This window comes from Phodopus roborovskii, unplaced genomic scaffold (assembly GCF_943737965.1).
Source record: "Phodopus roborovskii unplaced genomic scaffold, PHOROB, whole genome shotgun sequence".
Taxonomy (NCBI): domain Eukaryota; kingdom Metazoa; phylum Chordata; class Mammalia; order Rodentia; family Cricetidae; genus Phodopus; species Phodopus roborovskii.
The window spans coordinates 26,037,358-26,109,446 of record NW_026126433.1 but is presented as its reverse complement, the minus strand read 5'-3'; the positions used below and the strand labels follow the sequence as shown (position 1 = coordinate 26,109,446).

General features: G+C 43.8%; 1 protein-coding gene across 1 annotated transcript; it reads right to left on the bottom strand.

Annotated features, from left to right (window-relative positions):
* Window positions 1–15,670: 15,670 nt before the first annotated feature.
* On the bottom strand, window positions 15,671–57,089 carry Znf648 (zinc finger protein 648). Its single transcript, XM_051185737.1, has 2 exons — window positions 56,774–57,089; window positions 15,671–17,337 (listed from the first exon to the last, which is right to left on the bottom strand). Exons 1-2 carry the CDS (start codon window positions 57,087–57,089, stop codon window positions 15,671–15,673), a joined length of 1,983 nt encoding a protein of 660 aa, XP_051041694.1.
* Window positions 57,090–72,089: the final 15,000 nt, after the last annotated feature.

The window sequence follows — 72,089 nt, the reverse complement described above, 5'->3', positions numbered from 1 at the left end:
GTAGGGACAGATTCCTGTGCTCCTCAAAGAGGATCCGTGCTGAAGAAGAGCTAGGGAACAGGATATAGAAAGGGATCCCAAGCCTGGTTGACTAAGAGGCTCATCTGTCTAGTCTATCAAACTGGAGAAACCTTGGTGATGGGAGGATTGAATAAGCCTGTTGCCAGGCAACGCTGAGCCTAGTGTCTTGTGGATTATGAAACCTTAACCCCTCGTGGGTTATGCTTCTCCTCTGGGTGCTTCTACACCAAAAGTGCACCAGGGAGGCCAAGTTTGGAGGAGGGAGGGAGCAGGAAGCCTCCTCCCAGCAGTACCAGGGAATGAGCCAAGGGCATAAGCACACATTTGCTGTTTTTCCTACATGGTCTTTAAAGTTTCACTAAGTTCCCTGTCAGACCTGCTGGCACTACAAGTACCCAGGTGGGCAGTTCATCGGAAGATCACTGACTGTCTGTTTGAGCAATGAAGAAATGACACATAAAGAACAAATCTTTTCATTAGCCAAGACTCCATGTTTGCCTGTAAATCTTACGCTGTTTGCTCATTGCACCTGAGCTGCAAGGCTGGCCATCTTGACTTACTTCGGGAACAGAAGCAACAGCAGCTTAGATGTCACACTAAGGAGACATGCAGGGAAGCTTGTCAGTCCTCATACCTAGTTCTAAATACATAGTTTCCCTTTGCAGAGGCACGGCCACTCCTAATACCCAACCTAAGGCATATAAATATAAGGGTGAACCTGGGGAAAGGAAGATAGTTACTCAAGTGCCTGACAAGTTACTTAGTAACTTACTTTCTTTGAAGCAACTAACGTTGCCTGTCTCTACCTGCCTTGGATAATTGATTTACTTACTTAGGTTGTTGTTTCAAATCCTTCAGATTCTCAGACTAAATCTGTAAGGAGGGGTCTCCCTAGCCTCAGCTGGAAGTTGGGGAAAGAAAAAAAGGGAGCACACCTTGGAGGAAATGCAAGAAATGCATGAAACTAAAGCAATTGAAATGTGCAGGTGAATAGACACTCAGCAGTCACTTCATGGGATTTGAAACCAGAACTGAAGGAAACGCCACTTGTCATCTCTTTATCTACCTCTTCAGCGATCTCTGGTCATTCCTAGGTCTCAAATCCTGCTACAGTGTCCCCACAACTTGCCATATCACAGCTCTGTGATTTTTTTCTATGTTACTCCTTCATGTCCCTGGTACTTATTTTCCTTTAAATTGCCAGCATTAGATCACTTCCCTGGAACAGTCCAGCATCTTCTCAAGGGCAGACTTTCCTTCAGTACTTCCAGAATACTCTGAATGCTTATTTTCACTGGGACTTTCAATACTGCGATGTCATTTTCTGTTTGTTTCTGTATCAAATCAATGGGGGCAGACAGTGTTTTATCTCAGTTCCAGCGATCTGTAAGTGTTGGCTTGATGGACAGACATCCAAATGGAAGAGAGATAGAAGTATTTATCTGATAGGGAGTATTTATATGATAGGTGAGGTAGGATTTTAGATTGAAGGTTGATATACTAGTTTTCTTGTTGCAAGGACAAAACACTGGACAAAAGCAACTTAAGGAAGGGTTTGTTTTGCTGTCAGGCTGACGGGGAACAGTTCACTGTGGTAGCGAAGGCACTGTGGCAGGGAGTGTGAAGTGGCCGATCATATCACATCCATAGTCAGGAAGCAGGGAAGAATGGGTGGGGCTGCTCAGCTGGCAGCCTCAGTTTCCTCTTTTAACTCCATCCTAGCCTCTAGTTAATAAAGAAGATGCTGCCCACATGCAAGGCAAGTCTTTCCTTACACACACTCACAGACAACCCACTTGTCTGTCTCCTTACTTATCCTAAATCCCACCAAGCTGGGAAAACTAACCTTCACAGGGGTGGAGCGGTGGCTCAGTGTTTGAGAGCAGTGGCTGGCATCCACAGATTTGACTTCATTTCCCAGCACCCACACGGTTCCTGACAATGGCCTGTAATGCCAGTTCCAGGTGGTATAACATCTTCTTCTGGCCTCCCCGGGCACTAGGCACACATGTGGTATCAGACATGCATATAGTCAAAACATAAATTAACAAAAATTAACAAAAAACATAAAATTAGTTTTAAAGTAAAAAACACTAATAATTGAATTGGGAAAGTAAGTAAATGAAATACAGCTAATATGTAGAGAATTTTTAAGACTCTTGGGAAACACATATGATCTTGGCTTGAGCTTGGGGTACCTGATGGAAATGGATGGGGATAGTATAGTAAACATTACACATATATGCCCATCAGTATGACTGTTCTTACCTGTGTGTGAGGGGGCTGGGAATGTGCACATGCCTGTGTGCACACTCAAAGGCCACAGGAAGGCTTTGGGTGGCCTCCTCTACCACTCTCCATCGTATTCCTTTGAGATAAGGTCTTTTCCTGAACCTGGATCTGGAATGTTTGGCCAAGTTGGTGGCCACCAGTCTCTGCCTATCCCCATAGTGCTGGTGTTGTAGCCATCTATGAGACCATGGCTGGCTTGTCACATGAGCACTGGGACCTAAGCTCATGTCCTTAAGGTTATGAATCCAGTGCTTTTACCTATTGAACTATCCAGGCCTCGGGGTGATTACTCATCAAAAGTCTGTTGTCATTAACTAATTACTTAAACCATTCTAGTTGCTGAAAACAACAATGTAATAATAACAACTCTTTTTTTCTAGAGTAATACTATTAAAAGAAAACCTTTAAAATTAGCAAAGTTTATTTGAGCAAAAAACAAGTGATTAATCGGGCACCCTGGGTACCAGAAAAGATTCTGAGAGCTCAATCTTGTAGCGGAGCAGTGACAGTTTACAGCTAGACATGGAAGCAAACAAGAGAAACTGCTTGACCCGACACTTGGGGACTCTTTTGGCACGGTCTGATCAGTTAACTGCCTATTATCAAAACTTGACTCTTAGTGATTGCTGAAGCCTAGCTATTTGTTGTTAAAATATATTATGACCACTGACAGCTTGACCATGTTCCAATGATGGCTTTACATTCACGAGTATATGGACAGCACAAATTGGAATCCATGAGCTGTGAATAAAGAGATAGATAGAAGACACAAAGTTAGGAGGGGTTAGAGCAGGGAGCAGATCTGGGAAGAGTTAAGAGGAGGAGAAGGGGATATACGTGATGAAAATGGATAATATGTATGTATGAGATTCTCAAAAATTAATAGGCTCCCTTTTTCATAGTAAACTAATAACCAGGAAGAGACAGGAGGGGGATTTTCTGGATAGTGATGATATTTTCTTTCTCTGTATCAGGCTTAGCTACACAAATATGTTCACAATGTGAAAATAAAATAGTGCCATATTTTGAGGGGAAAAAAAAGACCTAAATTTGCTTCTATACTTCTTATTTATTTGTCTATGTGGAAAAGAACCTTGTGGAGAAAACCCCAGTCTAACAGCTCTCTGCTTACAAGGGTTACAGTTTGGTGTGTGAGTGAACGGAGGAAATGCTCTCTTCTTTTGGAAAATGGGGCTATATGAAAAATTCTTGCTTAGAAAAAAATGAAAAGATACTTATATAAATTCAAAGAAGTTGACTTAAAAAGAAAAGTATGGCCTTTAAATACTAGGAAACGGAAGCATGATCAAGGCTGGAGGGCTCACAAGAACCAATCTCAGATTACAGATTGACAGTGGTAGAAACAGAATGGTACTGGAGCAGAGCACACATGCACACCAAAGGAATAGCACAGAGCACCCAAAAGTGAACCACACACAGCCACCCAGTTGGGGACCAAGCTATCAACACAGGCATTGGTGAGAGGACAAGCAATCTCTTTAATTAATGGCACTAAGAAAACTGAGTCCCACAGGGGGAAGATGTAATTAGAACCATAGATCTCACTCTGCACAAAAACAAAAGCTAACAAAAACCTTAATGTACAACACAAAACTGCTAGAGGGAAACATAGGCAAAAAAAAAAAAAAAAAAAAATACAGGCGTAGGCAAGGATTTTCTGGATAGGACTCCAATAGTATAGAAAATAATCCAAGAATTGTCAAGTAGGTTACATGAAATTAACATATTCTGCACTGCAAAGGAAATAATGACCAGAGAAAGACATGCAGAATGAGGAAAAGTCTTCGCCGACAACAAACCAGATAGGGAACTAATATCTAGGGCATATAAATAATTCCAAAAGTTAAACATCCAGAAATCATCTAGTCCATACATTTCAGCTAGTAAACTGACAATTCTCAGGAGAATAGAAATAGTCAATCAGTATTCGAAAGGCATACATCCCCAGCTACCAAAGAAATGCAAAATTCTTGGAGATTCTATCTCACCCATGTCAGAATAGCTATCATCCAGAAACAGTCGGCAACAAATGTTAGTAAGAGGATGTGAAGAAAGGAACCTGTGTTCACTGCTATCAGAAGTGTGAACTACTGCAGCCGGCATGGAAATCAGTGTAAGAGATTCCTCAAAACAGAAGCTAGGATTGTCATACAGTCCAGCCACACCACTCCTGGATACATACACGAAAGACTCAAAATCAACACAGCATGCTTGCACATCCGTGTTTATTTCTGCTCTCTTTACAGTATCCAGGAAGCGGAAGCAGCCTATGTGTCCCCCAACACATGAAAGGATAAAGAAAATGTGGCGCGTCTGCACAGCAGAATTTTGTGACTCCATAAGGAAAATTAGCATTTGTAGAAGGGATGCAACTTAAAAGCATTATGTTAATCAAAGTAAGCTAGATTCAGAAAGACAAATGCTGCATGTAGTCTCTTACATTCAGAGTCTGAACTTACAATTGTATGTATGCATATATGTGTGTATTTGTGATTGTGAGATGGGAGGGAAAGATCTTAAGGGAATCTGGAAATAAATAAGACAATGAAACACACATATAAAATGGGAGTGGAATTAGGAACTAACTGGAGGGAGCAAGAGAATCATGAGAAGAGGAAGCAAACAAGGGAGGAAGGACAAAGTATGATGGTGTGTGTGTGTGTGTGCGTGTGTGTAATGTCGTTCATAGATTTATTTTTATTTATGTAATTTATATATTTATCATGTCATATATGTAAATATATATAACTAACATAAAATAATAGAAATAAGCAGGGTCTACTGGTTCATTGTACGTCAACTTGACGTAAACTAAAGTCATCTGAGAGGAGTGAAACTCATTTTTTAAAAATGCCTCCTTAAGATTGGGCTGTAACTCCCCATGGAAGGCTTCATCCTCCCTGGGGAGCACAAAGGAGATGGGCTGGGGATTGGTGGGGGTGATGGGGGGACGGGAGGGTGAGAGAACTGGGTTTGACATATAAAACAGCCTTGTTTCAAATTTAAATAAAAAGGAGGAGGAGATTGGGCTGTAGGCAAGCCTGTAGGGCATTTTCTTAATTTGTGATTGGTGTGGGCAGGCCCAGCCTATTGTGCACTGCACCATCCCTGGGCTGATGGTTCTGTGTTCTATAAAAATGCAGGTTGAATAAGCCAGTAAACAACACCCCTCCATGGCCTCTGCATCATCTCCTGCCTCCAGGTTCCTGCCCTGCTTGAGTTACTGTCCTCAGTGCTTTTGATGATGAACTGTCATATGAAATTGTGAGTGAAATAAGCCTTTTTCTCCCATTGCTTTGGTCATGGTGCTTCATCATAGTAATGGTACCGTAACTAAGACATGGAGTGTATGTAGAGATTTATGAAGTACCGACACTTTTTGTGCACAGTTGATTATCATAACTCCCCAAGGTAACTTAAAATTCTCCTTGCAGGTGAGGAAGAAAGGAATCCAGGAGTTACTACTTGTTATTCTTTGAATCTCACGAGGCAGTGGAAGATCAGATGCTGCCTGCCCCCCTCTTGGGTTCTGATGGTGTTGTGCTGTTTGTTTGTTTTTCTCGTTTTCCATCTGCTCACTCACTGCAGTATTTTCAGATCGAATCAGTGAGGTGTCCACCTTTGACTCACTGACTTCTCTGGGTCTCCTGCCCAATGAGCCGTAGTGCTCATGTCCTAAGTAGAGACCTTCGGTCTGCCTGGTTTACCTGGCTCTTGTGCTTTTGCCACATCCACTTGTGACTTTACTTTCTTCCTCTCCTCTCCTCCTCTTCCCTCTTCTCTCCTCCTTTCTCTCTCTTCCCCTCTTGCTCCTTCTGCCTTTGAAAAGTAGCATTGTTTCAGTCATAATCGCCCATCAGAAGGAGTACCTCTGCCACACATAGCAATCTCATCCCTTTCCTCACAGTTGAATCATTGACAATCTGGTGTACCAGAAAAGATGCTAATGACATTGGGTTTTACTTTTTATGCTAATAACAGCACAGCTCTGTTGATTAAATAAGCTGGGTCTGAAAAGCAAAGTCAAGAGATCTACATGTTAGGAAAATTTTATTGTGTATGTTTTGTAGCTGTGCACATGTGACAGACTGGAGACAGACAGAGGGAGCCTCAGTGTACAAGCTGTGCCAGCTCAGGAAAGTGAAGGGTACATCCAAGGATAGATATGGGCTTATTTTTATGTCTGGAATGTGCTTCTAGCCATGGATGATAATATGCACCTATGCCATGCAGAAGCATTATAGAACAGTATTCAGTTTAGATCTATTTCATAATATGAGTATAAGATGTTCATACACAAAATCTAAAGACCTAAATTGATAATGTTCTGTGCCAGAGGGGAGAGGTTGTTATTACTGGGAAGCAGAATTGTGAGAGAAGACTTCTATTTATTGAGTTCACTCACAAATGCCATTACACTTCTCTGTAAGACAATTTTCTTTTGATATTTAAACTGAAAATTTTTAAAGGCTGAGATCAGATGATACACAAATTACCACTTAATGGAAACTGATATGCATACTCACCCCCCAAGAAAGCTTCAATAGAACTGACTACAAATATGTATTTCAGAGTAAATAAAATTCCTGTTTACTCCTGATTGAAGAACCGCATAAATTTTGAACTCAATTGTTTTAGTATGACCATCCTTGCTCTTATTAAAAAGTGGTAACTGAGAAATCAGGGGATTATAGATAGCATACACAATCTATTCATGAACATTTTTTTTTCTGTATGCCTTTTCCAAATTATTATTTTACTGGGACTTGCATCATTGCAATAAATACCTGACAGAAGTCAACCTAATAAAAAAGTAATATTTCTCTTAATTCTTATTTCTCACAATTTTAGAGGTTTCTATCCATGGTTGGGCACAATAAATCATGGTAGGATTGTACAAGAAGCTGTTTGCTTTATACCATTTAGAAAACAAAACAAGAGAGAGGAAGGGCTGGTCTCCAATACTGCATGCAAGTTCTAGAACACTTCAATTAGGTCCCAGCTCCAGGTGGCACTATGAATTAAGACTGAATCTTTAATACTTTGAGGGACATTCCAGATTCAAACCATAGACATTCCATTCACCCCAGTTTGGCTTCTTCTTCCCCTCTGGGTGCTTCCTTGGCCTCCTGCAACTTCAAATGATCTCATCTGCAAGTCTGTAGAGAAGCTATGGCAAGGTCCCAGTGAGGTGCTAAAATCCTTTTTTTTTTTTTTTTTTAATGAAAGTCACTTTCTGGTCTAATCATTTGTCCCCACTTTTCTCTATCACCATTATTGTTGATCAACCCTATTCACAGCATTTATTGAAATGTTAAAATGCATTTGTTTTGTAGGCTTAGTGGAGATATGATTTCCCCATTGGTACTGAATGGCTGTCATTTCTATTCCTTTCTGAAAACAAATTGAGACTTCTAAGTAGATTCACTGTGGGGCAGTTTGTCACCCACTCTAGAGAAAGTATTTCTAACAACTAGAGCAGCCAGATGGAACAACGAACATCCAATAAATCTGTGAGGTTTCTGATATTGAAACTACTTCAAGTATCAAGGAAGAGGTCAGCAGGCCATTGTATTAGTTTACTGCATCTCGTTGGTGATTAGTGAAGATGGCTTCCAAGATTCTTCTGCCTTTACGTATCTGTGAATTAGCAGGCAACATATAATCCTAGCACCCAAGAAGCTGTGGCAGATGAACTGCTGTAACTTTGGATTGGCCCTGGCTATGTAATGAGAACTTACCACAAAGGAAAACAATGCAGTGAACTAAAGAAGGGATAAGTGGCCCTTTATCAAGTTTTTGACTTGGAAATACTTAAACCTAAATACTCTAAATCAGACTTTCATTGATCCAGCCCAAATGTCTACATATCTACCATTTCAGATTGAGTGCAAAAATAAGGATATATAACTGATAGGTGTAAGGAGTAAGGTTTTTCCACCCGCCACTGGTCTTGTCCCGCCACCGCGCCAGCCCCAAATAACACACAGAGACTCTGTATTTGATAGAATGCTGTTGGCCAGTTACTTGTTTCTTATCAGGTAGCTCTGTCTTAATTATTAACCCATTTTTATTAATCTAGTATTTCCACGTGGTCTTCTTACCGGGCAGTGAGGCCGGAGTCTGGTCTCCCCAGTCTCTCCATCTTGACTCCTCCTTCCTACTTCCTCTTTCCTCCTTGTCTCCTAGTCCCTCTTATCTTCCTTTCCTATTGGCCAATAGTGCTTTATTCATTAACCAGTATGACAAACATATTTACAGAATGACATCTCCCATCAGATAGGTGTATTTCTTATTATCAAAAACTTGCTTAATAAATATGACATGACATCAAGTTGTCTCATTCACCAGTGGGTCATCTTTTTAATGCCTATCCCAGGCACCACTCTAAACACATAAGAGCCCCAGAATCCTCACAGTGTCAGAACACACACATTGCTCACAAGAAAACTGGTGTGTGATAGCAGAGTCCTATAGTTGGACTCCAGTCTCCCTCTCTGATCATGTTCATTCATACGCTGTACTTTATCCAGCTTTAGATTTTCTCTCCAGTGAGGAATGGGAAATTTTTGAGTGAGGATGATTTTGCCACATCAGTAATTATCTTGGAGCTGCCTCTAGCTGTCCAATAACTAATGACTGTATATGCAAAATGCCCTAAATTCTATACTAAGCAAACTGAACTTTAAAACTCAACTTCCCTTAAAATGTGTGTATCTACATTACCTTTCTAAGGCATTCTGTGCTGAAGTTGAGCTTGTATGTATTCTATTGGGCCCATATTCAAATAATTCCCTAGTTGTATTTATTATGCCCATGAATTCGGATGACTCATTATTGAACCTCTTAGAGTTAATTGTGCTTATTGCACCAGTCTTCTCTGAAGGAAACTTGGAAATCTAAAGACATAGGAATCACTTTCTCCTGCTCAGTAAGACTGACCCACCAGTCTAAAACAAGTGTCTTCTTTAACACTAAACTTAAAAAACAACTTCATTGCTGAAGTACAAGAAGATAGCCTATCGAATCATATGTCAGTCTCTTCTTAACTTCTAGTTCCTTGTGTTACACTTTTGAGAACAGAAGGGATTTTTGTTGGAACATTTATAATAGAATGCAAATGCCTAGTAAGTTATAAAGACTATTTCCTAGGGCTGTGCTTTAGTTGGTTTCTACTGAAGTGATAAAACACAGAAAGTGTTTATTTCCCACATCACAGTCCGTCATCAAAGGAAAAGAAAGAAGAAAGGACAGCCCTCGGAGAGGGGAGTTGCATTGTCCAAGATGAGCTGGCCCTTCCCACAATAATCATTAACCAAGAAGACACCCTGCAGAATCGCCTACAGGCCCATCTTATGGAGGCATTTTCTCAGTTAAGAGTCCTCTTTACTGATATGTCTAGGCTAGTATCAAGCTGACAAAAATGAACCAGCACAGGCTAGCAGAAGAAAGAAAGAGAGAGAGAGATTTCTCTGCAGCTCTTTGTGGAGGCTGAAGTCTGACAGCAAGGTTTCTTCAGGGTTATTCATCCTGAGGGATACAAACAGAATCTATTCCAGGCCACTCAGTTTGGCTTGTAAACAGCCATCTTCTCCACAGCTCTGTGAACACTGGATTCTCTCCAAACATAATGCTTCTCGTTGCAATTTATGGAGTGGTCTAAATGCTTCACTGCAACCCCAGATTCATGTGTTAAAATATGAACCCCATTATGCAACATGAAGGGGGAGCCCTGCATTTGGGAATTAGTGCTGGCTTGTTTGTAAGAGCATGAGTCAGCAACCCACAGTCTGGAAGACCCCCACACTGCCTGACCACACTGGCACCCTGATCATCAACTTTCATCCACCAGAATTATGAAAGTCAAACAAATTCTTGCTGTTCCTAAGCCCCCAAGGATATGGGTTCTGTTACAGCAGCCTGTGCTGACTCATACAATATATATGAATAGACTATTGTTTTGCCATTGCTTTTTTCATTTAACAGCTCAAAGAATATCCTTGTAGGTATTCAATAAATTAGTTGTGCTCAACTGCTGTTTAGTCTCCTGACTATAAATAAAGCATAATTTGTTTATCTGTTCTCTTTCTTGTGAACATTTGTTTCTAATTATTTTGCTATAAACCATGCTGAAATTAATATTCTCATATTTTATATATACATATACACATATATATTTCTCGTGAATATTTTAATTTCCTAATGGAATAGTCTCCCATGGACTTTAGCAATTTAAAAATTAACTCCTTATCTTCAGCATTGCTATATTTGTAGAAATATACTATCATGTTAGTTTTTGATATCTTTTATAAAAATTTTTTCTAAAATATAAAACAGACCAATGTTCCCACATCTCATTTGGATTGAAGGTATAAGAGGAGAATTACTGACGCTTACTTATATGATACATCCTCATGCTATATTACTTTCATCATGTGAGTATAGCATCTTTATTGTGTTACTCTCCAAAGAACTGTACCAATCGTTTACATTCCTTCCAGCAGAGTATGAAATTTTCCATTTCTCTACACACTAACACTTCAAACAAGCACTTTTATTTGACATTTTATTTTGGTAAAAAAAAATTCACACCAGCGGAAAAGTTTTAAAATGGCATAATAACATTACTCCTGTCTGATCTTCACCTGGATTCAATACGTGTCTAACACTTTGTGACACTGGCTTTCTCTCCTTTTGTCCCTCTCCCTGTCTCCACCCCTCCTCTCATACAAACTTTTGATTACATCACTTTGCCTCAAACTATTTCTAAGTTGCAGGCACCATGACCTTTCAGTCCTAAAAATTCCAAGATACAACTCCCAGAAATAAAGCAACTCTCTTATGTAACCATGATAAAAACTCAGTATTAAAGTTTATACAGAACTATGAGCTTCACAAGCTTTCCCAATTAAGTCCTTTCTACCATGTTTCTTTATTTTCTGATCCAGGAAACACATTGCATTGAGTTGTCCATCCTCTCTATTTTATCTATAACAGCTCATGAGATGTTTATGACCTTGATGTATTTGAAGGGTGTTACACTGTTGAGTGTGTTTGTTGCTTTAGTTTTGGGTATCATTGGATCAAGCTGGGCATCTTCAATGGGAGTGTTGTTTAACTGCTATGGCCCCTCTCAGCATCAAGAGGGTATCAGGTTTTTGTTACGTTTAGCAACCTAATTGTTGTGCATTTCCTTTATTATTGCTGAGGTTGGTCATCTTTTTTATTTATTGAGAATTTGAATTTCTTCTAGTTTTTCTTCATCATTTGTCTAGTTTTTAAGGTTTATCTTTCTTATTAATTTCTTTGACTTATTCCTAGATTATGGACACTAGTCCCTTGACAATTATATGTGTCACAAATGTCCTGTCACACTGCCATGATGTTACCTATGCTACCCTTTGCCTTACAGATCGTCCAAAAAAAAAAAAAAAAAAAAAAATAGGGTTGGAGGGCAGGGTCTTACTGTGCAGCCTAGGCAGACTTTGAATTTAATATCCTGTCTCATGCTCCATTGTGTCTTTTTATTTTTTTATTTTTATTTATTTATTTTTTTTTAGGCTTGTTACTAACTACCATTGTGTGTTAATTAAACACACATGCTCCAATGTACATCCAGGTCTTTAAACTTGTGATGTGGTTTGATTCAATGTTTCCTTTGCAATTTTTTTGGAGGGGTCTCTTTAAAAAATATTCTAGGGACTGGGAAGATGGCTCAGTCATTAAGAGCCCTGACTGCTCTTTCAAAGGACCAGGATCCCATTACCCACCTGGTGGCTCACAACCATCTGTAACCCCAGTTCTAGGATATTTGCTGCCCTCTGCTGACTTCTACAGACACCAGACACACAAGTGGTGCATCGACATGCATGCAGGCAAGATTCTCATACACATAAAATAAAAACAAGTAAATCTAAATAAAATAAAATTAAAATGTCCATCCATCTTTTCCTAGTCTGAACATTTTGATGACAGTATTCAATTAATATTTTATGATATGAAAAATGAATCTAATTTTATTTGTCCATATATAGGCCTGGTTGTCCCAACACACTAACAGCACAGCTCTTTTCTTCACCAACTTGTAATACCTAACCCTGTTGCATATTAAGCATCTATAAATGTTTGGTTCTGTTTATGTGTTCTTTGTTTTGTCTTATAAAACTGTTTGTCCTTCCTTAAGTATAAAATTGACAGTAACTCTGAAATGACCTCCTGTGGCCTCCTGTGCTTTGCCCCTGGGTCAAGCCATCCTCTTTGTTTCTTTTTCATTTTGTTCTCTCACAATTATTTGGCCAGTCATAGGCCTTTAACCTTGTAGTATAAGCTTTGGAATTTGTTTTTCAAGGTCTCTTAAACTACAGCAAGGTCTCTGAAACTACATCAACTTGATGTAATAAGTAACAAATAATTTGGTTCTTAGACATTTTCTTAGACATCTTTATAGATAAGTCTTTAAATATCTTGGGCATCAGTTGTCATAGAATTTTTCTGTGATCCCCAAAAATAGATAGTTTTCTCTACCAACAAGCAATTGTATAGTATATGTTAGTTGTGTGTCTTCTAATTGATTGTAATTCCAGTAGTACATATAGATGGAATTGTAAAATAAGATGAGATTGTCAAATGTGATGTAGAGAAGGTTTCTAGAAAGCCAGATAAAAATAACCCAATTTATTTGGAGCAATAATGTGAGCCTACATAACTTGTCTTCAAGCACTGATTATTCTCCAAAGATATTTCAATTTGCCCTACTTGGAATGTCAGGTTCCACTCAGTAGGATTTGTGTCAAGCTCTCTCACAACTGGCTGGCTTCTCTCGCTTCCCTCATGTCTGCTTTCTGTGTTGTCATTACAGGTTCACTTGCACATGTTTAGTTGGTCTACATCCATTACTTAACATGAGCCTTTTCAATGGATATAAGAGAAGACTAGTTGAGAACATTTTTCTTAAAATGTAACTTGCTTATTCAACAGAAATTTATGAATTTCTTTAGCCTATTCATACCACCCTCTTATGTTTCAAAAACATAGTATAGAATACTAAAGATACCCAACACATGCTAATCATTTATTTTTCTGACTTCTTTAAAGGTGTGCAGGCCTGAAAGTGGTACCCAGATGCTGCCCGGCAATCCTGTCTTGATACTCAAAGCTAGGATTCAGCAAGATGAGTGGTTAATAATCAGTCTGACTTTTATGAAGCTGTTGTACAAATTATCCTTGAGGTAAAACCTCCTGATGAAATATAGTGCTAAATCAAAATTTTTAACTACTAAATTATACTAACAACCACCTTCAAAAAATACAGAGGACTAACCAATCTTCAAATATTTCACTGATTACATAATAGTCTTTATTCTACTTATAGTCAAAGGATAGTTCTTCTGATGTCTCTGCCTGTTTAATGCTCTCTCACATCAGCCACAGTTTTTGTCAGCTGTTAAGATGACTCCATCCTTTATTATCTATTGCCATCATTCCTATTCCACCACCCAGCCACAGAAGTTAAACTTCAAGGTGCTGGATTGGTAAATGATGAGGATGGACTTATCACTCCTCTTTGGGCTCATGTATCATGAGAATGATATTTAGCAGTCCCACTGTGGGTCCAAATCAGGTGGAATCTGACAGAGTTTTATATATAGGGGGTTGGAGAGATGGTTTAGTCAGGGGGTAAAGTGTTTGCTATGCAAGCAAACACAAGAGAACCTGAGTCTAGATTCCCAGGACTCACCCAAAACCAGGTGTGGCAGCACGTACTGAAAAACTCCAAACCCAGTAAGATGGAGACATATCGTCGGGGCTTAGTGGACAGCAGCCTAGCTGAGATATTGAACTCTAGATTCAATGACAGACCCTATGTCAAAAGATAAGGTGGACAGTGATAGAGAAAGACTCCCAGTGTCCGGCTCCAGCTTCTGCATGCACATGCACAGGCTGTTTTATAAGCCACATGCCTAACAAAAGGTGTCCCAGTCAGTCTTCCCTTATATCCACTGAGTGACTCATGTCCCATGTCTCATAGTCAATGAAGATAGTGTGAGATATTTAGACCAGTAAGCACTTGTGTGTGTGTATGTGGGGGGTGCACGCGCACGCACACACACACACACACACACACACAACACAACACACACACACACACACACACACACATCACCTCGCCTAGGGGGAAATGACAGACTTTGTAAAAATTACAAATGGCATTTGTCTGTCAGCATCAAATGTTTTGTGAAACACACATTCCTCATGGTCAAGGTCCAAAGGCACAAACACCCGATTTTCCAAGAATCTGTGCCTGCCTCAGTGCCTTAAAGAACTACTATTAGCACAGATTTAGAGTAAATTCATTAGAGGATAATGATGAAGCATAAAGACATCCACTGCTGATTTTAATGACATTGACACAAACACAAGCCCATTGGCACCTGGGCAGAGAGTATTTTTTTATATTTCCTTCACATCACTGCTAATGATCCAGGCAGATTTAAATGAACCATACCGTGGCTTATCTGGAAAAATTCAATGTTTCTCTACAAATTACACATGTGGCTTGAGTTCGAATCCTGTGCAGGGAAAACGCAGAGACAGAGAGGAGACCCCTGTGAACTTTAGGGGTGGGACCAAGGTGAGGTCCTCCTGTATGAGAAATGGGCCTTTTTTCTGAAACTGTTCTGAACTTCTGGAATCACTGCTTCCCAAATACAACACAAACCCCCAACCTTGCCTTCTATACTTCAAAGCTAACACACAGAGACATTCCTTCAAGGTTAAAGTCATTTAGCAGTTGACACGCTAGGATGTCTGGGCTTTGTTCTTTGGGAGAGTCCATCATTTCTGAGGATTCCTTTATATAAAAATTAAAAAGACTCTTTCTCTAAAGATGGTCTTCTCAATATTTGATATGGCTTTGAGAAGAGCAAAATGGATGATTTTCATCAGGGTACCCATAGAAGCCTGCACAGAGCCCAGCACAGAATTCTCCAACTTTTCATTCACTGAAATCCCTGACCTATGGAATCTGATTATTGGCCAGCCCACACATTTTATCTTCCCCCTTTCCAATTGCTCACTGCCTCTGTGCAGTGGGAGACCAGTGGGAAACTGCACACCTGGATTATCCTTGGGATTATTTTGTCTCACAACACATCAAATACATAAAGTACATGGAGCACTCCGCAGCCAGAAACCACGTAGTAAGGGGAGTGACCAGTGAACCTGACTGGCTTTGAGGGAAGAATAGGATGTGAGTGGGCACACCGGGCTGGGTTCCATGCTGCCTTGTGAAGTCGAGGTTGTCTTAGCTTCTCTTAGCAGCAAGTCAATGGTGCTCTCATTCATGGGAGGAGGAAGGGACAGACTCCTTCTTGCAGGTGTCATGCTTGGCTTTGTGTCTTTCGAGGTGGTTGGAGCGGATGAAGGCCTGGCCGCAGCCCTCACACTGGTAGGGTCTCTCCCCATTGTGCAGCTGGATGTGCTGCGCCAACTCGGATGCAATGTGAAAGGCCCTGCCACACTCAGCACAGAGGAAGTCTTTGTCCCCAGAGTGGATCTGTTGGTGCCGCTTTAGGGTGGAGGAGCGGGCGAAGGCTTGACCGCACTCAGCACAATGAAAAGGCCTCTCGCCCGTGTGGATGCGCTGGTGGCGCAGCAGGCGCGAGGGCTGCGCAAAGGCCACACCGCAATCGGAGCACTTGAAGGGCCTCTGACCGGTGTGCAGCGTCTGGTGCTCCTGCAAGTTGGAGGATTTGGTGAAGCACTTGCCGCAGGTGGAGCAGGGAAAGGGCCGCTCGCCCGAGTGCACGCGCTGATGCTCCACCATGCGGCTGGCCACGGAGAACTCCCGGCCACAGGAGGAGCAGCGGAAAGGCTTGGTGCCCAGGTGCGTGCGCTGGTGGCGCAGTAGTGACAGAGGCCTGTTGAAGGTCAAGCCGCACTGGGTGCACGGGAAGGGTTTGTCGTTGCTGTGCATGTTGCGCTGGTGTTTGCGCAGATCGGAGGAGCGCACGAAGGCCCTACCACAGTCCGGGCACCCATAGGGTTTCTCGCCGGTGTGGGTGCGGATGTGCTTGCGGTGATCGGAGGACCAGGTGTACGTCTTGTCGCAGAAAGGGCATCGGTATGGCCGCTCGCCTGTGTGCAGGCGCCGGTGCTGCTGGAGCGTGCTGCGGTGAGAGTAGGCCTTCCCGCACAGCTGGCACACAAAGGGCTTGGTGCCATGGTGTTCTTGGGGGACCTGGAGTTTGCTGGACTTCTGGAAGGCCCGCCTGTCCTGCACGCACCTGGTAGGACTCTCCTCTTCCTGCCCTCTGTCTCCTGGGTCTACCTGGCTCTCAACTTTACTACTGCCCTGTACTCTGACCAAAGCTGCTGCTGGGCTGGTGGCGAAAGTGGCTGAAGTCTGAGCTGGGATGCTCTCAGATCTGGGAAGATGCTCCAGAGAGTTCTTATCTAGGGAGGATGTATCTGCTCTGTTCTGTGACCAAAATGATTCCCCACTATGCAAGAAACTGGTCCGGACTTCCAAGGCTGTGTCCTTGCTTGCCTTCTTGTTTCCATCATTGCACACAGAGACCCCGTGAGGCTGCCTCTGTGAGGAGGCTTTGCAAGGGGCACTGAGAACCTCCTCTAATCGAGGGAAGTCTTGAGTCTGGGTGATCTTTGGTTCCTTTTTTCCCTGGTTGGTGGTTCCCCCAGGCGTCTCCCCAGGTTTCTGCTCCACAAAGGCAGCGCTGGAGGACACAGACCATTTCTCTTCCTCCTCTTTGCAGGACTGAGTGTCCCACTGTAAGTCAGTATTGTTGTGAGTTACTAGAGAGCCACACTCCCTACCATCCTTGTCTTCACTCACCATGCTCATGCTCAACATCTGGGTGTCATGAATCATACTGCCAAGGGATACCTTGTTCCATCTTTCCTGGGGGTCCATTTGTGCTTCAGTGTGCCGGCACTTCAGTTGTCTGCTGCTCCTAGAAAGAGCTTTTGCTTGGCTCCGGGTTCCTGCAGAAGGAGGAGAGGGGTTAACAGCGAGTGTATTTAATAGACAGAGGTTATGCCTATGGCTCTTTTTCCTGCCGATAGTGATGCCACGCATACTGTTCAGCATCGTGGGATGAAGGAGGCTATGGGCTCTGCTGAAACTGCCATAGTCATCATCTCCCCTTCAGACATCCTTCTTGCTAGATGTCCAAGAGACAATTGGAGGTAAGAGGGTTAACTAGGTGTCCACACCTCTAATGCTAGCAATACAGATGTTCTCTGGGCTGGGGAAGCTAGATGAAACAGCAAGAAAGTCTTGGAGATACCCCAGACACTCTTATGATGTCCCCCGGTTGAATGACCAGGTTAGCATCCCTGCCAGGAAGGCAAGAGTGTTATCCTATCATGGGTATCTGGGGCTGCCTCTCAGGCACTGGAATGTATAAGCCACCTCTTTTGAAGGCAAAGAATAGTCCTCAGAAAAATGGGGGTAAGACCACAAGACACCAGATGAGTTCCTAAGTCATCTGTCTGCTTAAGCAAGGCCTTTACAGTCTTTGCAATAGATGAAAAGGCCCTAACTATTATGGAGGGTGAACAGAAGCAGTCAGAGAGAAAGGATGCCCACCTAGAATTTAAAAGGCTCATTTTAAGCATTCAGGGAATGTATATTCTATGTTCACCTTTAGCTTTAATGTTTAATCTTCCCCTAAGTGTGCCATATGAACCCCCGTTGCATGGTATGCCTAACATACCCCACATATCCCCAATTTGACAAACATCAACTTAAGGTTTGGACAGCAAGGCATGAGCTGTAGAAACCATCTGAGTCTTATTTTCAGTTTAATTTTGCTTTAGCTTGAAGACACAGACAAAGCCTCCTGAGTGCCAGTTAACAAGAACTGAATGTGTGGATGAGTGGCTTCCAAAGTGGGAAACTACCGAGGGCCTTGGAGTGAGAATGGGAAGTAGTCCCTGGCCAGTAGGGTGAGCTTGCTTTCATTTTGAGGGACCATCCTGAGAATGCCAGATACAATAAGCATTTTGGGGGTCACTTACTATACATTGACTGCTTCCCAGACACACTTTCATTTATTGAAACCTTCCAGATAAAGAACAACATAACTGTGTTTTTCCTACCATCTTGCAGACAGGACCCTGAGCCTTAATGAGGTTTTCTGACTGCCCAAGACCACACAGCTCACAGATACCAGCTCTGGGATTTCTCTCAGAACCCAAGCACTACCACCTCTTAGCTGAAGCCTCCCTGGCAGGGCCTGTTCTGGGGTTGGGCCATGCCAAGAGCAGCCACAGCATCCTGGGGTGGGGTGGCTGGCAGAGGGGGGAATGGGGAGGGGAACTGCTGCTCTCTGCAGGCATCAAAGCCCCTTGTGTTTTCTGAGCCAGGGAACCTTGGCTGGGCTGGCTGAGCATTGGACTCCTCCCTGTGCTCATTGACCCAGATTGCCCTCTGCAGGAGAAAGACGACGCCAGGGCTGACTGAGCCAGGAAGCACACTGTATAGACTTGGGCTGGGGCAGCAAGGGATGTTAGTCACTAACAGTAACTATCACCAAACTCCCTGGCTGCTTGCAGCACTACCCACTCCCACCTCGGCAGGGATGACAGGAGCTGTCTTGGAACTTGGTAGGTCCTGTACCTATCTTACTAAACTGTACTCTCCACACTCCTACCTGCCCAATGCCCGGTGTGACTCTGTGTGTGTGTGTGTGTGTGTGTGTGTGTGTGTGTGTGTAGTGGGGAGAGGCAGGAAGGAAGCCTCACTTTTGATTTTGCATACAGAAGCTGTGAATTAAGGGAAGACATATTGTAAACCTGCCTGTGTTCAGCATTTTGTGTCCTTTTATGTCGTGAAGCCCAGGGGTTAATCCTCTGGGTGCCCTGGCCTCATAACATGTCAGAGTGTGGCTGGTGTGTGTTTGACAAGAAACCAAGACTGCAATATTTTCAGCATTGGGGATCTTGGAGAGCAATGTGTACCTGTGAAGAGACTCACATCTAGCAAACTCCAGATGACTAGCATGTTAGGTCAGGCCTGGAATCTCCCAGCTGGTGATACAGGGATGCTGGACTTGTATGTAACAGATACCTAGGGTCTCATCCTCTCTCTGTGATATGTTGTTCACATTCCTCTTGTCTGCTCTGTGGACCACTCTCCTGACCCGTTCCTCACCCATATGCACCCTGTTCTCCAAAACCTGTGTCTTGTTGCCTCCTCAGAGCATCAGGCAGGCTTCTCCTAGCTTCTCCTTCTCGGGAGCCTCAGGAGAGATTGCCTTTCTTGACAGGATGTGGTAAGCCACATCGCAGTGAACAAACACAGTCACCCAGCCTTCTTCCTTCTATAACATTATAAACCTTTGCTCTTTCTTAGAGGGAAGGCTATGAGGAGATCAGGGACTCAGGGCATGGATATCTGGCCAAGTCTGCACAAATATACCTGGTTGGGAAGATGAACACTGAGAAGGTGGCGTGGCTAGAACATCTGCTCTCCAGACACACTGGTTCCGAAGCCACGAGAGCACAGCCCTTTGCTGCACTTCATCTATACCCATCAGCCAGCCGTGGACTAGTGCACACCCGGTTCTCCCACTCCATACATAGACGCTCTTCACAAGCCTAGCCTGGGGCCTAGTCCTGCTCGTGCTTAAGCCTGCTCTGCTCCAGGACTCCGACCAGCTTGCACTAACTCAGGCCACCTCCCACCTCCTCTACTTAGGCCCTCGCTCTTTACTTCTGGCTTTCACACATAAACAGCTGCTTACCTGGAAAATGCAGACAACAGTGGAGAACACCCTGCCCAGGCTTTGTCACACTTGGCGTCTCTAGGCTACTGAAGCCAGTTTCCTGTTAGCAGAGACAGGGTCTCAGTGTCTCACCCTTTTGTGTCCAGTGCAGCAGCTTCAGAGAGAGGCTCAGGAGGTGGGACCAACGTGAGGCATTCAACCTTCCTGCCTGCATCCATGGAGCAGCCCTCCCTCTGCCTGAACTGAACTAAACCTCAGGCTTTGAGTTCCCGCCTTCCCTTCCTGCCACAGCTGGCTCTCCTCCCTTCCACTCCCTCCTCAGAGGCCTCCCAGTCCTCCTGCAGGTGGCCCTAGACCTCCTGTTTGCTCCCACTCCTTCCTCTCACAGAGCAAACCATTCTTCCTTCACTCCAGCCCTGCTACGCTCAGGAGCCTTTCAGGAAAAAGCCTGATGCATCATTCCCTCATTCTGGTCTCTGCCTTCTTCCCTATTCTAGTGTCCACCTTTTCCACTATTCTAGGACTTACCTTCTCCCCTATTCCAGCACTCACCTCACTCTAGTACCCACCTAGTACCCACCTTCTCCCTATTCTAGTGCTCACCTATATAGAGCTGTGGGTTGAGCAGGGGTGGGAAGTAACCCTTGAATTCTTTTATTAGTCCAAATATTAGCTCAGAAATGCTCCTGGCAATTTAGCTGGTGCATGAGGTATGGGGAGATGGTTTATGCCCTGGATCTCTTTCCATCTCTCAGCAATGATTCCCATACTGATCTATTATTAAGAGAAGAGTTGCAAGGCTCAGTAGTTTTAAACTTATAAGCACTCAAAATTAATATACTAAAAATACAAACAAACGCACAAAACCCCACATACATAATAGTCTTTTGTTGGAGCAAACGCTTAGGACATTAAAATAGGAATTTGGAATATGTTACCTGTGATGTCACCATGAAACCAAACATAATGCTGGTTGGCAGGAAGGTTCTGGGTCTGGGTTTGGATTTCACTACCCACTAGTTTGACCTTGGACAAGTTATTTAATATCTGTGTCCCTTAGCTCCTCGTCTAAAAAGTGGGGATCAGGACAGCTTCACCATCATGAAGGGCTTTGGAAGATTAAGTTGATAATACATGGCAAGAGCCCAGCACAGTGTCCAGAACATACAAAGTATACAGAAAAATTAGCTTGGAAATTATGTGTGGTGGAGTGTACCTGTTATCCCAGCCCTCAGAGGGTGAGGCAAGAACTCCTGTGAGGTTAATGTGCATTACACATTAGACCAGTGCTGGGCGAAAGAAAAAAGAGAGGAGAGGGATGGAGGGAGGGAGAGTGGCCAACTGTTCTCATTACTGTGATGATGTTGCTGATTTCCTGGATAAGGTGGCTCTTTTTATGCCCGTATGGCCCTTTTGGTGCTATAATTCTGACAGAAACATTTGCACCTAACAACAATGCTCTGGCTGTGATTAGAGAGTGGATTACTCTGCTCTTTGGTGTTTTGCAGGCAAGACTTTGAGGGTAGGAGGCATGAAATGTAGATGTCTTCATACTCTCTGAGTCTATACAGAGCTCATGAAGCCCACATCCCAATGTTTGTCCATAGCCCAAGTGTCTTAAGCGGCCATATCCTCAAGCTTTCAGACTTAGATACATTTACAGGAAAATTGTGAATCCTTTGTAGATTTGTGAACAGGCCTATCGAGTTGATCGGTGAACTTGGGTTGTGTGTGACAGATACATCAAGCAGTAATCAGTTCTTACACTCAGCTTATGCTAATATAACACTCCAGCCTCTCAGCTAATCCCTACTCTCACTGTTGGCCATTTTGTCTTCACACACTTACTCTAAGGGCCACAAGGCATTGAACAGTTGGCTTAGACCACACTCTTGCCCTTCTTTTTTAAGAACTGGAAGCTGCAGAGGTGGCTCAGGTGGCAAAGTACTTGCCATGTGATTTTGGATCCAGGGCATCCACATAAAAAAGCAGATACACCTGAGCATCTGTAATCCAGATGTTGAGGAGGTAGATACAGATACAGGAGGACCCCTTGGGTTCTCTGTTCAGCCAGGTTAGCCTAATTGGTAAATTCCAAGACAATGGGATATACTGAGAAAAAAAAATCAAGGTAGAGAAGCAATAGAAGGAGACAGCCAGTTTTGACTTCTGGCCTCTGTGTGTGTGTGTGTGTGTGTGTGTGTGTGTGTGTGTGTGTGTGTGTGTGTTGTGTTGTGTTTGTGTGTGCATTTAACCCACATAAATACATACACAAGCACATACAAAAATATACTTGATAAATGAATAAATAAGAACTCTGTCATTCTATCTGGCACCTCAGGCATGCAAACAAAGGAGATATTGTCTTAATTTTGTGTTGCAAGTCTCCTTTAAAATTTAGCATTTCCCCCTGAGCTGTTCAACTTGGCAGTGTGCAAATATGGATCTGCCTGCCTATTGGGGGAGAGGGAAGAAAGGAGTCATTGAAGGAGAACCCTGAAGCATAGGAATAGAATGGGGCACTGGCCTCTTATGATACCTCATAAGAGTGGCAGAGCTCAGTGCTGCCTGTCAGCCACACAGGCTGCATGGAGCTAAGTGGTGTCGCTGGAAGAGAGGCTATGCTGTCTCCATCTTCAAGGATGCTGTGGACACTTGGTTGAGTTCATGAACTAGTGTTATATCTGGATCCAGGACTAGATTGTGATGCCTGAGAAGTTCTCCAAGTCCCGTCTAGATCTTTGAAGCTAGGATTGCCTCTTGTCCATGTTCTCTGTGGTCAGGTGTCAGCATAGTATCCCAGCTGCTATCAAACACTGGGAACAATTGGTGAGGTACAGGACCATCTATTTTATGCCCTGCCCCTTTATCACCCTTAGAGAAGATACATGGATCCACTTGAGTGACCCATGCATGCTCAAGACTCTGAATATTCTTATTCAATCAGACAACAAAGCTCATTAGTAAGAGTATGCCCATGGAAAGTAAAACTTAGCCCTAACAGGATCTATCACTTAGTTTTGAGGACTTGGTTTTAAATCTCAGTTCTATTTTGTCTGGTCTTGCTCAATGTATTTAACTTCTTTGAGCCTCAGATGTCCTGAGTATAAAATAGAATATGAATATTTTCATGAAGACAGAGTATGCTGACCCACACTTGTAATACTAGCATTCAGGAAACTGAGGCAAGAGAATCTTGAGTTTGGTGCCTGTCTGGGATACAGTTAAGATACAGTTGAGATAAAGGCTAACTTAGGACATGTAGTGAGACCATTTCTCCAAAAAGAAGTATACACACACACACACACACACACACACACACACACACACACACACACACACTTTAATAATATTATTGTTGTAAAATAACATTAAAACATTTTTGGAAGCATTCAGCCCAGTTTTAGCTATATAACAACCATTTGTACTGGCTAGTTATGAGTCAACTTGACACAAGCTAGAGTCATCACAGTGGAAGGACCCTTAGTTGAGAAAATGCCTCCATGAAATCCAGATGTAAGGCATTTACCTAATTAGTGATCAATGGGGGAGGGCCTGGCCCATTGTGGATGGTGCAGTCCTTGGACTAGTGATCCTGGGTTCTATAAGAAAGCAGGCTGAGCAAGCCAGGGGAAGCAAGCCAGTAAGCAGGCCCCCTCCATGGCCTCTGCATCAACTCCTGCCTCCAGATTCTTGCCCTATTTGAGTTCCTGTCCTGACTTCCTTCGGTGATAAACAGCAATGTAGAAGTGTAAGCTGAATAAATCCTTTCCACTTCAACTTCCTTTTGGTCATAGAGTTTCATCACAGCAACAGAAACTCTAAGACACCATTTTTAATGCATACAGGTATGTGTGTGAGTATATGCATTCATGTATGTGTGTAGATGTCTGTGTGTGCATATGGCACATATGGTGGCCAGAAATTAACCCTGGGTATTATTCTTCAGGGGCCAACCACCTTGATTTTTAAGACAGGGTCTCTTATTGACCAATACAAGTTCACTTATTGGATTTTACTTGAATAGTCTAGGCTGACTGGCCAGCACACTCCAGGGATTGACCTAGGTCTGCCTCACCAATGCTAAGATTGCAAGTGTCTTCCCCCAGGCCCATGTGTGTTGTTGTTGTTGCTGCTGTTGTTTTTGTTTATGTCGGTGCTTGGCATTAAACTCAGGCCCTCATGTCCCTTGCATCAAACACTTAACTGTGCCCACCACCAGCCTCCTTATTTTTCAATAAATCATAACTCTTACATTGTATCCTTGAAATAGTAGGAGCTTGCCAATGCCCTTGCCTCATCCCTACTACTCTAGAAGTTGCTCTGGATCGCTCTGATCTCAAAGGGAGTCTTTGTTCTGGCTCTGAGTCTTCTTCCCTTGCTTAACATGTTCACACTGAGATAATATCCAGTCATTGGGAGCTGGGAATGCTTCCAGAAGCAGTAACATCATAAATATGTGCTCTTCGTTCTGTGTTACCCTTGGCACGTATGACAATTAGTGATGGGGTGGGAGGTCCGTCCTCTAGAAAAGATGTCAAGCATCAGAGGGCTTTGTATGTCAGCTCTCCCGGTAGCTCCGGCAGGACAGTGCCCAGCTTATAGCTTTCTCTCCCCTACCCACCTCATACCTGCAGTGATGGTTATCAAGAAAAAAAGAGGTCAAATATTCACATTCTCTTTTGACTTGGCTTAAGGTTTCCTTGGTCCAGGTCACAGAGGCCCAGCCTCTTCTCTCCGCATCCCATCTCACCTTTGGTGCTTTGGGATTCCCCCCATAAGTCTCCGGTATTTGAATACTTGGTCTCTGGTTGGAAGTCCTGTTTGGTTTGGAGAGGCTTAGGACCTGTGGATTTGCTAGAAAAAGTGTATTCCTGGAGGCAGGCTTTGAGGGTTCAGCGCACACAGTTTCCAGTGCGTCCTGTCCACTTCCTGCTTGTGCTTCAAGATGTCAGTTCTCACCTGCTGTTCCCGCCACCATTTCTCCCTGCTGCCTGCTACCTGCTAGTTCCATTCCACCTCCCTGGACTCCAACCCTCTGGAAATGTAAGCCCAAAATAAACTCTTTCTTCTAAAAGTTGCCTTGGTCACAGTGCTTTACAACAGCAACAGGATGATAACTAATACATCACTCTTGGGACCTTGCAGAAGAACAAGAAAAACACCACAAAAGAAACCTTTGTAAGGTCCCTGCACTTTCTGCTCTCCTGTTGCCTTTGCTGGTCTTTCCGAGCTCAAGGTTGGAAGGCTGGGGAAGTATGAGATACTGCATGTCTTTAATTGGTGAACACACTGAAATAGAACACTCTGCTCTCGTGTCCACAGGAATCTCTTTATTTGTGGATTACCAGAGTCCTGGGGTATAGTAAAAATTATTGAGAAATCAAATTTTAGAAACTATCTGATGCAACCCTCTGTTTTCCAGAGGTTGGAATACACGTATTCACTTGTTTGCTCTGCCGTGCATTTATTCATTCATCCAATATTTGTCCACCTCCATTATGTCAGGGTTTTTCAAACTTCCAGACAGAACCTGCAAATAGGACAAGGATCATTTTAGAGCCACAGCCTACATTCTTTTTAGGACAGACTATACCAAAAATGTCTCACACACAGTATAAAACTTACTGTTTAGGTAATTTTGATTTTAATTATATGTATGAAATATGTATATAGCAGTTAAAATACATCTTGATTGTTTTTTTTTTTTTTTTTTTTTTTTACTTATTTTGTAAACTTGACCTAAGCTAGAGGAGGGAACCACAACTGAGAAAATGCCTCCATAATATTAGCCTGCAGGGAAGGGAAGCTTTGGAATTATCTTAATTAGTGATTTATATTGGGGAGGGGATTCCAATTCATTGAAGGTGGTGCCATTCCTGAGCTGGTGGTCTGTGTGTATAAGAAAGCAGGGTGAAGCCAGGCAATGGTGTCACACGCCTTTAATCCCAGCATTCAGGAGACAGATGCAGGAGGATCTCTGTGAGTTCTACAGAATGAGTTTCAGGACAGCCAGGGCTGTTTCACAGAGAAGCCCTGTCTCAACTGTTGAGAGAGAGAGAGAGAGAGAGAGAGAGAGAGAGAGAGAGAGAGAGAGAGAGAGGAAGAAGAAGAAGAAAAGAAGAAAGAACAAAAAAGAAGAGAAAGAAGGAGGAGAAGGAGGAGCCAGGCTGAAGCCGGGTATAGTAGCACATGCATTTAATACCAGAAGCAGGAAGATCTCTGTGAGTTCAAGGCCAGTCTGATGTACAGAATGAATTCCAGGACAGCCAGACTGTTTCACAGAGAAACCCTGTCTCAAAAAGCCAAAGAAGGAGAAGGAGAGAAAGAAAGAATAACAAGAGAGAAGAGAAAAAGGAGGAAAAGGAGGAGGAGGCAGGCTGAAGCTGGGCATAGTAGCGCATGCATGTAATCCCAGAACTCAGGAGGCAGGGGCAGGAGGATCTCTATGAGTTAGAGGCTGGTGTGGTCTCATGATAAGCTCTAGGCCAGCCCAGAGCAACATACAGAGACCCTCATCTCAAAAAATCAAAGCAAAATAAAATGCAGACAAAGAATTTCAGGCTGAATAAATCTGATCAAGCCATAAGAAACAAACCAATATGCAGCATTCCTCAGCTAGGTTCCTGCCTCTACGTTCCTGGCCTGACTTCCTTCTGTGATGGACTATGTTAAGGAACTGCACACTGAAATAAACTTTTTCCTCCCAAGTTGCTTTTGAACATGGTGTTTAATCACAGCAATGGAAACCCTAACAAAGACATAATGGAAACTCTATTTTATATTCTTGTTGTTTTGATTCGTGATCAAAAATGTATGAGGCCTTTGAGGTCCCCAAACTATACAGGTTATGGCCATTGCCTTTGGTTGCCCATTAGAACTGGATGCTAATACTGTGTTGCTTGAGACACCACAGACTTTGGTTACAAAATACAGAGAAGCTATGCTAGAGCTGAGCTGGAAGCTTTCTTCCTGCTCCATAGCCTGCATAGTGCTGGAAGTTACTCTACAGGCAAGTCAGGGAGGTGTCAGCGGTGGTGTTTCCCAGCTGGGGACCTTGAAGCAAACAGTGGCTAATGTAGAGAGTCATGTTTGGTAAGAGGTACTGAGGACAAGTGACTATAGGGTGCTCAGCCTTAAATAAGACATACACACCACTCTTCCACGGCTCAGAGATCGTGGAAAAGAGGACAGAAAGAATGTAAGGGCCTGAACTTAAGGAAAGGGGGCAGTGGAACACCCTCTGATGGACATGGCATGAACAAGGCACTCATGAACTGGTAACAGCTGTGGTTGTCTGCATAAGCCTGCACAGGATAGAGCCAACAAACCTTCACTGATGAGGAGGATCTCGTGGGTCCCCCACCCTGTCAGGGGAGCTAACAGCAGTCTATAGATACTTGGGGAGAGGAAGTCATTGTCTTTAGCCATGTATCCACCTGAGAGGAAGTCGTCATCTTTACCCCATGTATCCACCAGTGAGTTACTCACATCCAGAGAACAGCTTCGAATCCATGCCTGTGTGGGTCACAACACAAAATCAAAAATATAACAAGAAAAGTAGGAAAGTAGCATAGAGACTTGGTTGAAGACGGAAGGAGACTAGGGAGATGGAGGTAGGTGGAGGCCAAGAAGGGAGATGAATGAGACCCGAGTGTATTATACACATCAATGAAATTATCAATTAATACATTAATTAAAAAACACTTAAAACATCAGCTTTATACTAACCGTGCTGTACACAAGCATAACCAAAAGGCCTAATTATGATGATTGGAGGCTCACTGGGTCCACATAGCACCTTGAATCTGCATTCCAAAAAGTTCCCTCATAATTCTGAAGCATGAGTTACACGTACACCAAGGAGAAGCCAGATCCCAAGCTGGCACGTGGAGGAGCCGGATCGTGTCTTGCTCTGTGCGGGCTTTACCTGTCTGAAAACTCAGATCCATCTGCAGCAGACACTGCCGAATGAAAGCAATTCAGAAGACAATAACAAGAAATCCCTTTAATTAGCTTTGCCTGGGCTTTGAGAAGCCTTCCTTTAAAGAAGGCTTTTGCGCTGGCTTCAAAGGGTGAATTTCTTGTTTGTTGGGCAGAGGGCAAGGACAAGTGTCTCCCAGCTTTCAAATTCCTCCGCATCTTTTCTGGCCCTTGGGAGAGCAGCAGTACTCTGGACCAGGGTAGCGCCTCCTGACTCCCTGTACTCGGGCTCCCCCTGTGGCTCACAAGAACATTGCCGCTGGGATTCCGTCTTCCATCTTCAGTCTTCCCAGGTCACACCACCTACAGACACTGGCAGGGGTACAAGAGGCCTTTTCTTTCCAAGGCCCCCATCACGCCCACATGCCTCTCCTCACAGCTGTCTAAGTCGGCTGCCTGAACACAGAAGCAATTCACAGAAGAGAAGGAAGGGCGACTGAGGTTTCCATAAAAACACACCCCCCTTTTCCTCTTTCAACCGCTGCACTGCGGCACATTGCTGGAGAGGGCCTCTCTTCATCCAGCTCTGGCTGTGGGTATGAAGCCAGGTAGCTGGAGAGAAATTTCCTCTTCTGATGCAGTACTTCTCTGAGCATGTGGATTTTCCTAGCCAGGGTGAATTGAGGCCAAATTTAGCCCCACACCACAGCGGTGAACTTGCAAGGCACAGGGTGAGAGCTCAGTGCGTAACAACTACGTGGATCAAGGGGCAGAAAAGTACCACAGATTAAAAATCAACAACAAAAACAGAAAGGAGAGTCCCTTTGTCATCTGTGCCCTGTGATTCCTCCCAGCAGTTAATGACATTTGCCGGTCTCTCCACACGTGGCCCCCAAACTGGAGGTAGTGTCTGGGCGCATCTGGTCTAGCCATTGCTAGCAGAATAGAACCAGCCATTCCTTTTTCTAGACTGACAGCTTTGCCCTTGCTCGATGGTAATGGCAGTCTCCTACAGTTGGACAAGTGGACTTCTGTCTCTGGTTGAACTGTGTCGTAGGAAGCAGACAACAAGATAAGACAGAGTTTGGGTACAAGCCATCAGTGAGAGACCCTGAAGTAGCTCTGAAGCAGGGGGGGGGGGCGGGGAGGCGAGTCAGCAGGATAGGCCTCAGACAACCCTGGCAGGAAATTTTACTGCAAAAGCGTTCTGGCTAGAATGTCCAGCAATAGACTGAGAGATTTGAGTGTTACAGCACACATGTCAGGAGAGGCAAGGAGCATAGGGAGGGCGTGGTCCTGGAAGTCTCCTCTGAGCTGGGGAGATCCTGATAAGCCATCAGCTGGAGGGTGTCTGCTAGCCACACTTCCTGCTGGATCCACACAGCGAGTACTCTCTAATGGAAGATCTGGACAGCACAGCACCATGGGAACGTGACCCCTGAACCCCGGAGTGACACCTAAGTTCTCCCCTCACAAGCCAGTCCAGTGGAGAAGCTCTTGGGAGAAGATGCTGTCAAGGGTAAGAGAGTTCTCTCTTATCGCTCAGTGCCAGATTCAGCACCCTCTTCACCTCCCCTACCCCATTTACTTTGCAAGCCTTGCACACTCTGGCTCCCATCCCCCAGTCAACTGAAATTGCCACAGGGAGATGATCACCATATGCAATGATTCCTTTTCAGTCCCCTGCTCCATCTGTCAGCCTCAACCAACTTTCCTCCCCTTCCCTTCTCTTTACTTCCCTTCCCTTCTCTTCCCTTCCCTTCTCTTCCCTTCCCTTCCCTCCCCTTCCCTTCTCTTCCCTTCCTTCCCCTTCCCTTCTTTTCTCTTCTTTTCCCTTCCCTTCCTTTCCCTTCTTTTCCCTTCTTTTCCCTTCCCTTCCTTTCCCTTCTTTTCTCTTCCCTTCCCTCCCCTCCCCTTCCCTCCCCTCCCCTCCCCTCCCCTCCCCTTCCCTTCCCTTCTCTTCCCTTCCCTTCCCTTCCCTTCCTTTCCCCTCCCTTCCCTTCCCTCCCCTCCCCTCCCCTTCCCTTCTCTTCCCTTCTTTTCCCTCCCCTTCTCTTCCCTTCCCTCCCCTCCCCTCCCCTCCCCTTCCCTCCCCTCCCCTCCCCTTCCCTCCCCTCCCCTTCCCTTCTCTTCCCTTCCTTTCCCTTCTTTTCCCTCCCCTCCCCTCCCCTCCCGTCCCCTTCCCTTCCCTTCCCTTCCCTTCCCAGGCCTCCTTATGTGGTACTGTGCTGTCCATTGTTCTGGGCTTACTTCTTAGCTCTAGATGTCAGTGTTTACAGGGATTCATCCTAGCCCTGCCCTCCTCTTCCTCTGGCTTCCTCCTGCCCCCACCCCACTCCCTTTCTTCTCCTCCTCCTTCAGGCTCCTCTTCCCTCTCCCTCCCCTCATGCCTCTCTACAGTTTGTACATTATCTCATCCATATCTGTGGCCTTAAATTCCTTCTCTATTCTAAAAACTACCAAATATACATCTCTGGGTTCTAAATTTGTACATTCCACTGCCTACTTAACTCATTAACATCCTAAACTTAACCATCTAAAACTGAATTTCACAAACCTGCTCTTCTCCCAGACTTTGCTATCTCAAATATAAATGTCACCATCAACAATCAAGTTGATTTAAATTTAGGAGTTATCCCTTCACCGTGGTTTCTCTCACCCTCCAATCTCATGAATCAGCACATAGGAGTCCTGCCCTTGTTTGGGTTTTCTCTATTGCAACAACTACAGTGATCCTTTTTTTTTTTTTTTTTTTTTTTTTAAGTCATGAATGCATTCAACAACCCTGTAATGAGAACTTGCTATGAACGGTTCCAGAGTGTGGTGATACAGAGGGAAGTGTCTTTTTACAAAGAATAAAAAGGGAGGGAGGAGCAAAGGAGATAAACCATCTTCTGTGCTTGCCCAGAGCTCACAGTCTTGGCAGGATCAAGAGGTGGCTAAGCAGTCCTTTAGAGGGTGATAAAACCCCATGAAGTGTTATCAAGAAGAATAAAGCAAGTGTGGAGAAAGATAACCGAGTGGGAGCAGGCAGGCCATGACCAAGAGGGTCCCTGAGGTGACTTTCAGCAAAGAGCCAAGAGAGGTGAAGGATATAAGGGAGGTGTTCCACACAGAATGGGAAATTCCAAGGCCCCGAGTTCAGCTCTTGCCAGGCCAGTCATATCATAATTCACAGGGTTCACAGCTGGAAAGACTCCCCAGGTAGCATGTATAGAATCTTCCAGGACTATGAAAGCTACTTCAGTAGGAACTAGCTTCCAGGTCAGTACCATCTTCCTTTTTCCATGCACCATGACTCAGATATGTGTCTTCAACAATAGGGTCTTACCATCAGGTTCTTAATGATAACTAAGAGCAAAAGCAACAGCATGTCCCACAGAGCCCCATTGACCAACAACTCCAAGAGAGGTAGCCTATATCTGACACTGAACTTTGTGTGATAGCTGTTGTGTCTGGGGGAATCATTGTGCCCGGGATGATTTATAGCCACTGTGCATGTATGTGTATTTGTATATATGTACATGATGAATGTGTTTGTATATATGTACACAATGAATATGTGTGTGATGTGTATGTACATGGTATATATGTATATTATGTATATGTATAACATATTGATTCTAGGAAGCTTCTACAGTAGTTGGTTTCCAAATGTCATTTTCAAAGGTCTTTAGTCTGTCTCCATACTCTCTCCTTTACTCTGATCTCCCATCCTTCACCTCCAATGAACCCTTCCTATTCCTTTTTCCCCCTTCATATCCCTGTGGTCCATCTATCTCTCCTCAAAGTCTTACTCACATGGCACCTCACTAGTTTCTGCCTTCTATGGTTGCTCCAATTTAAACCCACATATATAAAGATGCAAAGCTATAAGAGAGAACATGTGGCATTTGTCTTTCTGGGTCTGGATTACCTCAGAGTGATTGTTTTTAGCTTCATCCATTTACTTGAAAATTTCATAATTTTGATTTTTTTCCTCTCCAGCCTCCTTTTACTTTAATTTCTTCATAATATTGTATTGATTATTTGGAAATTTCATATCATGAACCACAAGTACCCTGACTTCCCAATCTTTCCATGTCTGACCCCCCCAACCCTTGAGACCGCCCTCTCAGGAAAAAGAAAAGAAAAAAAAAAGTCCAATTTGTGATGCTCATAAACTCACTGGAGCATAGTCAAACTCCCAATGGCCAGCCCTTAAAGGAAACTGAGTCTGTCCCCACCTGAATCCACACCAGATATCATCACTTGTGGACAGTTATACTTCAGCATGTTTATCACAATTTTTTTGTTTGTATGTTTGGTTTGGTTTTTCAAGACAGGGTTTATTTGTATTGTTTTGAAACCTGTCCTGGAACCAGGCTGTAGACCAGGCTGGCCTCCAACTCACAAAGATCTGCCTGCCTCTGCCTCTCTAGTGTTGGGACTAAAGGCATGTGCCACCAATTTTTAAGAGTTCTTCACAAATATAAGAGTTCTTTTCAGTGCTTTCTATCTAAGCTGTTCCTTTTTGGAGGGAAGGGTATGGGGATTGTTGCAGAAACCTTCTGTGTCCCTCTCTCTGTGAGTCTGCAGTCACTAATACCATGGCAAAAGTAGCTTCCTAGCCCTTTATAGTCAGGATCATGGACTTATACATAGTTTCTGGAGATATCAAGGACTATGGACATCCCCACATGGTTTCCAGCATCAGCAATTCCTACAGACCTGGTCTCTGGAGGCAGCACAGACTAAAGACATCAACATGGAGGTGGCAGCCAAGGCCACTCACATCAACATGGCCCTTGGCAGTAGCACAGCCCATGGACATCCACATAGTCTTCAGTGGTAACATGGGCCACAGACACCTATACAGACCCCAGCTACAGTCAGACCATAAACCCAGACTTGGCCCTTAGAGGCAGCATCAGCCTGGACATTACTATGGCTTCGGGTGGCAGTGCAGGCCCCCTTCAATTTTCTTTACAAATGAGTGACATTCCATTGTGTATATAAACCACATTTACATTATCCATTCATCCACTGATGGACATCTAGGTTGTTTCCATTTTCTGGATATTGTTGAACAGAGCAGCAATGAACATGGATAAACAAGTATCTCTGTAACAGGAGAGACCTTTGTGAATATGCCCAGGAGTAATACAGCTAGGTTTTATGGTTATCCATTTCTAGCTTATTTAGTAATCTCAACACTAATTTCCATTATACTAGTTTCCACTCCCGCTAACAATGGATAATGTGTCCTTTTCCTACATCCATGTCAGAATTTTTGATATTTGTTTTTATTAATCTTAGCTATTCTCACTGGGCAAAATAAAATCTCAAAATCGGTTTATTTTTTTTAAGTTTATTTCTATGAAATTTTAGTTCTATGGATATTGAACATTTAAAAACTTTTTTTTTAGTCATTTGTATTTTTTCATTTGAAATTTCTCTGTTTAGCTCAATACCCCAGTTTTTAATAGAGTTATTTGTACTCTTGGTGTTTAGGCTTTTTTATTCATTTGTATTCTAGAAACCCCTCTGTCAGATGTGTGTAGCTGGTAGAGACTTTTTTCCATTCTGTAGGCTGCACTTCACTCAGATAATAGTGCTGCCTGCTACACAAAAAGGCTTTAGTTCCTGAGGTCACATTTGTCAGTAATTACTCCTAAGGTGAGCAGTACAGAGGTCCTGCTCACAAGCCCTGTGCCTGTATGCTGAAGTGCATTCCCTACTTTCTCCTCTATCGGGTTCAGGATACTGAGTCTTGTGTTGAGGTCCTTGTTCATTTGGAGGTGGGCTTTGTACAGAATGAGAGGTGAAGATCTAACTTCATTCTTCTATCAAACTAAACCAGCACCATTTATTAACAATATTTTCTCTCTAATGTGCATTTTCAGCCTCTTTGTCAAAAATCATGTGGCTATAAGAATGTAGGGTTATATGTGGGTCCTCAATTCTATTCCATTGATCAAGAAATTTAAGATCTTAACTGTGGGACAATTAAATTTGAATAGACAGAAAAATGAGAAACATCCTGCAAAAGAGACAAAAACAAGTAAGCAAGTAGGGTTTGAAAAGAGATTGGAAGATGTGATGTCCTGAAGATCAAGAGAAGAAAATGGCCATGAAGGGCGTGGTCCATTGTGTGTTAATAAAGCTTCAGAACTGTCATTCATCTAGCCACATGGGATCGAAGCCTGACTGGAGTACACTTAAATCGGGAGAGGAATTATAGCCAGCGAGAAAAACAGATCACTCTGAGAGCTCTACTGTGAGGAGAGCAGAGATGTGAGGAGAGCAGAGAGCTCAAGGAAATGACCAAGAATGAGATCAGGGCCCTAGCAATGGAGTGTCTCCTGCACAGGTAGTCCATCTACAGTGATGGAAGCAAAGGGCAAGAATCTGGACATGAGTCAGGTGTGTGGGTCGATGCTGAGGGTAAAACTGAGGAAGTTCGTTTGTGAGGGCTACTTCTTCCCAGTGAAGTAAGTCCAAGGTGGTTAGCTGTGATGGTCAGTGGGAAGGAAAGTGTGGGAAGTCTAAAGAGAGAAAGGATGTTTAAAATTCATGTAGCACAATGAATGACCCCATAACTGCCAGACACCATAAAAGGCCCACTTGAGGTTAGGATTGTGAGTTAAAGTTAGATGGGCTAAGAAGAATGTGTGCTTTCCTTTAGCCAAGATTAGCTGTGTGGGAGCAAGCACGGAGAGGGCACAGGCCTGGATTTATGAAAAACAGAGTTTTGTTGCACAAATATAAGTAAGCTAAATGAAAGGATGAGAATAAGTAATTAGGGGGTCCATGGAAAACAGCACTGGGAGGCAATAAATACGGCAGCCTACTTGGCATTCAATGCTGGACTGTCATTTTATTTGCTATTATTGTTAGTGTATGTGTGTGTGTGCATGTTAGCACATGTGTACATGTGTGTATACACACATGCCCCAGGAGCACATGGAGGAGTACACATATCCGTGTGTGGAGAGAACAAATTTTAGAAGTTTGTTCTTACCTTCCACTTTCTCCAGGCAGGGTCTCTCTGCTTCCATGATGCATACTCCAGGCTGGTTCACGCCTGAGCTTCCAGCTGATTCTCCTGTCTCTGCCTCCTATCTCACAGCAGGAAAGCTGGGGTCGTAGATGCATGCCATTAAATCCTGCATTTTACATGGGTTCCGGGCATTGAACTTGTCGAGCACATGTGATAAGAGCATCCCCCCTCCCTGCTTCCCTCTTCCCCTGCTGATCTATCTTCTGGCCCAAAGCTAGGCTGTTTAAATGAAGAGGGAGAATGATCTGAACTGCATGGGAGAGTGAGAACAGTACCCTCGCTCTATCCTCTATTGCAAGAGGGTGTGGAAGAAAAGTCTCTGCTTGAGAAGGAGCAGAGGAAAGAGATGCTCAATGAAAGCAGAAGGGGAAAGGGTGGTCTTGCAGCCATGAAACTGTCTCATCTTCTGTAACATATGTCAGTCCTTCCCACTATTCTTTGAAAACTAAATCCCGTGGTTCTGCTACTTAATTCTCAACATTTCAGACAGGGAGCAGTGAACCTTTCTGGATGGTTAGTGTTCAGGGCCTCAAGTGGGTTCTTACTGGTAGGGACACATGGAAGGACCTAAGGGGCATGAAAAGATTTTTTGAGATGCCTTGGAAATAAGAATGAGAAGGCATTAAAGGGTGATTTTTTTTTTTTAATCTTTAGACGGTGTGTAACTCGTGTGCTAAAAGTAGCACCAAGTTTGCTCTCTAGTTTCTGTTTGGCTTCAGATGAACATGGCTTTCTGGAACATGAAGTAACTCTAATGCTCTCTGGGGAAATTTTTGGCCAGATTTCCAGGACCTCTTGAACCACAGAATGTCCTAAGCTATTGGCCTCCCGCCCACCACTCAGGCAGTCTCGTTAGCCACCTTCGCAATCAGTATTCCTTGTCCATTGGATTCTAATGCCAGAGTCAAATTCAAGAAAATCGTTAGCTAGTCACTGAGGAACTTTCCAGGTCTCCTACCAAACAAACTTTTAAGCTTCCTCTCTCTAGCTTTACACAACAAAGTAGTACCCTAAAGCCTTTGCAGGCTCATGCTTCTCTGTATGAGTTAGGCACTTAGCAGGTGCTGGATTCACACCCCATCACAGTGTGTTGCCTCTGTCTCTATAAGAGAAAACAGGGGTGCAGCCTGCATAATTGTCCCTGCCACAAAGCTAGTAAGTTGCAGAGCAAATATTCGTGCCCATGTAGTCTGAGCCCAGTGTCCATGGTCTCACTGATACACCGCTTCTAAATCTGGTTCTTCCTGAGTAAGATAAAGTGCTATTCAAATAGCATGGGTGTGAGGCATGTTTCATATGTGAAATATCACTAACCAGAAGACTTCACTGGTGGGACACTTGCTCCTGACCAGGCCTGGGATGTCAAGAGCAAAGGTCTTCAGGCAGTGGTTTGTAGAAGGATGGTTGCTTGTCCTTGGCTACCACTGGCTAGGCCGGCAGAGATCTCAGTAGATGTTTTCTGTGGCCAGTAGCAAAAGTTTCATAACCCACAATATCATGTATGTAGTAGTGGCCCACATACTCCTAGGTTGATCCCATATGTACCTTCCTCCTGGCACATGTACATATAGCCAATGAAAACACATCCCATGATAAGTTTCACTGCCATCCAATGATGAGAACACACCACCTGAGTCATTCCAGAAAGTATCTAGCAAAGATGAAACTCTAGAAGTATCGGAGTGATGGATACTTCTTCTTTCACTGTGTGTTCTGCATTTTCCACTTCTCTGTCAGAGGGTGGAACTCTGACCCCACGCCACCAGCCTCCTGCCTTGGCCATGCCGTTCCTCCCTCTATGCCCCTATCTGAGCTAAGCATGTCTGCGCTGTAGTCCAGGCATGCCAGCTCCTTGTAAATACTCTGCATCACCTAAGCTCTGTGGCCTTTACCATTTCTCTGTTTCTTTGTATCTTCCTAAGTCAGTCATGAAGACTTTTCTAGACACCTCAACAGACCCATGTGTCCCTCCCCTGTCTCTTCCATCACACATTGGATGTGTCCCTTTAACTCCAAGGTTGTATGCTTTCATCACTAGAGACCAAGCCAAGGCCAACAGAGCGATATACCCAGCACTGTACTGCTTTTGTTGCAATGTTTCCCAGAACAGAGGCCCTACTTTGACCTTGTTCACAAATCTGCTGCAAACCCTAGGTTTGCAAGAACATTGAGTTCTTGTATTTTCTCATCTTGACTTGAACTTGTGTTTCTCTGTTTCATGGGATATGCCAAGGTATTTGAATCCTTCATAAGGCTAAGAGGTCTTGTCCTTGGATGTTTTCCACATGGAGAGTCAGGGCTCTTTCAATCTGCAAGTAATAGGTCTATTGGCTCTAAGATATCACTTCTGTCCTTGGAACTTAAAAATCATGCAAGACTATGCATTCATTGTGAGAGGATCCATTTCCTTCTGGAGCTTTTATACTAGCCTTGGGGTATGCAGGGACCAATGTGGGAGTAGTGATCTAGACTCCTCTTATTGTCCTGGAGGACTCTCTTCTGGGGAAGACACATCCTCTGCCTCCAGTGTCCTCTAGCCATGATGCAGTTCCCACAGACCCAAGCATCCTTGTTCTTTCACAACAGACATGGAAGCCTCTTAGCTTTAGAATCTAATTGTTAGCAACTGAGAAGCCCCCCTTTTGCTTCTGCTGAACCCTTATATTTTCCCAGACATTAAAAGGAAATGTTTATAGTCCATCTTTTGGAAGCAACAAAGAAGTAAATCAAAAAAACAAATCAATCAGTTTCCTTATTTTAAAAAAGCCATAGACAAATTTTCTTGTCTTTTTGCCTGGAATTTTCCTTCCCATTATGTGTACGTGTCTTAATCCAGTTTATCCTTGAGAACTCTGCTCTGATGACATTTCATATAGATATTGCTGTTATTCGTTGATTACTCTGGCTTCTCAACCACTCTGTACAAGTCCAGATCCTCTCCATTTTCTCCGTGCCCATGCTTAGCTCCTATCAGGTGGTCCATAAATACACTCTACTCTAACGTGAGCCAGATGAAGACAAGGTGGTGGGTGAGCAAGACCTGCCTGCTGACTGGTGGCTGTTTGGGGGAGGACAGGAAAGATGTGCTTGGATGAGCAGCACCAAAAGAAGGAAATGACTGTGGGACAGTGTTGCTCTCAAAAAACAAAACAAAACAACAACAAAAAAAAGAAACACACACACACACACACACACACACAATGGTCCTGTTGTGGGAGATTTGTTTGTATTGTCGTCCCGAGACCACCCATGGAGTTAAATCTTGATTCAGAGGGTGGAGTTCACATTCAGCTGGCCAGAACCAACCATAGAGTTTTCTCGTGGACCCAAATGAAGATAGAGAGACAAGGGAGGAATATGGAGGGGTTGGAAAGATTCCAAGGTTTTTTTTTTTTTTCAATCGGGCAGGTGGAGAAGAGGATCAGCTGATCATTTCTCCATCACTCTGTGCATCTGACAGGTTTATACCCTAATAGCTGACTCCTGAGCATTATTTATTAACAAAACAATAAAAGTACCTGCTACAAATTTCACCCTTGAGGAAAAACAACAAGGTCAGAGAGTAATTGAGGGAGCAAAGGGTCTCCAGCCCACCCTGCTTCAGGCCTAACAGGCATAGGGCGAACGATGGACCATCTACAAGTAACCAGCAGGTGGCATCATTTACACATGGATGAGGGACTCCCTACACCCAGGCAAACCCTGGAAAAGAGGACTGTGATTTAAGGACCGACCTGGGAGAGTGATAGGAGTCACAGACAAAGCTGGGCTGCCCGCTATCCTGCATCCAGTAGGTGTCCATAAACATTTGTTCTTCCAATTCTTTCTTATTCCAAGCTTAGGGGTTTTGAATTGGCAATAAAAGGAGAATCACAAACTTTAGCCTGGACAGTAATTTGGGAACTCCTGGAAATCCTCCTGAGGGAGGCAGTCAACTGCTCTGAGACTGACATCCAAAGGTCTTGCCTTGCAATCCAGGAGTTAAGTGTGCCCATTAGGAAAATGGAATAGAGGCCACACAGGCCTCCCCAGGTCTCTGGGGGGGGTTACTGAGCACAGAGATATCTTTACCTCCTAAAGTCTGCAGGAGAGCTGCTGCCTGGAAATCAGAGCCCTCTGGAACATAGCTATCCTTCCCAGTGTGCCCTCCTTCCTCTCATTCTTTCTTCAGCTTTCCTGGGTAGCCACTCTAGTATAGTTCATCTCCCCCATTCCAGCTATTTTTCACTCCAGCCTATAAGTATGAAGAAGAAACCCATACTGAGGGCTGATATTTCCTGGTCAGCTGCCTCCTGTCTGGCAGGCAATGCTTTCAAAAGTCCCTTGTGAAAACAAGGCCCATGCTGAGTATCTCAGGACTCACTGGGGTGCAAGCAGACCAGGATACCCATTCATGGAAAACCTTGGCCTGGAGTGACTGTCACTGATCTTTAAAATAGTTGATCTGGTTGCTACTGTTTTCTTGTGCAAGTCGCTACCACACATGGCACTGGGCAGTAAAACCCAAAGGAAGGAGTCACAAATGCCACGACACCAACTAGGAAGAACTGGCCAGATGGGCCCTCCAGGAGCCCATTCTTAGTGGCTCCCTGAACGAGCATCTTTCCCTGCTCTCACACCTTTGATCACCAAGAAGTATTTCCTTCACTGGGACCCTTACCACCCACCATCCAGATCTTTATTTTTCAGGACATTGTCATTTCCCAGATGCCTCCTTTCCTCTCCCATGTCAGTAGGGTATCCTGTCTTCCAGCTGCTGGACCTTTGCTTTGGATCTGTATGTAAATACCCTCTCTATATATAAGGCTCTTCTCAGCTGCACCAGAAGCAACTGCAAGGGGCAGAGATGCTGTGTTAAATCCCCCGCCTCTGCCCCTTGTGGCTTATGAGAACCTGATGAAGCAGGCACACAGTGAGAAAAGTACTAACCACAGTGAAGGTGTGCAGGGACAGAGCAGATGGTGATGAGTTAGCAGTGAAGGCTTCCTCCGTAGAGGTTGGATTGCATGGAGAGGTGGAGGGTCACCAGTGTGTGATTCTTTCTGAACTTGGAATTCCATAGTGGAATAGCAGTAGTCAATGGGTGGGGTAGGCCAGTCAGCATCCATAATCTTGTTGATGCCCCAGGTTAACCCCCAAGGCAAATTCCTGGAACCCCCAAGTTGGGGCACACAGGAGCAGTAGAATTAAGGTTTCTGTTCCAGGACCATTTCACACCAAAAAAGGCCATAGGACTTCCAACACCATGTACCTTAGGGAAAGCTGCTATAGGGATGATGTCTGGTTGCCGTACAGCAAAGCGGTTCCCTAATACTAGTGAGGGAAGTAGTGGACAGTAGCATCCCTGGGGCTGGGTCCCAGGATGCTGCACTTTAGTGAACTTTCTTCCCTCTTCTCTTGCTCTTAAAGTAGACTATTGACAGACTCTGGGCCTTAACAACCTGCTCCTTTTCCTTCAAAAGTTTGGGGTCTTTGTTCAGTGGGGGCCAAGGCATTTGGAGAAGACAGCAAGGAGTATGGAGAAAGGGGTGGTGGGGTGAGTAAACCTTGTTCCCTTCCTGTGCTGCACCCAACTACTGTGCACATCTTTCTCAGTTTGCAAAAGACAAGGAACGATCAACCAGGAATTCCCTGCACTACAACCCAGCCATAGCCCAAGAGTGGGGGTGGGTAATGTGGACAGGGTATGTTGTTGCAAGCTTGTGACTTGTCCAACATTGGGCCCTTTAGTTGTCTGGTCTCACTCCCGTTGCCTGGAGAAAACAGCCACTCAAGGGCAGAGTGTGTGTTGCTTTCTTCCTCCTTTCTGTGGCCTTCATCAGGTATCATTGCTAAACTCAGAAAAACAGAAAGTCATAGCACTGTGGGAACAGGCTCCTTCCTGCCAGCGCAGCACGATCTAGGCATGCAGGATAGCCATTGGTCAGAGCCAGGGTTGGCTGGCCATCAGCCAGCTCCCTTCCTCTCTGCTCCAGGTCTTCTACAGCCTCCCTGTGAGTCACTCAGGTAACCAGGACAACATCAGTGAAAACAAACAGCTTGTTACACCAGGTGAAGGTCCCAGCCCAAGGCATAGTTATGACAGTTGCTGAAATCCCTCCAAGTCAGCCTGTCTCTGAGACAGTAGGAGGATGCCACAACAGTGGCCCTGGAATGGCAACAGGAAGCCCAGAAAAAAACGCCTGATTTGCAATTTCTGACATCAGCACCTTCCAAAACCTTTTCACAAAGAGGAACAGGAAGGGCAGAGTGGCGCCAGGTGAATTCCCATGGAAGAGTTGCACCACAGGCTACAGACCTTTCCTCTGACCTCACCTCATCCCTCATTCACACCCCAAGCTCGCCCCTGTCCTTCCTCTGCACCCACATGGCTGAGCTGCCCTCCTGAGGCAGCAAGCACCCTTGTACATGGTTCTGTCCTGCCTGACTTGGAGTCTTATGTTCCCAGCTCTTCCAATCTTATGTTCCTAACCCCATTGAGTGGTGTGGTGCTTGCTACCTACCTGGCTGGAAAAAAAAAAAAAAAAAGAATGTTTGGATTCCAGACAGTACCCCAGGGGTGTGGGGAACACAAAGTGGCTTCTATGCTATCTAGGTGCTTGTGTAATCCTGGGGTGGAGGAAACACTGTGGACATGAATTCTAAGCCACTGGCCTTAAAGCGAACTGCAGACTTCTTGCTTAGAGTACTCCTACTTTCAGGCAGGGTGAGCCACTTTGATGACATATGCATGTGTGTTTGGATACCTGCATCCTTCCTGGAATGTGCTTCCTCAATAGCAACTCTGGGTCTTCCTTGACTTTAAACTCTTTATCACAGCACCTGGCCCATTCCAGGCACCCAATGAGTGCATACGAAAGTATGTGCACTTCCTCTGTATCTGCTTCTAGGAGCCCTTGCTGCCTATCCATCTTCTGCTCTAACACAGCTGCTTGGTCAGTGTGCTGCTCGGCCCGTTCTCTAGAGGAGCCCTAAGGAAGATTGTCTTCCTAAGCTCTAAGCACTGGATCCCTAAGGATGTATTCTCTTCCCTTTTCTTTCCTCCCAACATCTCCAAAGTCTGAGTGTTATTCTCAGAGCCTTTGTAGCAATCATGATTTTGCACACAGGGACAACATGTGTGGGATGCTCTGGTGGACTAAAGAAGGAGTATTAATAAATGGCTTGAAAAATCTCAAGGAAAAGCACTGAGTTGATTTCTTGTATTCAACTCACACACATGGCTATCACACACACACACACACACACACACACACACACACACACACACACACACAGCATCTTTCCCTCATTGTCCCAATAAGCTGCAAAACAGGATCAGCACATCCTAGGCAACTGGTGAGATCAATACCATATTCCCTTCCAGAAGCCCAGATCCCCGGAGGGAAGCCACTGGCTCTACAGACAGTGGTTTCTGAAACGTCATGTTGCACCTGGTGGCAAATGCATGCTAGCTACCTCTGGTGCCCTAGTCCCAGCTGACTCAGGAGCAGACTGCTGTAATGGATATTTCCCCCAGACAGCCACAGGGGCTACGGTTTCTTCCTTGCCACGGTTAGGATGAGATTTCTTGTGTGTTGAAGGCTTGGTCACAGAATGGCAGAACTGAGAGCTAGTAGAACCTTCAAGAGATGAGGCCTAGTGGGAAGAACTCATGTCATGAGAGGTATGCCCCCAGAATGACTGTAGAATTTCTCTGAAACCATTCCCAAGAAAGGAGTGTTAGAGAAGGAGCAAGCCTGACCCCAACAGCTCTCCCTGGCTTCCTCTATCAAGGAGTACTCTCTTGCTCGGGAACACAGTCTTGCCATTGCCATCTACCTTGTGTGACTCCACACAGCCAATATGGCCCTCACCAGAGCTGAACAGCACTATAACCTAAGACCTTCAAAACTATGAGGCAAATCTTCATAAGTAGCCAGCTTTGACTATTTCATTATTGTAACAAAACTAATACATACTTATCTACTTCTGAGCATCTGCTTAAATGAGTGTTGGATGGTATCCCTGAAACCTCATGGACTGTCAGACATACTCAAGGAAGATATAGGCGCTCACCTGAGCCCTCATTTACCACACATGGAGCATCTTATAGTACAGATAAACCTGGAAGAGAGAGCTGCGGAGCACCAGCCATGTCCAGAGAATGGGGATCCTAAAAACAGTGATGTTCACTGGACAGCTCAACCCCATACCTCAAATGAATGGGAATCCATGAAAAACTCCACATATGGTACCAAAGGCTCTCCATGTCCCATCTCATTGGGCCAGATCAATGCCTTAGCCTCGGCTGTGTAATAAAAACACATTCAATATCAATTATGACAGAAATAAGGAGAGAAGAGAGGGAGGGAAGGGGAAAGACCTCATCCAATTTGAGTATCTAAACATGGGCTCTGGGGAAGACAGAGGCTAGGAGACAGCCTGAGAAGAGAATAGGCATGCAAATATGCTAACTCATGAACTCAGCCTATCCATTTAAAACAGATTTCGCCTTGCCTTCTGAAAATGGACTTGACTTAAGTATCCAGAGTAGGGAAGGTAAGAGGCAGCTCTGCCTGTTAGACTGTGTCCTATAGTCATGCGAATGGCTTTGCTTAAGGCAGCTCTGTAATGGGGGTGTGGATTATAATAGTGGGGGGAGAATAATGGCTACCATCACCATTTACACTCCAGATGAGCATCGGTAGGGTATAACTTCTCCAGGCCAGAGCCCCTGCCTATGCCTCAATGTTTCATTCACCTAGAATTGAATTCTGGATCAGATTTACACTCAGGTTAGTCACTTAAATGTTAAGAGATCTTCCAGGTTGGGGCACTTGGCTACACTATAAGGCTGTTTTGTTAGGCTTGTCTTTTTCTCTCCCAAGAGCAAGATGAAGTCCAGATTGCTGAAGTGACTTGCCTGAGATCAGAGAGGTCACAGAGACATAGGTCTTTTGATGCTTAATTCAGTGTTTCAGCATCACACAAAAGCTGTCTCTTTTGAAACTCCAAATAGCATCCTTTATCTGGTCTGAAGCCTGGCGTGGAGCCAAGGCAGGAGGGTTTGCAGCAGTCATCAAACTCACCATATTAGGCACATTGCCTGAGTTTCTCCAGGTGCCCTCCTTGGGAGTATTACCGGGCAGTGATGTTTAGGGGCTTACTTGGTGACTGAGAATGTGGACTTGGAAGCCAGTTGGGTTTAAAACCTACACACTGCCTGGAATACATGTATGAGAAGGAAACCCTCTGAGCCTCAGTTCCCTATCTTACAGACTACTTCACAGAGTTCCTTTGAATTAGGTTAATCAGCAAAATGCACTCAAGATGGTGGCTGGCACAGTAAATGCTGTGTTTAGCTTAGTGATGCTGTTAACGTCTGTTGTTCTTTGTTTATACGATCACCTTATTTTTATGTTAGAAAATTTTAAAATATAGGTCATAGAGGAGGAAGGAAGAGGAGGGCTTGACCAGAGTAGCTGAAGGGAAAGAGGAAGAGGAGGAAGGGAGAGAAGGAAGCAGCAGAGGAAAGGGAGGAGGGAGAGGAGGAAGAAGGAGGAAGGAAAAGGGGAGAAAGAATCCATTAATTTCAAAGCGATGGCAAGCCATTTGCAGTTGTTGGAGGCTCTAGCCCCCCAGCCACGTGCTATTGCCCCTATAAATCTAAGCCAGGCATTTGAACTGAGCCATCTTAGAAACAATTGCTATGACTGAGGAATGCAGACAGCCTGGTTTCTCTCTTCCACAAGGCTCTGCTCTTTTCCACCCTTCTGTCCCAAGAACACACCAGGCTCAGTGCTTCATAAACACAACACAAAGCACAGGTAAAGCCACTCTGTGGCCAGGCAGCCAGCAGCTCAGTACTTCTTGGCCTGGCTCTGAGGGTTCAAAGACAAGTTTTTCATCCCTAGAGCTCACACCAGGCTTTCTCCAACGAAGAACCTAGATGCTAGTCCATTATGGTGCTTCCCTTAACCTCTTGACCCTCCTCACAGGATCCAATCAGCTCTTTCCCAGCCCAGATCCCCAGAGAGCTGCTTTTTCATTTTGTTTTTCTCCCAAAGGTGAAGCATATGAGGAAGGAAACTAAGAGCTTAGACAATTGGTTTTGATGTGGGAGTTGAGGGGCTGGAGGGTGTGAATGTGTCCCTTGTGTGTGTGCCTCTAGAGAGAGGGTTGCATAGTTTTATGGAAGAAGCTTTGTAAGATTTCAATTAGCTAGGTGCCCTAGCTATTATAATATGCAAATCCTCAATCCTCAGTGGCCTAATACAATAGATGTTTACTTCTTTGTCTTGCAAAATGCAGTCTGGAGATGTTCCCAGACAATCAGGGAACTCCCTGAGTGATCTTCATCAAGCAGCTTCCAGAATCAGTAGGAGTATAGACACCCAGCTTCAGATAGATATGAGCAGGCATGGACAGTCAGCACTGTCAGTCTTGGGAATGGTGTGCATCACTTATCATTCTGTCCACGTCACACTGGCCAGGACTCAACCCGGAGGCTCCTCTGTTCGTAGAGGCCTGGACAGTGTAACTCCTGTTGGAGCATCCTTCCCAGCAGCTGCATAACTTAGGCAGGGAGCATGACTACGGTAGCACCAGCCAAATAGGAATGCAAGCTCAAGAAAAGAGACTTTGTAGATTGGGGTTCATTAACAGGATGTCAGCTCTTACTAAAGTGGAAGAATCGAGGGAGATGAGTCCTGAGGAAGTATGGAGCATCTACCAGTCTAGTGAGTGTGGATAAATAGGCTCATGTGGACTACCCAGGAAACAATCAGCCGAGCCTCATGACAGACAGCACCAGGGCACAAAACAAAAATCGTGGATACTGACCAACACCCAGCATAAAAACATGGTAGACTGCAGGGACCTGGAAGGGTAACACTGGGGGCATTGAACCAGGGTGCCTGAAAGATGTTGGCATAGGAGCCCTTTTAAAACTTTGTTTGAGCAGAGCAAGGGAGATTTGGGTCTGGATCAGTATGCTCCCGGAATGTGGAAGACATTATACCTAATGTGGAGTGCTGGGGAGAGTGTTGTGGGATATTTGTACACTGTATGAAGATATATTGCTATGATTAGTTTAATAAAGAGCTGAAATGGCCAATAGCTAGGCTGGTGGATCACAAGTTCAAGGCCAGCCTGAGTTATACATTTTGCAAGGTATGGTGTTGCACCACATTTAGGATGCAAAGGCAAGAGAATCTCTGAGTTTGAGGACAATTTGGTTCCATACTAGCCTCTCTCAAAGAGAGAGACAGACAGAGATGAGAGAGAGAAATGTCAGGATTTGTTAAAACCATTGTAGACTTCCCACTGCTGCATGGAACCTCTCCAGGCAGTGTTCCGTATTACTCTCGGGATGGTCTTCCTTGCGCCTAAACAGGATCATAGCACTGGCTTATTCCGAGTCTTCACTGCTCTTTCCTCACTGCCTATGGAATAAGACCCAAGATTCTAACCGTGTCTTCTCTAACGGTGTCTTCTCTAGCCTTCTTCCCCTGGAGCTCTCTGCTCTGGCTACACAGTTCCCTAAGCTTATAACACTAGCTCTACTAGCATTTTAGTGCCCTCTAAAGCTCTAGAACTATCATTTTCTCCTGTACTGTTCTTGTTTATTTCTATACATGTTGTTGGGTGTTTCTTCTCCCCCCCCCTTCCTCTTCGTTCTCTTCCTCTTCCTCCTTTTCTTCCTCTACTCCTCTTCCTCCTCCTTCTTTTCTGTATCACAGACTAAACTGTAAAAATACCCAGGGGTAGAGACAAAGTTTCTTTTTTTAACTCTCATTTTACTAGTGAGGACATATCTTGTCTCTAAGCAGGTACTAAGTGGATATTAGTTAAATGAGTGAACAAATTAATGAGTTAGTACTAGTTTCTCTGCTTAAAAGTCCTCCTCTTCCTGTTTGTCCACTAGGCAAACCCCAGTAATCCCCCCCAAGCATCCATCTCAGGCATCAGGCATTCCAAGAATCCTTCCTGCTACAGAGCACACTGCACCCCTCCCACATCCCTCTCAGCACCTGGCACCATTCTCCACAGAGCACTCAAGGTTTTATACATAGTGCCCTACCTATTTATTCTTAGTCATCTTTGTGCATTTAGGATCATGGCGGGTCACATACCTGTATGTGATGTCATCTCTTAAAAAGAATGAATAAATGCAACTGATAGTACAGAGGCCAAAAAAAAAAAAAAAAAAAAAAAAAGGAAACATTATGAAGAAAAAGAAGAAATAAAGATGCTCAGACAGGCATTGTTGGCACATGCCTTTAGTCCCAGTACTTGAGAGGCAGAGGCAGGTGGATTTCTATGAGTCTGAGGCCAGCCTGGTCTACGGAACAAGTTCCGGGACAGGCTCCAAAGCAAAACAGAGAAACCCTGTCTTGAAAAATCAAAAGAGAAAGAGAGAGAGAGAGAGAGAGAGAAAGAGAGAGAGAGAGAGAGAGAGGTAGGAAGGAAGGAAGGAAGGAAGGAAGGAAGGAAGGAAGGAAGGAAGGAAGGAAGATAAAAAGAAAGAAAGAAAAGATCCTCCTTCGGCCTTGGCATTGGGCTGATGATTTACATCTATGAACAGTAAGGATGGAGAAGCTACCATCACCCCTTCCTTCTCTGAGTCTGAACTCTGCTATATTCTATAGGTGATGTCTTACTTGATGGTCTTGCTTCCAGGATAACCAGACCCCTTTGTTGTAGGTGGATTGTGAACGAGAATGGTTATCTTCTGAGCCCTCAGAAAGCTCTGGAGAGAATGCCCTAAACTCTCATCACATTGTGTGATGAGAATGCATCCTTGATCACATCACATACAGTTTCAGTTTGGGGTAGCTCTTCGTCAGTCCCTTCTATCTGGGTTAGTGTTTGTTAACACAGGATGGAGCCACCTGGGAAGAAGGAAGCTCAAGTGAGGAATTGCCACCACCAGATTGGCTTGTGGACATATCTGTAGCACATTTCCTTGGTCAGGTCTGACCACTGTGGGCAATGCCAACCCTGGGCGGGTGATCCAGGATTGTAAAAGAAAGGAAACCATGCGCAGCAGGCCAGTAAACAGCATTTATTTCTCTGTGGCTTCTGCTTCAGTTCTTACTTGAGTTCCTGCTTTGGTTTTCCCCAGTGGTGAATTGTAAAGTACGTGTAAAAATATACCCATTCTTCCCCAAGGTGCTTTTGGTCAGTATTTTATTACAGCAACAGAGAACAACTAGAATGCCTACCCTATATGGATCTCAGCCTTGACTTGTTTCAAAGCCATTTTGATCCAAGAAGCCATAGACACTGCACAAAAAGATGTATTTCTCATTTGCGACACAGCAGTTCAACACTGTGCTAAATCCACAGTTCATGCTGGTTCAGAGCAGGTCTGAATTCTCACAGAGGTCTGGCAGGGGGTATGAGTTACACAGACATGGACGAGCACAGAGAAGACAGAATGTCTTGTAGCTCTCAGCTTTGTTCATGCCCCTCTGATGCTCCTTTGCTTGTCTCTTCCTGTGTGGTCCCCTAACATCCTATCTTTACCACTGTGCCCCCCCATCCTCCTGATAGATGGTCAATTCAGCTCACAGTAAACTGTTTGAACCTATAAGCTTGTGTTCTGAGTGACCCCAGGGCATTCTGCTCCATAGAGCCTACAGCCGTGTCTTTCTTCTGGGCTGTCAAGCTCAGCAGCATTGGGTTAATTTGTAAAAGAAGTGACTCACCCTGCAGTGCATATGAACACTGAGAAATGTGATCCATTCCTCTTCACTTCAGAACTGAAGCTATTCAAGTACTGACCTAACTGGCCATTCAAAAGCCCAGTTCACAGCAGTGCTCCCATGACACCTACCTGGAGAGCTCTCTGGTCCTTTAAAAATGCACCCTAGAAGCTATCCAATGAACAGTGTATGCCAGATGAATTTCTCTATGGACAAGAATTTAATGAACATATTATTTCCAGATACCTTTAGAGTAATAAAGCAGGTTAACCACAGGTCTCTGTCCTTAATGTTCCTACAATGCAGTGGTTCAGGAATGACTCATATGTTAAAACACACACACTCACACACACACACACACACACACACACACACACACACACACACGCAACAGTGCATGATCAGGGACATTACAGTTATACCAGGAGTGAAGCTTTCTTCTGCTCACTGAACCCTGCGGGTCATTTGTGAGCAGCTAGCTTGGCAGGGGTTATGACTTGGCCTCGGAAAAGGACATAGTCACATCTCCCCCAACTAGATTCACTGGACTTTGTCTGAAAGACCTATTTTGAGTACCAGAGAAGATGTCATAGAGAAGAATCTCAAGATGCCCTTGGCCTTACACTAGTTTATTTTGCACTGAGCACAGTTTAAGAAGTCACATCAGAATTGCTACAGTGTTTGTTGCTCTGTATTGTTGAGGGCAGAAGTTTGACAAGGGGCATACCCAGGAACCCAGCATCAAGACTAAATAGTGTATTTCTCTTAGCTCTCTTTGCTGCCACCATTACAAGGCCACTCTGGAGACCCCACTATGATCAGATCAACAGTTAGGAAATCCCTGTGGCTAGATGAGGACCTCAGCCCCTCACTTCTCTATCCACCCACAGGCTGGTGGTGTGTGCTGTGACCATACAAGGGTGTTAGCCTGGTGTCTGTCTGCAGCATTTCATTTTCTCTTCTTTCCCATTCATTCCCGGATGCAGGGAGACAAGTATCAATGGTGTTTCTCTTTTGACAATTTACAAGGTGGCCTTGATTCTTCCTTTAACTAATGGTTTCTTGACACATTTTCCATTTTATTTTGTTTTAGATGACCTGTATTCCCACCACCATCTCTGAATTCTCTTTTTTCTTCACACATCTTGACAGTTTACAGGTGAGGTCCTGATGGATATGTAATGCTATCTGACTGCATCCTCCCTGTTTTCCCACTTCCCACCTCTCCTGCCAGATGTCTACAGGTGCAGTGGAGGCTGGAGGATGCCCTGGTGTGGAGTTAATCTTCATTGCCAACTTGACTCGATGTAGAATCACCTGACACACACTTCCCAGCATATCTTTGAGGGTGTTCCCAGACAGGATTGACTGAGGATGGAAGACCCACCCTGAATGCGGGTGACACCACCCCACTGAGTTACAGACTGAACAAAACAGGGACAAGGAGAAAGCCAGCAGACCACCGGCATTCCCTTTTCTGGTTCCTGGTCTGTTCAGACATGACGAGGCTCCTGCTACAACTGTGAGCTGCTGCCACCACCATGCCTTCCCACTGTGACTCACTCTATCTCCTGAGCTGTGGCTCAGAATGCCCTCTTCTCTCTTAAGCTGTGTCTTGTCTGATAGTTGGTTATCAAAGAAGTAACTAAAACTCCTGCCCACCAATTCCACACCCAGATGGTTCTACTTTCCTGCCCCATTATGCTCCATCTTTAGCTCAGTGGGTGAAGTATGGTCTACTTCGGTCTAAGGCATACACTCAGACAGCATAAGAACACCATGGGTCAATAAGTTACATGTGAGTGTGCCCTAAACAATCTTGATATTAGAGTCTACACATCTACCAAACATACCATGGCATTCCAGGTGCGGAACAGACAAGATCAAGAAGGCCTCCCCTGCCTACCCTGCGCCTCACCTTCTTGCCAGTCCATAGAGAATCTTGGTCTGAACCCCTTTGCTGATCTGAGTGTTGCTGAGGTAGAATCCTTGGGGATCACACAAGAAATTTCAACTTCAGCTGAAAGATAAGTCTTCTGAGATTTCAGTTTGAGGACCTTTGGACTTGTAGGTCCACAGATCTTATTCTCATCTCTTTCATAGACTGATGGTTTTTATGTGAATTGGTTTTGGGCTTTTTGTTTTGTTTGGGGGGATTATTTGTATTTTGTTTTTGGCCAGGGTGGGGGGTTGTTCCACTTTCAGATGTCTTTGATTTCGCATCTGTTGTGGCTGAATGCCCTTCAGTTCTTTACACACCAAATAACTGGGGTTAAGGAGCTGAAGCAGTGAATGCATGCAGATCACTCTTTCCAGGGCAGGGGAGTTCCATTCCCTGCAGCCCACACCCCCTGAGCCTCAGCAAACCGCTTCCCCAAAGCACACTGCATGTAGGACCAGACCTCCCCTAACTGTGTCCAGGCAGAAATATTTGCCTGGTGGTTATGAGGTTAATTGTGATCTGCAGCAAAGGTGAGCCTTTCAACAAAGGTTTGGCATTGTTTTTACAAGAGAGAAAATAAAATACAAAACATATTATCTATTAATGGGCACCTGAAGCTCAGGGCTCTAGCAGTTATCAACAAGGATTTCTTCACACAAGGAAGTAATGAAATCCAGGTTGTCACCCATGCACTTCTCCTTTTCACAGGCTCTCCTGAGCACAGTTGCCATGGCAATGACATGATTGCAAGAGGACAAGACAGACCATGCCTGTAATCGAAAAGTGAAATGTTTATGAAAATTAACGTCTGTCTCCTTTTCATCCCACTGCATTAGAAAGAAAGAAGAAACTGGGGTAAGAGACGTGACCCCCAAAGTTCTTTAGCCAATTTGTATGTGGTAGGTATGTGATTATGTACTCAGTATGTGTTTTGTGCTAGATATGTATGTGTACGCTTGAATTTTAAATTATAAAATATAGCTTACCTACTGATGAGTCCATAAAAGCAAAAGTGCTTTGCTCAATAATTTTTCATAAAACATACCCATGTAAAGTCAAGAAACAGGCATTACCAGAACCCCAGAAATGGTATGTGTATCCCCCAATTGTTTCCTCTTCTTTCCCCTTCAAAAAAGTCACTTTCTGGCTTTTCTTTGCAGTTTTACCACCTATGCTTAATCCCTAAACATGGGATGTCACTGTATCGCTTTTGACTCTTGTGTGGATTAATTTCTTCTGTTTGTGTCTTGGATAATGTTTGGTTTATAATCTTTACTCATGTTCTCATTTTGTTGAGTTTCATTTTGTGGAGAGAATCTAATTTTCTTACTCAATTGACTATCGGTGGACTTCCAGGTTGTCTCTAGTTAGTCATCATAAATAATTCTGTAACAAATGTTCTTACACACGTCTTTCTGTATCCAACTTGCATTTCTTCTGGTCTGTGCCTAGAAGTGAACTTCACTGGTCATGATGTTCTGTAGTCAACAATGCTAAACAAATTTTTCTACACAATTTTATGGATTCCTGACTCTCCACAGCCCCATCAATGCTTAGCATGCTCAGTCTTAGAGTGTTACCCATTCTGATGGGTGTGTAGTGGTAACACAATCTTTCTCTGCCCTCAGAATATTTTGTAATGTGACAATCCCACTTTTCAGAGTTTTTGGCCAATCTGTGGTTGTTTGTCTTGTCGTATAATTTAGGTACAGTTGATGTGCATATTGCAAATAGCCTACGTTCTGTGGGATATGTTGACACTCATGGTATCTCTGGGTAAGCAGAAGTTATTAATGTCTACATGCTCAAGTGTATCATCTGTTTCAGCCTTGTGTATCATTCGTGTCTCGTGAAAGTGCTTCCTTTATAGCAAGTCATATGCTGTTCTCTACCATCATCATGTAGATGGTTCATTGTTAACCTTTCATGTTTGTAACTCATTAATTCCATAAATTAGTTCTGCAGTTTAAAGCAGGATTTAAATTTCTCTTTATGTTCAATATGGATGTTCAAGGTGCCTCACTTAATATGTTTGTTGAAGAAGTCATCTTTTCCTGCTACTCCACAGTGACAACTTCATTGTAAATGGGGTGTCCTTATGGACTTTTTCTTCTGTTTCATTGGCCTGATTTTCCATCCTTGCCCCAACACCATAATCTTAATGACTATGGCTTTATAGTCTTCATAGCTGTAAGAGTAAGGCTTTCCACTTCATTCTCATTCAAGAGTATCCTGGATGTCCTTAGTTAACCGTTCATATTGTCATAAAAGCACTAGAATCAGATGTCACACCAAAAAAATTAAATAAAAAGAAGAAAAATACAGTCAGTTGGTGGTGGTATACACCTTTAATCCCAGCACTCAGGAGGCAGAGGCAGGTGAATCTCTGTGAGTTTGAGGCCAGCCTGGTCTACAGAATTGAGTTCCAGGACAGCCAGGGATACACAGAGTAACCCTGTCTCAAAAACAAAACAAAACAAAACAAAATATAATCAAATGTCAACTCACACGCATAAACACACACACACACACACACACACACACACTGGGGAAGCAGACGTACAAATCCTCTTAGAAATTTTTCTGAGACATTTAACTCTGTAAATCAACTTGGGGGGGTTATATTCCTACCCTTTTAATTTTACTTGTAACTTTTTGAATTTTAAAAAATACTTTGAAATTTACTAATAATTACTTCATATGCTAGTGTATAGTAAATTTCTGTGAATTTGCCTTGTGTGCTTAGAAAATGATTCTAGCCTGAAGTTGTTATGCATGTTTCATATGTGTCTTTTAGCTCTAGAGTATGGATTGTGTTGAAATCTATATGGTGAATGACTTTTGTCTGTTTGCTGTATTATTTACTATGAGAAGTATGTTGTATAAAACCTACCAGATGTGACAGTAGTTTGGTACTGTTACAATTTGTATATTTTGAATTTATGTTAGTAGTGTATATGAAATTAGAAGTATCACATCTTCCCCGTAAATTCAACTTTGCCATGACAAAGTGGGTCTCTCTTGGTTTGTGATAGTGACTTCTTACTGTAGTTATTCTTATATATCATTCTGTATGTATGTCTATATATACGTGTTAGTTTTGCAAACTAGCCCTCTCAACATCACACGCGGTTATTGTGTGTATACATACATGTGTATGTAGGATGAGAGTACTTACCATACATAGGCTTGGTAAATTTCCATTTTGTAATGCAGTGTGATTAACTGTAGCCCTTGAGCTGTATTTGAGATCTCTAGACTTCTTCATCCCACACAACTGCAAGTTTATACCATTTAACCTACTTCTATTACCCTTTATTTCTTCTGTTTTGTCATCCATATATTCTTATTTTGTATGACTGGCTTTAAATTATGTTCTAAAAATTACATGGGGAAATTGCCTCTAGAACAGAGTTCTCAACCTTCCTAATGCTTTGACCCTTTAACGCAGGTCCTCACATTGTGGTGATCCCCAACCATTAAATTATTTTCATTGCTACGTCATAACTGTAATTTTGATTTTGCTACTGTTTTGTATATATCTGTGTTTTCAAATGGTCTTATACAACCCCTGTGAAAGGGGTTGTGACCTACAGGTTGAGAGATTCTTTTCTAGGGGACTACTCTTCATTTAAAGAGGATTTGCATATCCCTTTGCTAGGGAATTGGGGTGATTTTTGTTCTGAGAAATCTTGTGCAGTTTTGTTCCACCATAAGCAACCCCCCATCTTGGTGGGGACCGGATGCTAGTCTAGTCCTTTAATTCTAGCTCCAGCTTTTTATGGCTTGCTAAATGCCCCAGGCTTGACAGTCCTATGCTTCAGCATATTTGAGTTTCCAAATTGATTCTATAATTTTTCCCCATTCTATTGTTGTCCCTTAACAGAAGGGATATTCCAATTACCAGAAAAATTACTATGAGTTATGTATGTTGTTTCTTTTTTTAAGTTAGGTAAGGACCAATTAATTTTTTCCTATTTTACACAAAAACACTTTTGGCCATTTTTTTTTTTTTGAACACTCAAATTGAATGAGAGTTATACATTGTGAGCTACAAACATCAAAGTGACATCAGTTTGTGAGCTCCTTAAAGATGCCCGTAGTGTCCTCAGCACTTGACTCGGGAAGTGTCCAGGCAGTGCCTGTTTTTCAAACAGTGGGTAGACCAAAGGGTGAGGCACACAGAGGAGATTGAGATCACATCTGCACTTTCTGAATTTCTCCCACTAAAGCATCCCTATCAGCACGGTCACTGTCAAACTTCCCTTCTCACAGTAAAACTTCTGAGAGGCATCCATATAAGCCATCAGTAAGTTCCGGACCTCTACCCTCCATGCCCCATAGAAAGACAGAGAAAATTATGGGGCTATTGCATAGGAAAGGGGTCACTCACCACTGTAACTAAGAATCAAGAATCTTACACAAGTACAGATCATATTTGCAGTGAAAACATGCCTTGGCTTCCCTGTGACCATGGATACTAAGGATTGTTTTGAGCCTTTTCCCTACTTACTAACCTATAGACCTCAAGCTTCCAATCTCATCTACTAAAGAAAAGTTCCTAACTAAAAATAAATATAAGAAAAACATTTTCATTTCATCTTTCAAATCCTTTGAACAACCCAACTTCAAAAGCTATCCACATGCATAGTTATTAAGACTCTGAGTACTGGCTTCTCTCCAGAAGTCCAGGCAGACCCTACAGATGCATTTTTCCCCACCCCACTCACCTGTCTCTCCCCTCCTCCAAATCCCTGTGCTTAAATCACTGATACATTTTTTTCTCCATAAACTCCAACTATGCTTCATCCTAACTCACCTTGAAATACTTCCCTGCAGTGTGGTCAAGGGTCCCAGCTTCACTTGAATAGAATTCTCGGGTTATGGGGGACCCCTCCCAGGGTTCTACAGTTGGCAGCATGGATCTGTGTCTCCCACTTGTACTATCAACTCCTCCCAAATCTCGTAAGAGGTCTGCTGAGCTAGCTTCTGTTCAGAAGTCTCTAGTGCTGTGAAGATCAGTTAGATATTGGTCAGGTAGAAGACACTATCAATTAAACCTCAATATGCCCCAAAATGGATTCAAATCTCTTCTTCTCTCTAGTTATTTCTCTTTTCTGTTTTATGCTTCATTAGTCCCGATGCCTCCCCCTCGATACCCACACCATAATCATAGTCATTTTTAAATCCTACGTCAAGTCACAAAGTCTGCTGAGTCTGTCCTAAACGTTTCTTATATTTACCCCTGCCCAGATGTTTCTCCTTTTCCAGTTCTAGGTCTCTGATTGCCACACACCTGGAGTTTAGTTCTGACCTCCCAGTTGGACTTAACTCCTTGCCTCTGAACTAACCTCCCATAGAACCATCAAACATTAACTTTTGGGCTCTTCCTGTATTCCACTGGCAGTACAAGCTCCTTGCCACTGCTTTTAAAACTTTCCACAATGTGGCCCTCATCGAGCCTCCAGCCCTGTTCACATTATTCTTTCGTGAGGTTCATAGTGTAAAATTACCAAATAAACTGTTCTTCTAAGCATTCTTGCTGTTTTCATTGCATACATTTATACCCCTTACCTCTGTACGTGATTATTGTGTACTTACTTTTCAAGAGCCAACTTCACCAGACTTCTCTGCCTGGTCCAATGATGCTTCACTGTGATCATATAACAGAACTGCACAAAAACAGCCAATCCTACCCTGGAAGAAAGCTGATTTTCTTTACCACACAATGCTGGAGCAACTATATAAACACTCGCAGAAGAGTGAGTGCTGGTCTCTGTGTCTTCCTTAGTACAAAAATCAATGTGAAAGTGATCGAAGAACTTGATATTAAACCTGAAACTTTGCTAAAGGGAAATAGTTCACTATAAAAGGATATTGGAAAGTTTTCTGGATTGATTCCAAGAGCTCAGGAAATGATAGCAAGAATTGACATGTGAGATTATATCAAATTAAAAACATATGGTGGTCCTACTGCTGTCAAGCTCTGTGTTGATATCTGTGGTCCATATTACAACCAAAGGCCACATGGTTGACCAGGATTTGAGTCACCACCTGTGACCATGTTGGTGTCCAAGAACTGTGCCTCTACCAGGACCATGCTGATCTGAGTGACTTGTGCTGCCATTTGGGGATATAGTGATGTCCAAGTCCAGGCTGCTGCCAAGGGTCATGTCTGGGTTTGTGGCCCTATAGCAGTCAAGGTCTATGTTGATGTCCATAGTGGCTCCTGTTACCACTGAATACTGTGTAGATGCCTGGGGTCTGGCTGCCACCTGAGACCAAGTTGGTGTCTTGAGAGCCATGCTGCTGCTGGGGCCATACTGATCGAGGTGGCCTGTACTGCAGCTTGGGGCCATGATGACATCTGGGCCTAAGCTACTGTTGAGAGCCATATCTGGGTACATGTTCCTGCTGCAGATGGGGTCTATGTTGATGTCTTTGATCTGTGCTACAACCAGGGGCCATTCAAACCATTCAGCTTGAAATCTGAGGGCAGTGCTGAGTCAGCCTTTTCCTTTGATGACCCTGGGAGAGCTGGTCCTTCCTGCCCCTGACTAGCTTCTACAGAGGGAGAGATGGCCCCATCCCATACAGGAGAGCTGGCCCAAATAATCCTGGCCCTGGAGGAGCTTGCCCCACTAATGGGAGATGTCATCCTGTATATGTTTTTCATACTGGTTAATAAATAAAGCACTGTTGGCCAATAGGAAAGGAAGATAGGAGGGACTAGGAGACAAGGAGGAAATAGGAAGTAGGGAGGAGGAGTCTCCAACATGGAGAGCCTGGAGAGAACAGAACCGCCATTCCTCCGCTCTCGGTAAGACCACGTGGAAATACATAGAAATGGGTTAATACTTAAGACAGAGCTAGCCGATAAGAAACTAGCACCTGGCCAACAGCATAATATCAAATACGGAGTCTCAGTGCGTTATTTGGGGCTGGCGCGGTGGTGGGACAAGACCCACCCCACCCTGCACCACAGCCTTCTGGGAGCTGACCCTGATGGTGTGGGCACAGGAGAGCTCACTCAGCTCCTTGTCTGAAAGGAGTGAGCCCAGTGGAGGCCCAGACTGACCAACTCAGCTGCCACCCAAGCCCACATCCAGTGTCTTAGGTTGGCCCACTCCACCATCTACCCCATCTATGACTAGCTGGAATACATGAAGGGACTGGTTCTATGGAAGCAAAGGGGCAGGATCTCCATGACGCGGGGCAACACCAGAATATCCAAGAGGAATTTCAGTGAGGGTCCAGTATTGATGGTGTGCCAAAAGCCAGGGGCTTTGAACCCGACCAACGACTTGTTGCAGTGGACAATTGCAAGTAAAGCTTTTGCCAAAAAGGGTTTACTGCATGACACACCACATGTCCCAGTGCCACTAAGAGGAATGGGGGAGGGGAGCAGGCAGGAAAGACAGAAAAACAAAGTAGTTTTGTTTTCATTGTTTATTTATTTATTTAAATGTTATTGGGTGGGGGCACTGCAAAGGTGAAGGGTATATATGGAGGGACTGGGGAATGAGTAGGATTGGGGAGCCTGATGTGAAATTCCCAAAGGATCAATAAAAGTTAAGTTCAAAAAAATCTACAGCAATAATGACACACATATCACAGGTGTTTGTTGATACATTGCTGGAATTGTCTCAGCGACATTAAGTGGGGTTGAAAGCACAGTCATTCAAATAAGAATTAGGAAGAACTGATGGAAGAGACAGATTTCCACCTATCTCAGCTTTAGTCGGAATCAAATGCTATTAAAATAATGTCTTGATTTTAAAAATGAAAAAAGGAAATAGCCTTTGAGGAACAGGGAAGATTCTCATGGAATGTGCAATACGTGTGGATAATGGCATAATATTGACAAAGTATTTTATGTATTTATTAAAGTGTCAAAATGAAACCCATTGTTTTGTATATTAATAGGCACTAATAAAATACTTTTTAAACATGTATAACCCATCAAATTGAAGAGGAGTTTTCTAATGTCTGTGACCTTCACTTGAAAACACTCCCCTTGGTGGTAGGATTTAATAATTCTCAATAACAGTTCAAAGACCAAAGGAATGATAATTTTTAAGGTCAGTAACAAGCTGGGCATTGGTGGTCCACACCTTTAGTCCCAGCACTTGGGAGGCAGAGGCAGGCAGGTCTCTGTGAGTTCATGGACAGCCTGGTCTACAGAGCAAGTTCCAGGACAGGCTCCAAAGCAATACAGAGAAACCCTGTCTCAAAAAACAAAACAATAACAATAACAAAAGATCAGTAACAATAAGAACTGGAAATAGCTCAGCACTGGTTGCTCTTCCAGAGGACCTGAGTTCAATTCTGTCTGTAATTCTAGTTCTAGGAGATCTAACATCCCTCTTCTGGTATCCACACAACCAGTAATGCAAGTGATATGCATACATAAATACATACAGGCAAAACACCACACACATAAAACAATAAAGTAAAATAAATATGTTTCTTAGCCATTTCAAGTTATTTTGCTATTCCTTGGCGGGTGAGGGGATATTGTTGTTTGCTTCGGTTTTGGTTTGGTTTAAGTTTTGGTTTTTTGAGACAGGGTCTCTCTGTTTAACAGTCCTGACTGTCCTGAAACTCACTCTGTAGACCAGGCTTAGCCTTGAACTCACAGAAATCTGCCTGCCTCTGCCTCCCAAGTGCTGAGATTAAAAGCGTGTGCCACCAGGCCCAGCTGTTTCTTAGGTCTTAGTCTCATCTCTTCATAATTATAGTTAAAAATATTATATTTTTGAAAATCTATTCTATTTTCTGGCTTCCTAGCACCTGTTTATTGCATGATTTTACATGTAGACACAGCCAGACAGTACAATGACAGTGAGCTCTCATTTTCTTGTCATATTCCAACATTCTCTCACATACGCCAACACTTTTTTTCCATCTTCTTACTCCACCATGGAGATTTCTGTTTCCCCTGTGTTCCATCGTATGGTGAGTACTTCATTACTAGGTCACCTTTGTGAAAGCAGAATTAGGACCTGCATGGCTTTTCACCTTCTTTCATCCTACAAGCAGACCAAATCCAGTATGTGTGTCATGGAATGACACCCCCAGATCTGTAAAGTAAAACTTTCCCTCAGCTGAAATGTCAACTGCTGGGCTCGATGCCCCCTGAGAGCCATCAATCCTGAGACCCATTGCCAACTTTTTTTTTTTTTTTTTTTTTTTTTTTTTTTTGCCTTTGCTCTGAAAATCCCAGCTTTCCTTAGTTTACTGATGTTTCCACAACTGTTAGCAATGGTATGAAGAAGCAACGTAGTGGGCAGGAGGTGTACATTGATCTGGCCTCCATTTGGCTGTATTATTTTATCCTATTTCAACCTATAGTGCTCAAAAGGCAGCAGCAGAGCTGTCATCTGTCTGAGTGCTCACTAACAACCAAGGTCTCCATATTCTCGACAGCGATTTGCTCCTTGTGGCAGAGGGAATTCTCAAAATCTTCCCATAGCAGTATTTATAGTCTTACATGTTGTTCTAGAAACTTACTGTCCCCCAACAAGAAGCTATCCCCCCCCAGAACTTCGATGGGCCTTGTGGCAGCCTTGATGGGCATAATATGATAGATGTAGCATCGTTAACTTCTGATGATACTTCATAAAAAGCCAACCTACACCTCAGCAGCACAGCTTTCCTGAAAGATGTGCAGCTACTCAGAAGCTGGAAAGATCTTGTGAGCCAGGGTGAGGGGGTGGGAGTAGAGGAGAGCAGAAGGGAATAGGAGAGGGAAAAGGAGAGGAAGAGGGGGAGGAGGGGAGGGGAGAGGAGAGGACAGGACAGGAGAGCCATATTTGCTCTGTCATAACTGACAGAGGCTGGGTGCTGGGGTCTCCAAAACCCATGCACCCTCATACTTCCTTAGAGCATTAGAGTAGCTGCACCTGTTACAGTAATCAAAGATAAGCTATTCTTTTAATGCCCTACTGAAATTGAAGGGTTATGAACAAAACAAATGTTACTTTAAGCCTTTCTATTTTGGTATGGAGTTTTCATGCAGGAATATGTAGGGATGGCAGCCTTGATTTTCAGAGTCCAGGCCCAAGGGGCATTATTTAATTATTTAATTCCTTTTCTGGGGAAAAGAAAACGTGGAATTTTCATATTCTGGATGTGTTCTTGGATGGTGCAGCAGAACACTAAGTTGAAAGGGCCTCAGCTCTGTATCAAGCCCATTGCATGAAAGTAACACAAGGCATTTTCCAGGGCTCTTGGGGGGCTTGCGGAAGAAAGGGGGGTTTAAAGAACAATTGATGCGCTCTAGAACAGGGTTTCTCTAACACATCCATCCATGACCCCTTCAGCCTGAGAAATTTTAATGCATATAAAACAGTTATACAAATCAAACACTGATAAAACTATAAAACAATTTATTGTAAAATAATCTTATCATTCATTAAAGACAAAAGCAAATTTGTAGACTAATGAGACAGATATGCCTATTTTTTTCAAATACTTACTGGCTATTTGTAGTATCTTCAATGTTTTTCAGAGTTCATCAGCATTTCAATTTTATAACTGAAAATGACAGTTTACATAATTTATGTAATACAAATTAGCAGAAATATTAATAGAATGATTTCAGATGGAAATCCTGACCTAATTAATTCCAAGTCAGAATTCATTTAACGATTTTTTAAATGACACTCAGTAACCCAAATAGCCATTTTTAAAATCAAACCTTCTAACACAATACAACACAACACAACACAATATAAATATATCTGAATGTGATAATTACATGCTTAGGAATGATAAAAAGTCTTTGTTCTCTATAATGAGATTACACTATTTCTATATGAGCAGAAAAAGGTATAGACACAGAAAAAACACTTCACATCATAACATTTCATAACATATAATAATTTTAAATCTGAGCCAAGGTGTTTGGGCACTGTCTTTTGGCACTGAGGGGCATGGCAGCATATTCAGTGCAAGGTGTGTCTGCCCTTTGCTCCAGACCAAAGGAAAGTGACACAATACAACATGGGAGGTTACTGACAGAAACACCTTAGATTCATTACACATTAGATTTGATTTTTTGTTATTATACATTTAGAAACATTTCACTATTGCCAAATTTTCCACAACCTCCACATTCAGTTACCCAACTCCACATGGAGTCAAGACCCATTATATAAGAAGTTTTGGTAGTCACTACCTTCATGAAGAACTCTAGTAACGGTGGTTGCCTGTACAAGGCCTCTATAAGATCAAGCCACCCAGCATTCTGACACAGAGTAGGAAGGGGTGCATGAGCCCCCATCCCTAAGTAAGGATCTATGGGCAGCGGATGACTTCTGGGGGTGGGACAGTCAGTTTTCCCTTAGGACATGGCTCCTAGTAGGTAAACTATACTCCAGAGGTGGCCCCACAGTCAGGAGAACATTGGCAGCACAGCCTGGAAGTGTGGCAGGCTATTTATGATCAGTGCCTTCACATTGGAGGGTAGAGAAATCCATTCCCGAGTCTCAGAAAGAAAAGCAAGATATTCATTCCTACACAGAAGACATGGTTTCCACACAGAGCATGAGTCTCAACAGAGAAAGTTCTTTTCCTCTTGCTCACCCTGTGTTTCCAGCCTAAGCTATGAGGCACAGGTGAGCGATGGTCCATGGTGCTGCCTTGGAACCTGGGCTTTCAGAATGCCTTCTGCTCTGGACCACGATTGCAATGGAGTTTGTTGAATACTTTTGTTTGTTTTAACTTTTAATTAGCATATAAAATGGTGGGCTTTGTGGTGATTTTTTTACCTTTATTTTTGTTTTTAAAAAAAAAATGTATTCTCTCATACCATTATGTTTCATTTGTTTATATTTATGCATTTATTGTGTGTGTAGTTGGTGTAGGGTGCTTACTTGCCATAGCATTCATGTGGAGGTCAAAGGACAATTTAAAGAGGGTGGTTCTTTCCTTCTACCTTGTGGGTCCTAGAGATCAAATGTGCACACATACATACACACACACACACACACACACACACACACACACACACACTGTACCTCATTTATATTCTCTTTCCCCTGCTAATCCCCCATTACTCTGCCAGTTGCTTTATCTGGCTCCTGCTTTATTCCTCCATTAATATATCTACAGAGTTTATGATTTACAAAGCAAAAGGCATACTGCTCATTAGGTTATCTAGACTTTTACATTAGGTTTTAAACATTTCTTGTGATGTGCCATAAAGAATAGTCCTAAGGGGATGGAGAGAGGGTTCATCAAGTAAGAACATTTACTGCTGAAGCAAGAGGACCTGAATTAAAATCCCTAGCACCCAAAGAAAAGCCAGGCAGTGCTACACATTCCTGTAACCCCAGTATTAAAGAGCAGAGACAAGAAGATCATGGGCATTCACTGGATAGATAGCTCAGCCAAAACAGTGGTGCTCTTCAGGTTCAATGACAGATCTTGTCTCAAAAATAAGGTGGAGAGCAATAGATGAAGACACTAAAATTTCTCCTGTGACCTCCATATGTGTGTATCATATATATGTGTATCATAATATGTGTGTATATACTACACAGAAAGAGATAGTTCTAAAAATGACAACCACATTGATTGTTCCTTATGTGCGTGTGTGTGTGTGTGTGTGTGTGTGTGTGTGTGTGTGTGTGTGTTAATAAATCCTGAACTATCAAGCAGGTCTTCCTACAGCTTTCTGGGGTACTTTACTCACGGGCAATGTAAGTAAGTCATTAACACTCTTGGATATGGTAAACTATGCTTCTTCATAATTCATTGGACATCTGTATTTGCTGTTACTAGACCAGGGCATAGACATCCCATGGTTCACTATTCTGGAAAAGGGGATTCTGGGGACCCTTGGATCAGGGAGCAAAGCAAAACCTTGCTCATGAAGCTGGGGGAGGTCACTCGATCCCCTTCCTCTGTCTTCCTCCATCTTCTCTCCCACTGTCCTTCTCACTCTCTCCAGGCGTTTTTCTTGATATTCAATGTCCTAAGTGGATATAGGATGGCAATGTCAATGGCAGGTCCTGGGAGGCCCAGAGAAGGGAATTCCTCCTTATATTTGCCTCAAAGTCACCTACATGTCAGCCTTGGAGAGATGGACAGTGAGCAGAGGGCTGTATCTAAAGCCAGACCTGGGTGTCAGTCCATCCTGTGACCGTTGATGGTGCTACATTGAACTGGTCATTAAGCGACTCTTATTCTGATCTACAAAACTATACGTGAGCCTATGGAGAGACTCGCATTAAGAATTACATGAAATGACACATATTAGAATTTTGTCAACTGAAAAACATTCCACAAATGAAAGGTTACTCTCTTCTGTGGAGACTCCAGGAAGATGTTTGAAGTGGCGACTGAGTGAATCAAAGGGGTTATTGAAGTCTGCTGCAATGAAGGCATACACAGAGAAAGGTCCACAGAGGCAGACCAAGGTTCCTGCCATCTGAACACAAGGATTTAACCCAGTAGAGGAAGAAAAGAGGTACAGCTGGAGGTGACACTCAAGGCTGAGAAAATGTCCCGTCAGATTGGCCTATAAGCCAGGCTTAAACCGTTTTCTTGATTAATGATTGATATGTGGGCAGGTCTTGGGTGTGAGAAAGCAGGCTAAGCAAGTGATGGAGAACAAGCCAGTAAGCACCATTCCTCCATGGATCCTGCTTCAGCTCCCTCCTCCAAGATCCTGCCTTAAATTCCTGCCCCAGTTTCCTTCAATGGTGGACTGTGATATGGAACTGTAAGCAAAAATAAACCCTTTCTCCCCAAGTTACTTCTGTTCATATTGTTTCATCCCCACAATAGTAGCCTAACTAAGGCAGTACACTATATGAGATGCTGGTCCTAAAGAGTTAATACATGTAACTTGGAAAAGAGACTCAACTAAATTTGTGTCAGTTTAACTCAACACATTGCTCAAACACCCACAGAAAAGCAGTGAACAACAAATTCAACCAAAACCAATTTAAGTCAACTCTCTGTTTCCAGGAAGCATTAGCATAGTTGAGAAATGGCACATGGGTGTGGTTCAGGTTTCTTTACTGAAAATCCATCAGGGTGTCCTTATACAACATGACTGTGACTTTCTAAGAATGGAAGAGAATGTGCTTCACTCTCCAAAGGTATCCATGTGTGGAATCCAATCTTACTCAACACAAAGTCTGTCCTAATGGTGCCAGGGATCTGAGTCTACAGAACAAGGAAACCAATGTAGGTATCACCTTCGTTCCCTTCATCCTACCATGGTTCTGGCGGTATTAATTCCTTTCTGTTGTTCTAATAAAAAACACCATGGCCACATGGGATTTTGGAGAAGAGAGCTTATTTTGGCTTCCAGTTTATCATGCCAGCAAGACATGGCAATGAGCAATAGACATATTAGCTGGGGCAGGAAGCTGGGAGATTACATTTTCAGTTTCAAGCAAAGCAGAGGCAGTGAAGTTCATGGAAGATGACTCTATGATCTCTCACACACACCCCTCCATGTACTTCCTAAAGCTCCTGAACAGTACCACCAACCAAGAGCCATGAGTTCAAACACTCAAGCCTATAGGCGTCAGTTTTCATTCAATCCACCTCAGTGGAAAACACTCAAGTCCAGGACATAGCATTTGATGCAAAGATGGGAGACAATAGCAGCACTCATGGATGCCAAGTTATCAAAGTTGCCTTTTGACAACCTCAGGTGCACACTTCACCAGGCAGGATTCAGAGTCCCCTTAAGCCAGTGAGGTTGCAGGAGAGACAAACACATCAGAGCCTATAGTGAGGAAAAATGTTTTCTACTTAGGCCTTAAGTAAGGGGAGGAGGACTTCTTGTCAGTCTTGGGAGATGACCTGGTAACAGCTGCATGGACCTGATGGTACAGCGTGTCCTGTCTTGTGGCTATAAACAGAAGCATTCATTTCTGCCAGCCCCGGGGAGCTCTGTATGCCAGCACCCAGGGTTTATCACTCAAACTTACACATTAATCTCTCTGTCTCTCTGTCTCTCTCCCTTCCTCTCTCCCTCTCTTCCTCCTCCCCTCCCTCCCTCTCTCTTTCTCTCTCTCTCTCCCCCCTTCCCCTCCCTTCCTTCCCCCCAACCCCCCCCAAGAAGACAGTTTGGTCTGGGTTGCCCTCTGGGGTTTTTCCTCTCTGTTTTCTCTTTCTCTCACGCAATGTTCCCTGCCCAGGCATTACATAACAGCCTGGACTGCAGGGAACACCTATACAAGAGGCCATGACAGTTAAACAATGAGCAGGCAGAGGCTGCCCTGAGAAAATGGAGTCATTCATGGGCTATGTGAGAGGCGGCTCTGTTCCCAACTTGGCTCCCTGGTAAATGAAGTACGCTGTGGACAAAGAGGGAAACTTTACACTCTAGCAATTTTCCCACAGTGGCAGGCTCACAGAAAAACAAGGCACTGGTTGGCTTAGAGGAGAAAAGGCAACCATATCCATAAACTTTACTTTCTCCCCCAAGTTGTTGTCTTGTGCCAAAACCACAGACTAATCTCCCAGAGAGGGAGCAGTGGGCGAGGCTATGCTTGATTGGGCTCTGCCTCCTGTGGCTGTCTGTTTTCATCGCTGTTTGCTTTCTGAATCATCATATATTTGACCTTAGTGTTACCTCCCGCTTTGATGGGAATGCTGTCAGTCGAGATGATTGGTCCAAAAGAAGTAATGATGTTTTCTCCAAATGCAGATGCTCTCCAGAATCCAGGAGCATCTTTCCAGACACAGGCAGCTGGGGCAAGAAAACCCAGAGAATGTGCAAATGTTTGAGTCTGTAGATTTAGTGCAGCCTTCACTTATGAACTGTGGCATGCTTGGCATTTAATCAAACAGTTATAAATGTCTTATGGTGCATGTTTCATTTCAAACTAAATGGCACGCCAAGAAAATAATAAAATCATAACAAAGAATCCTCTATGTTAAAACCAACTTCCAAACACCAGCTGAGTCAGCTATCTAGAAAGATGCATAGCTTTTGTCCAATATATCCACATGGAGAGACGTTTGGAGTCTACTCCAGAGCTCTGTCCTTGTGGTAGATTTCTACGTCAATCCTTAGGTTCATGGATGCTGAAGTAGGGTAAGTTACAATACAGTAAAATATAAAGATCCCTCCTTATCCATCCTTGTAACCCTGTTTCCTACCCAGCCCCAGGTGAGTTCATGGGGTGAGTAAGGTAGAAAATTAGTTGACATGAAATACTTCTTGAATGAGGGCTGGTGAGATGGCTGAGTGAGTAGAAGCACTCATCACACACCAGCCTGGGGACCTGAGTTCCATCCCCAGAAGGTTGAAAGAAAGAACCATTACACACAAGTTTTATTGTACTCTAACCTGCTTTGTAGGTGCCTAAAGCTTGCCCTTCCCACACCGTGTGCTTATACATTTTCTCTCTCTGTCTGTCTCTCTCTGCCTCTCTCTCTCTCTCTACACACACACACACACACACACACACACACGCACGCACGCACGCACGCACGCACGCACGCATGCACGCGCACACACACACACACACACACACAATTTTGATTTTTAAATGACTTCTCCAACAATAATAGTGCTCTGGTGGACTCAGCCTGAGAAAACAGGCACACCTGATACAGACTTGACTTGACAGCTCAGCCTCACTCAGGGAGAGCCAAGCCACTGGGCATGAAGTCGGCAGCACTAATAGATGCTCCATGTCCATTGAAGAAGGGAGTGGTTTAAACTCTAGAGTTCCACTCATGGGCTTGGATCCTAATTTTAAAGACCATATTCTGTGTGACCTCAAGGAAGATCCCTTTCTTGTGTTGCTTGACTATATTTGTCATAACGATCATAAGCTTTAGGAAGATGGGTAGGCAGGTGAAACACCTGTCCTAGGAGAGCTGAAGGAAGGAGGCCTTGGGAAACTCCTTCCTCAGCCCCAGAGAACCTGCTTAAATTACAGAGCACTATCATGGGACAAAGGGCAAGTGGCAGTGCTGTGTTGTCATTGTTTTGGGGTTTTGAGTACAATTCTCATTAACTGGTGAAGACTGGGGTGTGGCTTAACATTTTTTCATGCACAGAAACCTGGAAATGAACACCCAAAATTATCCATGTTTCCGCTAAATCCACAACTGGCTTTAGTTGTGTTCAAAGAGAAGCCTTTGATGTGCTTCATCATGACACAGATACAAATCTGTAACCTTTACCAGACCCATGTACTTTCCCAGGCTGTTTCCACTTCGGGGTCTAGGTGAAGCATCAAAGCCCTTGGGCTTGCATGAGAGCACAGAATTATAATCCCAGCGTGTGAGTGGCAGAAGATCATGAGTTGGAAACAAGCTGCTGCTCTACAGGGAGTTCAAGGCCAGCATGGGCTACACAGGGATTCACTATCTCAAAACACAAAGACAAAAAGGCTCTTGGACTTGTAAGTGACCAGACTTTCTTGAGCACTTGTCATCTTGTAGGAACCGTGCTAAACTTGGGCACCAACTAAACTCACCACAGGGTGAAGGAGGGGACAATACTTGGGCTAATGAAGGGAAGGCTTTGAGAGGGAATCGGTGTCTGACTTTAGTCTTGAGAATAGATCAGCCAGATGAAGTTGTGGGGATTCACCTAGGCGGAGAGAATGGAGCACGAGAGGCGTGGCCCTGCACAAGCACCAGCATGTCTGATTATTGCACTAGATGCTCACACCTGCAGTATTAGAATGTGGGCCGAAAAAGGAGTGGGGGGGGGGACACGCAATAGAGTGGCTTCCCATAGTGTTCCTAATGAGTGTGAAACACCATTTTTCCTCAGTAGAGATATCTGCGGCTTAAAACAGTCACTGGCATTTTAATCCTTCAAGCAGAATGGCAAAGTAGAAAAGACCTGTGAGTAATTCCTCCCAGGCTTTTACGTCAGTGGCCTCTATAATTGCCTTGTTTTTCTCATTCTTCAAGCACTTAAGTTTGTGCTTATATAACTATTTTCTTCTCCCTTCTGACCTTTGACACTGATATTTGTTGGAAAAGCTGTTTTTCCCTCAGTTGATCTAGACACTCATTGACTAGCTTTTTGAGTGAGGTTGGTCAGAAGGGCCTCCGCTCCGGAGCTAATGGTAGCCACCGTAACTGCATTGCTGCCATCTGCTTGGAACTTTGCAGCATGCTTCCTCACTGGAAGTCTATGAGGGAGGTGCTGTTAGCATTCCTATCAAAAAAAAAAAAAAAAAAAAAAAAAAAAAAAAAAGGTGGCTTTGAAAGAGTAACAGCTTGGAATGTCAGAACTAGAATCTGAGTGATTTAATTCTAGCATCTCTACTCTTGGCCTTTTCATACCACTATTGTTACAAAGCATTTCTGAGGCAAAACTGTAAGAGTGGCTTTGCAATAAACAATCTAGATTTTAGACCAGAAAATACTATTTTCTCCTTGCAGGAGATCCCCCAGGAACATAGACCGCTGTAAGTGTTCCAAAGGGGAAAAGCTTTTTGAGTTCCAAACCAAAAAGTTTTCTGTCTACCAGGTTGGGAACTTGAGTCATGATTCCTTTGAATCAGGGCACCTGGATGTGGCTGAGTTATAGGACACTTGGGTTTGATATTAAGACCACAGATCAAAAAAGATATTGGAATTCTATTTCCCCTTAAAACTCCATTCTCTAAAGTATGGACTTAAGCTAATCACAATGTATCTATGCTTATTCGTTAATTGTAATTAATGAACTATATTCAACAATGATGCTATTGACAGGAAACACCATCTTTGCCATCCATTTTATGTACACCTAAAGATGTTGTAAAGAAATAAATTTATTAAAAGTTCATCCTTCAAATCCAAATGCATATCTCTGAATTCTTAGACCCCTTTCAGAAATAATTGAATGACTATATATAACACTATGGTTTAGGTTTAACTGAACAGCAATAGTTATTGATTAAATATGTAAGTTCCTAAATTATTTAGTGAAATGTTTATATATCTCTAAATTGAGAGGGGTGGGTAATTCCTTGTTTTGTGTTTTTATTTCCTATCCAACTTTCAAGAGTGATTGCATTGTAATCTTAGTGTCTGGAGTAGTTCCCACGGAAGAGACAAATGTGTCTCTCAGTGCCATGGCACTCATGGTGTATCTCCATATCCATCTGCTCTTATCTGGACTTAAGGAGCAGTTAAATTGTCTACAGGTTAGAACCTAGAGAAGACAGCTTCTTTTGTTTCACCTTGTTCAAAATGCCTGGACTCAGGACATGATCTTCCTGGCTGTCTTCCTAAGAGGGGGTTTCTGCCTCACTTGTTAGATCTAGCACTTCGGCCATCCATGAAGAAAGAGAATGAATTGAACAGCTGTGAAGGTGTCTTGGCTTGTGAGAGCCCCCCTCCCCCACTTCTTGTGTTAATGAGAGCTGTGAGGGCCAGCAGCAGAGACTAAGCATAAAGCTCCTTGCTACTAGGCTATTCTCAGGATGAAACAAGTGAAGGATGGATACAGCCAGCCATTGGCCAACATCAGAATAGGACCCCTTGGAAGCCTGTGTATTATAAAGGTGTAGATAATAAAGGCAGTCAGGATAGTCCATGTGGAGCAAGCTTCACGCTACAGCACAAGCTAGTATGGCTTCCAATATCAGTTATATCCAACTCCAAAATTCAAGCTCCTGTACTTGAGATTTGAGCACCCATGGTGGGGTATGGGCAGTTACAGTTGCAAAAAAGAGAACAATGGGCCCCCATGTCAATTACGTATGAATGTCTAAGTCCTACATGGACACCATCAACACTAGTGGGCCTGGGAGCTCATTTCAGATGTGGTAACAATGCTAATGAAATGCTGGATTTAGGGGCTAAGGGGATGGCTTAGCCATTAAAATTCTTGCCGTGCAAGCATGAGGATTGGACTTTGGATTCCTGGAACCCACCTAAATTCAGGGTGAGGCAGCCTACCTGTTGTTTCAGTGACCAGAAATTGAAGGGCGAGGTACTCTGGAACAAGGTGGCTAGCCAGACAAGCTAGATGTGTGAGCTCTGAGTTCAATTGCAAGACCTTGTCTCAATGTCTCTGGGACATCAACCCAGAGGGACTCCACACATGTGCAAAACAAGCACATGTCTGCATACATTAACACATGCACATGAGGAATGTGGGTGGAGCTGATATTTAATTTCAGGTATTCCTAGCCTTGTGATGCAGAGAGAAAAACTGAAATGCTGAGACACCAGCACATTTAACCAAGTCACAGACACTCTGGAAGAAAAGCTCTTCTGAACCCATATAAGTGACTTGGGCTGTGGGACAGACCTAAGATCCCTAAATAGAAATAAGTATTGGTTATCAGAGCAGCACGGTCAGGCCCTTTCCAGCCAGGAGGTCATCTGGGGGCTCCAGGAGTTACTCATTCAGCCCTAGCATCTAAACAGCCAAAGTGAATTATTCACTTAGGAAGCTGAAAAACAACCATCTCTCCTGGATTGTGAAATGGAGTTTTCCAAAGTAAAATGTCTTAGTCACTTGGAATCTGACCAAAGTCAACTCTTGGCCCTGACCCACCCATGTGTGTGTGCTGGAAGAGAGTAGAGACAGGGAAACCCCAAAACAAATATGAAAGCGGCTTGTCAGCCGGAGAACATTCAAGGCTCTCACAGGGCAGGTGCACTCCAGGTGAGGCCGGCCGAATTTGGAGACGCTGAGGTGATGAGCAGGTCACGGAAGGGCTGTCAACAGCATCTGTTTGGTTCCAGGCCTGAGTAGGTTTGTGGCTTACATAACAGCTTGGCAGGCAAATGCAGCCAGGCGGAAGCACACGGTTTTCTAGCAGCCTATAATCATCTTTGATTTCTCTGTTTGCTCAGCAGCTTTCATGTGCTGGGGGGGGGGGGGGGGGAGGCAGCTGTGCAGAAGGGGGCGGGGCAGGATTCCAGCACAGTGCAGTGTTCTCTCCCCTCTAGCAGAACAAACAGGGAATCAGCGAGTGCCACGCAGGCTTGGCAGCCTAGGGCAGATCTGTCCTGAAGCCTGGTCCAGGCCTTAGGGCAGAGATTAGCTTACAGGTGAGCAGGGAAGCTGCCAGAAGAAGTGTGAATTGGGGGAGGGGGTATCCTGACACCTGACGCTGTGGAACAGTAGTGTTGCCCTTTTAAATGCAGAGATCACTAAGGTCAATGCCATGTCCATCACAAAAGGCGGCTTGGGGAAGGGCTGTGCCTTACTAAATATCTCCCTATATGCCTTCTCCTCTATGCAAATACCAGGTTGATCATTCTGGGTCCTGGGGATGGAGTGAGAAGAAATTCAGACAGTGACTAGTAACCTGAGTAGAAATACAAATTTGTATCTGTTCTTTGTCCTAATTAGATTCTAGTTGACTAGCAGCTAGTTCTTGTTCAAATGACCCCTGTTCTCCATTTCCTATAGTTCCCACACTCCCTAGCGTCCTACAGCTCAGATCTCTCATATGCTC

Coding starts and splice junctions, on each gene's coding strand:
- Znf648 (XM_051185737.1), bottom strand. CDS start 57,089: ATGTACCCAGATATGGCTCTCAACAGTAGCTTAGGCCCAGATGTCATC. Junction 17,338..56,773: donor CTCAGATCAGCATGGTCCTG/GTAGAGGCACAG, acceptor CTCCTTCTGCAG/GAACCCGGAGCCAAGCAAAA.